The sequence below is a fragment of the Neoarius graeffei genome, chromosome 23 (genome assembly GCF_027579695.1).
Source record: "Neoarius graeffei isolate fNeoGra1 chromosome 23, fNeoGra1.pri, whole genome shotgun sequence".
Classification (NCBI taxonomy): domain Eukaryota; kingdom Metazoa; phylum Chordata; class Actinopteri; order Siluriformes; family Ariidae; genus Neoarius; species Neoarius graeffei.
The window spans coordinates 17,449,196-17,521,284 of record NC_083591.1 but is presented as its reverse complement, the minus strand read 5'-3'; the positions used below and the strand labels follow the sequence as shown (position 1 = coordinate 17,521,284).

General features: G+C 41.9%; 3 protein-coding genes across 3 annotated transcripts; all 3 read right to left on the bottom strand.

Annotated features, from left to right (window-relative positions):
* Positions 1 to 12,489: 12,489 nt before the first annotated feature.
* Positions 12,490 to 36,106, bottom strand: faxcb (failed axon connections homolog, metaxin like GST domain containing b). The gene is given in 7 exon segments (XM_060905284.1): positions 12,490 to 13,105; positions 15,853 to 15,969; positions 16,078 to 16,283; positions 21,204 to 21,400; positions 22,633 to 22,765; positions 35,761 to 35,898; positions 35,900 to 36,106. Coding segments are annotated over 7 exon segments (1,161 nt in total). The 5' UTR covers positions 36,004 to 36,106; the 3' UTR covers positions 12,490 to 12,839.
* Positions 36,107 to 37,104: 998 nt separating this feature from the next.
* Positions 37,105 to 45,260, bottom strand: coq3 (coenzyme Q3 methyltransferase). The gene is made up of 6 exons (XM_060905283.1): positions 44,991 to 45,260; positions 42,340 to 42,492; positions 41,888 to 41,987; positions 41,551 to 41,799; positions 41,091 to 41,250; positions 37,105 to 38,254 (listed from the first exon to the last, which is right to left on the bottom strand). Exons 1-6 carry the CDS (start codon positions 45,167 to 45,169, stop codon positions 38,106 to 38,108), a joined length of 990 nt encoding a protein of 329 aa, XP_060761266.1. The 5' UTR covers positions 45,170 to 45,260; the 3' UTR covers positions 37,105 to 38,105.
* Positions 45,261 to 50,833: 5,573 nt separating this feature from the next.
* On the bottom strand, positions 50,834 to 64,633 carry pnisr (PNN-interacting serine/arginine-rich protein). The gene is made up of 12 exons (XM_060905870.1): positions 64,589 to 64,633; positions 63,540 to 63,634; positions 63,261 to 63,446; positions 58,920 to 59,173; positions 58,101 to 58,251; positions 57,632 to 57,822; positions 57,213 to 57,338; positions 53,925 to 54,024; positions 53,402 to 53,455; positions 52,593 to 52,769; positions 51,478 to 52,378; positions 50,834 to 51,168 (listed from the first exon to the last, which is right to left on the bottom strand). Exons 2-12 carry the CDS (start codon positions 63,625 to 63,627, stop codon positions 51,138 to 51,140), a joined length of 2,259 nt encoding a protein of 752 aa, XP_060761853.1. The 5' UTR covers positions 63,628 to 63,634; positions 64,589 to 64,633; the 3' UTR covers positions 50,834 to 51,137.
* Positions 64,634 to 72,089: the final 7,456 nt, after the last annotated feature.

Here is a 72,089-nt window from a genome sequence, read left to right as displayed (position 1 = left end):
TGGCCATTGCAAAAGTAGAAAAGACTTTCAATACATAAATTGTGCATGAACAATTCAGACCCTCCAGGATTTCGCGATGTTGCGATTTGCAACTTCAACGCAAATTCAACCAATCCCCGCGAATTCAGGGCGGTGTTGCAATTATATCCAATCACCGCAACTTTCCCGCAAATTTGACCAGTCGTTGGCGTCGTCTTGAGGTGATGTTGACAAACTACCTTCTGTCTTACTTCCGTGTATACGTTCAAGAGAAGCAGCATGTGCGAGTCAGTGTTTATATAGGCTTAAATTCTGTTACTGAAAGTGTATGTTTACAGTGAAGGACTGTGTGCACTTTACATTATTTTTTTTTACTTAATACAAGAAATTAATGGATGCCAACATTTTTGCCAAAATGGTATTTTATTTTCCATTGTTTAGGCAGCTTCAGCATCATACTGTGAGATTCTGTTCAAATTGTTTTTTTTCTTCTATGAAGCCTGAGCCATTTATTTTATTAGTTAATAATTATTGTTTAATTTAGTCTTCAGGAGACACTGCCTGCACACAGTACTAGTATTAATAGTTTTTTTTTCTTACATGAAAGCTGAGGCATTTATATTATATTTTAAGGTAATTTCATGTTGTGCTGTGAAGTTCTATGCATTTTAACTTTTGAACCAACAGGTGCATTTGGATAAGTAAAGCCTATTTTTCTGCATTTTTGTAGTCCTGGTAATCTTTTATATTGGTAAAGTTGTTTATAGGACCATTTCTCAGTGTCTTTGTTTTTTTAGTCAATAGTTTATATTTAACATATCACTCAATTTTAATCACAAAAAGAGAAAATCGCAACAATTTCTCGCAACTTTCACTTCCTCCCGCAATGTAATCGCAACAAAAACCTAAAAAACACCGCAACTTTCATCGCAATTTTTTGGAAACACCCCCCCCCTCCCCCCACAACAGCAGACATTTTAGCCCGCAACAATCACAAAAAAAGTCCCGTGAAATCCTGGGGGGACTGACAATTACTGAAACTTACACTGAAAAAAAAATAAAAACAAGCTGATTCCTGATTACTTAATGTATTAGATCATGTAACTCATTCCACAATTATCGACACCTTTGTCCACAGTTATCGACACCACTCCACAATTATCGACATCCAGATGATTATTTATTTAAAAAAATAATAATCAGTATGTGGTATTAAGACAACATAGTTTTTATTTAAAATTTGTTTTGCATAGACATGTTTCTTACAAAATATATTTTATATAAATATATCGATGTTGGTGCTTACGTAGTAAATGAAGAAGTAATTCTAATATTTGTAAACAAATGAATTGATAATGTTTAACCTGTGTCAGAAAATCTTTTTGTTCCACTTTCTACCCACTTTCTAAGTATTTTCATAGATCACATTTTGTTAATCATTCATTGTTGTTTGTATTAATTTCTAGTTTTGTAGTTTACCAATAAATGTTAACAGGCAATTGACATTGTAACCACATGAAAATCCAGGTCAAAGGTTGCATGTCATTCCTCAAACCAAAATACAACCCCGATTCCAAAAAAGTTGGGACAAAGTACAAATTGTAAATAAAAACAGAATGCAATGATGTGGAAGTTTCAAAATTCCATATTTTATTCAGAATAGAACATAGATGACATATCAAATGTTTAAAGTGAGAAAATGTATCATTTAAAGAGAAAAATTAGGTGATTTTAAATTTCATGACAACACCACATCTCAAAAAAGTTGGGACAAGGCCATGTTTACCACTGTGAGACATCCCCTTTTCTCTTTACAACAGTCTGTAAACGTCTGGGGACTGAGGAGACAAATTGCTCAAGTTTAAGGATAGGAATGTTAACCCATTCTTGTCTAATGTAGAATTCTAGTTGCTCAACTGTCTTAGGTCTTTTTTGTCATATCTTCTGTTTTATGATGCACCAAATGTTTTCTATGGGTGAAAGATCTGGACTGCAGGCTGGCCAGTTCAGTACCCGGACCCTTCTTCTACGCAGCCGTGATGCTGTAATTGATGCAGTATGTGGTTTGGCATTGTCATGTTGGAAAATGCAAGGTCTTCCCTGAAAGAGACGTTGTCTGGGTGGGAGCATATGTTGCTCTAGAACCTGGATGTACCTTTCAGCATTGATGGTGTCTTTCCAGATGTGTAAGCTGCCCATGCCACACGCACTAATGCAATCCCATACCATCAGAGATGCAGGCTTCTGAACTGAGCGCTGATAACAACTTGGGTTGTCCTTCTCCTCTTTAGTCCGAATGACACAGCGTCCCTGATTTCCATAAAGAACTTCAAATTTTGATTCGTCTGACCACAGAACAGTTTTCCACTTTGCCACAGTCCATTTTAAATGAGACTGAGAAGACGTCTGTGCTTCTGGATCATGTTTAGATACGGCTTCTTCTGTGAACTATAGAGTTTTAACTGGCAACGGCGGATGGCACGGTAAATTGTGTTCACAGATAACGTTCTCTGGAAATATTCCTGAGCCCATTTTGTGATTTCCAATACAGAAGCATGCCTGTATGTGATGCAGTGCCATCTAAGGGCCCGAAGATCACGGGCACCCAGTATGGTTTTCCGGCCTTGACCCTTACGCACAGAGATTCTTCCAGATTCTCTGAATCTTTTGATGATATTATGCACTGTAGATGATGATATGTTCAAACTCTTTGCAATTTTACACTGTCGAACTCCTTTCTGATATTGTTCCACTATTTGTCGGCACAGAATTAGGGGGATTGGTGATTGTCTTCCCATCTTTACTTCTGTGAGCCGCTGCCACTCCAAGATGCTCTTTTTATACCCAGTCATGTTAATGACCTATTGCCAATTGACCTAATGAGTTGCAATTTGGTCCTCCAGCTGTTCCTTTTTTGTACCTTTAACTTTTCCAGCCTCTTATTGCCCCTGTCCCAACTTTTTTGAGATGTGTTGCTGTCATGAAATTTCAAATGAGCCAATATTTGGCATGAAATTTAAAAATATCTCACTTTCGACATTTGATATGTTGTCTATGTTCTATTGTGAATACAGTATCAGTTTTTGAGATTTGCAAATTATTGCATTCCGTTTTTATTTACAATTTGTACTTTGTCCCAACTTTTTTGGAATTGGGGTTGTAACAGTTGTAAATGTCACCACAGGGGGTCAATAATGCAGGGATGAAAGTCTTCCGGAAATACCCGGAAATCCGGATATTTGACAAAACTCTTGAAAATCTCCGGTTTTCCGAATGGAGAAATTTATTTTTCGGATTTTTCCCATTCCTAGACGTGGCGTAATACTTTGCATCATCCTTGCATGGGCGCAGTCCTTAAATAGCCCAAACATAGTTCATTGATTAAAGACAGGTGTTCTTTGTTAACGGCGCGCGTGCCGGAGCTCGTTAGGCACGCGCGCCCAAGGCACGCCTTCAGGTGCACGTGCTAAGGCATGCAGGACTGACACTGTTCTGCGCAAGTGCAACATAATCGCACTAGAAAGCATGTTCAAGCTGCCAGTGTAGCTGCAGTCTTTTTAGTTGCAAATTACAAGTATTTCCTCGTGTTAATAATTCGCCATGTCAAAACAAGCAAAACTTTCCTCCTTCTTTTGACGTGAAGAGAGGTAAGCAATTTATTATATATATATATATATTTTTTTTTTTCCATCAAAGTTGCATTTTGTGGTTTCGAAGCTAAGTTTTAGTGCCATTTATAGAACACAACATCAAGAAAACGTGGAAGAAACACCAATAATGGGAGAGCCGGTTTCTAAGCTGCCTAAAACTAGCAATGGTAATTATTTTTTGTTACATAATGTACTCAGGCTGCCAGTCAGTGTGTGGACACCCCCCCCCCCCCCCCAAAAAAAAAAAAATCCTAGCTACGCCCCTGATTTACATGAGAAATTTGGTATTCATTGGTGTGTTTAAATTTACTGACAATACGAACTAATGTAAACAATTGGCTTCAACTCGCATAAATATAAATTGGAAATTTTTAGTTCACTTTAGCTTATGCAAATGCACAACTCTACTAAAAGATTGATAAACGAGGCTCAATGTCCCCAACATTGAAATCTGAATGCTTTAGAAACTCTAACAGACCTTTACTTTTTAACAGTACTGTTTTGGGATTTTGCTGAGTTTACCTTCAACTGTCTGATTTTTTTCAAAGTAATGAATTGTGTAGCCAGGAAAATCACCGTGTTTTCTAAATGCACTCCTGAAAATTACTCATTAACTAGGGGAATTAAATTTGATATTTTTTACATGTTAATCATTAATGTACATGAAAGAAAAAGGCTTAAAAGTTATAACTTGTTTTAGTGAAAATAAGTACTAAAATGCACTAGAATGCAGGGTTTTGCGTGTTATGTTATTAAAATATTTTCGGGGGACGTTGCCCCGCCCCATATCTTAGTTTGACTTTCAAAAGTTCAGGGGTTTTTTCTTTGCTCCACGTTCATCTCTAATAATGGTGGACACTGGTGAAAGTGATCACTATTATCGACACCTCACGTAACTTCTCAGACACGCATTTAGATACAAAATGGTGACTGTCAAATGAAAGAGTAAGAAACAAAGTAGATTTCGACAAGGATATCACGAAATATTGGTGAATTTGATAAGTAAAAACATGTCCATGATCTTTCCACCATGCTTACCTGCAATGACAATGTCTGGGTTTTCCTCAAATTGCTGATTGTGCTAAAAAAATTCCATCTCGGCTAACGAGCTGCGTCATCAGATGACAAGATCAAAGGGCGAGGGGGGGGGGTCTTCTGGTTGATTAATTAACCAATAATAACTGTTGTAACTGAAATTCACCTTTGTAAACTAGTTTTTTATTGGTAAATCTGAAAAGGTGTCGACAATTATGGACTGTCAATAATTGTAGCCGCCGCTCTATCACACATACAGTCAAGCACAGACTTAAGCACAGTGAAATGTCTCCTCTGCATTTAACCCATCTGAAGCAGTGAACACACACATGCACACACAAGTGAACAATGAGCACACACGCACATACCCAGAGCAGTGGGCAGCTATGCTACAGTGGAGCAATTGGGGGTTAGGTGCACTTCAGCCCAAGTTGGGGCTGCAGTTGGGGGTTAGGGGTCAAGGGCACTTCAGCCCAACCTCAGGCCATGGCTGCCCCATGTTAACCTAACTGCATGTCTTTGGACTGTGGGAGAAACTGGAGCACCCAGAGAAAACCCACACAGACATGGGAAGAACATGCAAACTCCACACAGAAAGTCTCCTGTCAGCCCCTGGGCTCAAACCCAGAACCTTCTTGCTGTGAGGCGACGGTACCACCCACTGCATCACCATGCCGCCCATCAGAGACAGCATTTCACAGAGAGTACTCTTGATGCCCCACCACCACCAAAAAAGAGAGTACAAATAAAAATAAAAATATTGATTTTTCATGAACATACCTTCTTCTTTATAAACATGAGTAGGGTCCCAACTTGAGTTTTTTCATTTTCTTCTCAGCTTTTTTTGAATAGCATGGTTATATGGTGCTCGCTTCCAACCAGTTCAGACTTGCTCCATTTCCACACTGCCTGGCCTTTTGAAACGGCATCTGACCTTTTCAAATTGTCCTACACAAACCCCAAGACATTCAGGAAGTTGTTCTATAGGTTTACTGGCTTTTTGTGTTTCGCAGTTGTTCTGCTTTTAGGAAAATTGGTGAGCTTTTCAAAACAGTCAACACCCGCTGCCGCGATTCTTTGCGACTGTTGTTAGCATGCGAAGCTATTCCCTGAGGCTGTTATACGCTATATAGAGCTAAGCGGAAAATCTCACAAATGTGTTTCAAACACAGTGACCTCAACATCTGATGACATGATCAACATTTTTAATAGATTTTAAAAGCATACAGTGAACATTAACCCCCTCCCCTCCCCAGACTCAAAAGGGAATCCATCCTCATTTGGGTGATAATAGACAATGTGATTATAACATTTTTAACAGTTTAACATGAAGTCAGTTTCGCTGATGTTATAACTCTTCATTGATGGAAGCTTGAGTGCAAAACTCTTCAAGACAACTGCAGTCCTAAAGTTAGTAAGTCAACTGTAGTCCTCAGCCATAAAAGCATTGCTGTACGTGTCCAGAGCATCTTCCAAGTGTGACTTTCAACTGTCCATATGGGGCCGTCCTCCACAGGAGCAATGTGATGAGACTCCAGCCAGAAGTAGGGCATCAGGGTGGATCAGGCAAGTCTGAGGAGCAGAAGAGGTCAGCATCTCGATCTCAGGATTGACATGTAACTCAGAGGGACAGATGGGGGAGAGAGAGAGAGAGAGAGAGAGAGAGAGAAAAAAAACACAGGTTGTTAGGTATGCCCAGTGTCACCTGATAAGTAGGAACAGTATACATTTTGTGTTGAGTGCAAGCAGGGACTCCAACAAAACTAACTATGACAGCATAACTAAAAGGGGGGAGCCAGAAGGTGACACAAGCATGAGGGTGCCCTGGAACATAAAGCAGCCAGCCACTACAGCAAACTCGAGTGAGCAAGTGAGTGGGGGACTGACAGCATCCATACATCCCAGTTTACCAAAACACTCTATGTCTGAGGACCCTCCAGATCTACACCTTTACCTCATAAACACTATTAACAAAAGGCTTGACTAAACAGATATGTTTTCAGCCTAGACTTAAATGCTGAGACTGTGTCTGATTCCCGAACACTACTTGGAAGACTGTTCCATAACTATGGGTCTTTGTAAGAAAAGGCTCTGCCCCCTGATGTAACCTTCACTATACAAGATACCAGCAGATAGCCTGCACCTTTTGATCTAAGTAGGCATGGTGGGTCATAAAGGACCAGAAGTTCACTCAGGTACTGTGGTGCGAGACCATTCAGTACTTTAAAGGTCAATAGTAGTATTCTATAAACAATATGAAATTTGATTGGGAGCCAATTCAGTGTGGATAAGACAGGGGTGATGTGGTGATATTTTCTAGTTCTAGTAAGAACTCTTGCTTCTGCATTTTGAACTAACTGGAGCTTGTTTATGTACTTATTGGAACATCCAGACAGTAAGGCATTACAATAATCCAACCTGGAGGTAACAAAAGCATAAACTAGTTTTTCTGCATTGTGTTGTGACATTAAATTTCTTATCTTAGCAATATTTCTGAGATGAAAGAAAGCTATCCGGGTGATGCTATTGATGTGAGTTTCGAATGAAAGACTGGGGTCATTAATCACCCTGAGGTCTTTTACTGCTGTACGTGAAGAAACAGAAAGGCCATCCAGAGTTACTATGTAATCAGAAAACTTACTTCTAGCTGCATGTGGTCCTAGTACAAGTACTTCAGTCTTGTCAGAGTTAAGCAGAAGGAAATTAATAAGCATCCAGTGTCTAATGTCCTTTACACATTCCTTAATTCTATTAAGCTGGTGTCTCTCATCTGGTTTTGCAGAAACATACATCAGCATAACAGTGGAAACTAATACCATGCTTACGAATAATATCACCCAGACGTAACATATATAAAGAAAAAAGCAATGGGCCTAAGACAGAACCTTGTGGAACACCAAACTTTATCTATTTTGGCTTATCTATTGCGGGTCTCCAATGAGTTGGAGCCAAACAGAGCTAACATTGGGTAAGAGGTGGGGTACACTCCAGACAGGTCACCAATCTATCGCTGGGTTAACACAGAGAGACAGACAACCATTCACACTCACTTTCACACCCATAGGCAATTTAGAGTAGCGAGTTAACCTAATCTGAATGCTTTGGACATCAGCATAATTGTGGGACGAAACCTGGGCACAAAGAGGAAACCCATGCAGGCACAGGGAGAACATGCAGAACCCTGAACCCAGAATCTGCACTGTCAAAAATAGGGGTACAGTAGGAGTCCATTTCTGTCCCCCAAGGTACAATCTACACTAATGTACCCCCTAGGACTCACTATTGGACTTCAAGGTAACTACCGTATGTGTACCTTTTTAGGGTCAAAAAGGTTCATATATGTTCCCAATCAGTATATAAATGGTACAAATCAGTACCTTTGAGGGTAGTACCCCAGTGACAAGCTGTTGTGCCCCTAAAGGTACAATGGTGTACTTTGTTTTCTGTGAGTGTGCTTGCTGTGAGTTGATGGTGCTAATGACTACGCCACTATACTGCCCTTCACTGAGTCACAGTATTTGATATAAATACTGTCATCATAAAACCATCCTTCATGGAACCTTCTTGCCAAGTTCTCACCTGTATTTGGTGCCCATAAAACTACAATTACACACATAACTAGTGTTATATTTCATGCCTTTAGACCACCAGGAGCAGTGAGAAGCAACCTAGATAGCCTACACCACAATGTCATGAGGAATCGACTCACCTTTGGACAAACTGGAAAGGTGTTCAGAGATGATGTTAGGTGATGAGGTGATGTTAACCTTATACAATATATGGCCAAAAGTATGTGGACACCTGCCCATCACACCATGTGGTTCTTCCCCAAAAGTTGGAAGCATGACCATAGCAAGCTCCATGAAGACATGGCTTACCAAGGTTGGAGTGGAAGAAATTGAGTGTCCAGTACAGAGCCCTGATCTCAACTCCATGAACACCTCTGGGATGAATTGGAACTCTGATTGCACTCCAGGCCTCCTCACCTAACATCAGTGCCTGACCTCACAAATGCTCTTGTGGCTGAATGAACACAAATTGCCACAGCCATACTCCAGAGTCTAGTGGAAAGCCTTCCCAGAAGAGTGGATAGTTATTATAATGGGAAAAGGGGGACTATATCTGGAATGGGATGTTCAGCAAGGACATCTGGGTGCGATGGCTAGGTGTCCACAAACCTTTGGCCATAGAATCTGGAGACAGTAACTAATTGATCCCCAGGAGGCAGGTAGACTTCCTGGAACAGCACGTCTCTGTAATAGCCATAAAAAAGAGATACTGCTTGTATAGTGTCACACTAGGGGTTGAGGTGGTGACATCCACCACCCAGTGGGTCAAGGGGAGTTCCTTATGTCTTCCCTCAGTGACAAACAGTTGAACTGATGATCGAATTGCCACCATTTGGTTGATATATTACCATAGGGTGCATACTGGCCATAAAAATAGATGCTTAGCAGCTGCTCATTCGTAGAACGCTGCTATTTCAAATGCAGAGGTATGTTATACCGGTAGAGACTAAACTTTTGTTCCAACAAAAAGTTTAGTTTTTGTTGGAACAAAAACTAAACAAAGATGGGGGGAGGTTCCGGTTATCGACAACCTTTGATCCTCTGCTCCAATCACATAAAGTCACATGCCGGAAGCAGAGGGTCATTCCTTGACAAGGACTGGAGTAAGCCAGTCGAAAATTTGGGTAAGTCTGAGCCCTTATGTGTTGGAACAAAAGTTTAGTCTCTATAATGTCGTTTACCAACACAGATGAGTCTACACGCAGAGGTATGTTATTTGAGATGCAGCAAAGGTGCATGCTTGGCTGATATTCTGATAGAAACATGGGTTGCATAAACACAGCTTTAGCACAGACTGGAGCAGAAACATATGAAAACAGGCCATACACAAAATCTTAATTATTTAAGAAAACAGCGCCACCTGTTGGTTTCATAGCTGAAGCCACAGACACAAACCACACTCATGGCAAGCAGCAGGATGCAGATGGAAGGGTCACGGTTTGTGCCAGGCGGTCAGACAGCCAGGAGATGATGCCAGCAAAACAAACACACACACACACACATTTATTTGTTCCAATTTATAGTCAGGGTGTTGAGGGAGTTCCCATTTAATTTCTCTCTCTGTTTACCCTCATAAATGGGCTGAGACAGAAAAAGTGTGTGTGTGTTTTCTTTCACTCTGTGGACAAGCACTAAATCTGCTCAGCTACAACTAACTAGTGCCCCATTAATGCATAACAGCGTGAGAATTCGCAAACTTCTCAATGCCAGGTCTCACGTGTAGCAGGTCCCAGATGTTAGCCAAAAACCCAGATGTTTTTTGCAAAGAAAATATCCCACTTCTCTGTCTGCATAATAATATACTTGGATGCCTTTTCATTTTGGGTGGTTTCATGCTTGCACTGAAGTATGATGAATATATGGTTTATCATACTTTTATTTTTGAACTATAATTGTAATCATCAAAATACTGTGTAGGTTGAAGACTTGAAGGCATCATGGATGTAGAAATATTATTTTGCCTATTGATTACGACTTCAGGTGAAGGAGAGATTTTCTAATATCATTGGTCAGAAAGTGTTGATTAATTTTCTATAACAGGAGCTCTGACAATAGTGCCGGTTAGAGTTCAAATCATATTTAAATTATTGTGCTCCTTCTAATCTAATTGATAATGTTTCTATAGTAATGGATATTTCACAGGGACACAAACTGATTTTAAACATGTGTATTTGTTGACATGGTGAACTTTTTCTGGAAGAAAATGTTTATTTAGCATTTTTGGAAAGAGTCTCCAGTGCCGGCAGGTAAAGTAAGGTTTCTTACACAAGAAAGTCTTCTTAGCGAGGTTACAGAGCCTCACCACAAACATTTCCATCTACGATTGTCTCTGGCATACTGTTTATATGACAAATAAAATGACTATGATGTTGACAGAAGGCTTTGAGCTTTGTGGTTTCTCAATAACATTACAAGCTGCATTATTTTTTGTCTTTTTCACTTCAAGAAAGAAGGGAAGCCATGGTCTAATGCTTTGGGACCAAAAGGTTGCTGGATTGATTCCCTGGACCAGCAGGAATGGCTGAAGTGCCCTTGAGCAAGGAACCCCAAACTGCTTCCTGGGCTGCTCTGGGTATGTTGTATGTTGCTCTGGATAAGAGTGTCTGCTAAATGCCTGGGGAGGGCATGAATATTTAGACATTGCCATAATACTGTGTATTTAATAACTGGAAGTTGTTTATATAACATTCCACAAGGTTACATGTAACCATAATTGGATAGAAACTACATGTTCTTTAATAGCAAAAAATGGTTACCAATATAAGCATCCTACACTGAAAAAAATGGCCTGTTAAATTAACACAAAAAAATCTTGTACATCGGTTGCACTTATTAAAATCATATCCACTAAGCCCAATTAAGTCATGTTCTGTTTGACGAACATGACTTAATTGGTCTTAGTGGATATGATTTTGATAAGTGCAACCGATGTACAAGATTTTTTTGTGTTAATTTAACAGGCCATTTTTTTCAGTGTACGATTGTGTTGACGATGATAGAGAGCACTCCATGATTCTTGAACTTCTCCAGGAAATTGAGTTTCTTCTGTACCAAGCAGACCTTACGATTGCGTCCAGAGGAATCCTTAAAAGTTTTATACAGAACCCTACTACAGAAGACTTCTCTTTCAGAATAGTTTCCAAGTACCAAGTTCCCCTTATCTGGGGACATGAAACAGTGGGAATTTATTTTATTTACAATGTACAGAAAATTAGACAGAGCAAACAGTGATCCTTGAGACAGTGAGGAAGGCATTTAAAATCTTCTGCCTAATATAATTCGTGGTTCTCATTACAAATGTGAATTTCTGTTAAGTTCATACAATATAAACTATTGTGTTCCCATAAACTACTACTGTTGAGCACCAGCTACACATACAGAAAAAGACCTCAATAGACCTCAGTGTCCTTATCAGCGTCTCATCTTGAAAAATGTGCAAAATGATTAAGCCAACCAATAATAATCACCTAGTAAATAAATAAACACATGGATATATGATATATTAATATATTTATGTTCTGGTTATCACTCCAGGTAACCAATTATCAATAATGCTGCTTCTCAATCCACTCACACACTTCTTAGCTGATGAAAGTAGTTAGCAAGGACAGCTAATGTAACATCTCAGTTATTTGTATGGATTGTATTTAGGTGGCACAAGATGGTACCAAAAGGCTTTTTATGGTGCTTTAAATATTAGAAAGATTATTTTCAGTGTCATGTTTGAGAATCATTTCTAGGTTTCTAGTTCAAGGTACTAGTTTCATAAGTTTGTGGGTTTGTTTGCTAAATCTGTGAGTTGATTACTAGCAAGCTAGCAAACCATAAACAGTAATTTAAATAAAACACACACAAACACAAAAAGAAAATCTAATTGTAGTGAACTCCGTAGTGAACTTCAGCAGTCTTAAAGTGGAAAATGGAGTGCACACATTTACATTAGACTGCAGTGTGTGAGAAAGGAGTTTAATATGAAGCGACAAAATACATTTTATACCGTTCTACGTTAAAGGCTGTATTTAAATGCAGACCGCCAGCTTGTGGTTATGAAAAAGAACTGCAACGCTGAACAATTTAAACACATTCTCTGTGTGTTAGAATTGTGGTTAAAGTTTATATGACTGCAACTTTCCATCTATTATCTATTACAGTTATATAGTAGGTAATGACAGACACAATTGTACAATCAATAAATACATTTAAAAATACATACATTCATAAATACATACTTCTAGTAAATAATCACTCTGGGGATAAAATCTTTTTGTCATTGGCAGAAAAGATCTGCGATGTGAGACCTAGAAAACATATGCACAACTTGTGAAAAATCAAAATCACACTTCTTCAATAAATAACCAATGTCTGATATGTACAGTATCTAAGTCTACACTCTGAGTGAATTAAACACACAGTGATTTATAAAGTCACCTTTTTGTTTTTGGTTATTTACTCAGCCTTCACAGAAGAATTTCAGCCCTGATGCTTTAATTAAAAAAAAAAAGAAAGAAAAACCCACACAGCTCCGATATGAATTGCATGTGTGCATCAGGACCTCTTAGTGTGCAAAGCAAAAAAAAAAAACCAGCTCTTGTAAAATGAATGTCTTTCAAGCCTTGACCTTTAGCTCAGTATCTGACTGGTCCACCTCGATGTCGGAGTCGGAGAACGAGCACCCAGAATGGTCTGTATCCGGCGAACGTTTGTGTGTGTCCACCTCATCCAGCGTGTCGGCACAGGAGAACAGACCGTGTTGTGTGTGTGTATGAGCATCCAAGCATGTCTCTGAGGGCAAATCCTCATAATCAAGCACCCACTCGGGCCAGAACTCACGGCGGATTCGCTCACAGTATCGCGCCAGGTTCGACAGCTCACCTGAGAACAGGTAATAAACATTAACCCTGAGAAGCTCCACATGAGCTGAGGACCAAATCTGCAACAGGACAGTAAATTCTATCAAATAAACTCTACATTATAGAACCATAGAGAGCAGAACTGGTGCCAGACACACAGGTAGAGATTAACAGACAAATGCATTTATAATTAGACAAACAGAAACTCAGAGAGAGAGAGAGAGAAACAGACATCTAATACTATTTTTATGTCACATAACTAAACTATGTAGCTACATGATCTGTAGTGCTCATCATTATCAGGTACAGGGAGTAGGGATCATTGTGGCATATGAAACACAGCCCAGGGTTAACGTGTACAGGATAAATATTCTACAAATCTTTTTTCTTTTGATACAAAAGCAAGAAACAAGCTGTGATGGGATTAAAGCACTGTTTCTCAAAGTGTGATCCACGAGCGACCCCTGGTGGTCCATGAGTTGATGTCGTAAAATATCACGTTTTATCAGTGTTTCTCAAATCACCTATGTGACTCTAAAAGCAAAGTTCTGACTAGCACAGATGAGTTGTTTTCTATATTGAATAAATTCCTATATAAATTCAAATAGTAGCCTATTATTTGAATATGTCTGACATTAAGCAAGCCAACAGTTTTGCAACACTGCATATACTGTAGCTACATCAGTTTAGGTTACACTTGCATATCAGCGTCACCTCTGAATGTGGAGGGAATGTGGAACGCGGAAAAACTATGAGTAACCAAATTAAATTTAGCATAAAACTGTCAAAAAGATAATGGCTCGGTGGCTGAAGTCAAAAGAAAAGCACAAGAAACATCCGACACGAGCAAGGACAAAGTGCAAAGACACGATGATGCTTTGCTTGAGAAAACAAAGCAGCGCAACCGGATCAATGTGGCCCCCAATATGAGATTAAAACTGTCCAGTTTGGAGTCAGACATTGCTTCACTGATGTATCAGAATAAGCAGCACCATCCTTCCCATTAAGATAAGGACAACGAGTGAGTTGGCTATACTATTTGTAAAACTGTCGTCATTTCATTAGTGTGTAATTTGTAATATACTGTTGAAGTAGGCTCATTGTTTTTTGCTCAGGATATTTAGGGGGTTAGGTGGTCCGCATTTTTTTTTAAACTAGATAGAACTCCACGCCAACGGCGTCGATGGGGATGCCTCCGCCCGGTAGTCTACATGCCTTATTAAGTTGTGATTTGGGGATGGACATTTGACCTCACAGTAATCTTGACCTGGTGAAATTACTTGTATTAGCCTTGGAGATCTTGTGTTCACAAGGTTCTCAGACAGACATTTGACCTCACAGTGACCTTGACCTTAGACCTTTTGACCTCAAAATCTAATCAGTTTATCTTTGTCCCCAAATGCACAAATGGTGAAAGTTTGGTGAAATTCCTTTCATCTGCCTTGGAGATATTGTGTTCACAAGGTTTTCGGACAGACATTTGACCTCACAGAGACCTTGACCTAAGACCTTTTGATCTCAAAATCTAATCAGTTCATGTTTGTCCCAAAGCGCACACATGGTGAAAGTTTGGTGAAATTCCTTTCATCAGCCTTTGAGATATCGCGTTCACAAGGTTTTGGGACGGACACACACACGGACGCACGCACGCATGCACGGATGGACAGACGCACGGACAGACGGACAACCCGAAAACATCATGCCTCCTGCACCTTACGGTGGCAGAGGCATAAAAATAGATAAAGTGGTTCTTGGTCTGAAAAAGTTTAAGAAACACTGGATATTAAACGGGGCGGCACAGTGGTGTACTGGTTAGCACTGTCGCCTCACAGCAAGAAGGTCTGGGTTCGAGCCCCGTGGCCAGCGAGGACCTTTCTGTGTGGAATTTGCATGTTCTCCCCGTGTCCGCGCGGGTTTCCTCCGGGTGCTCCGGTTTCCCCCACAGTCCAAAGACATGCAGGTTAGGCTAATTGGTGACTCTAAATTGACCATAGGTGTGAATATGAGTGTGAATGGTTGTCTGTGTCTATATGTCAGCCCTGTGATGATCTGGGGACTTGTCCAGGGTGTATCCTGCCTCTCACCCATAGTTAGCTGGGATAGGCTCCAGCTTGCCTGCAACCCTGTAGAACAGGATAAGTGGCTACAGATAATGGATGGATGGATGGTTGGATATTAAATGCTACCAAATTAGGACTCAGCGATTTTTGGCACCAAGAATAATAAACAAACAAACAAATAAACAAATAAATGTCTGTGATTTCCGATAACTGATATTATCAGCCTATACCCACCCCTGGGGGGGGGGGGGGGGGGACCCTCTTCATTCAAATAGAAATGTATTACATCACCTGTCACAGTTTCTACTCTGCTTGCCTCTGTTTGGGTCAGCTGATTGTTGTGATTTATGGCGTTTCAAACACTGTGTTGCAGGGGAGTTGTTGTGCGCCCTCTGGTGGACACACTACTCAACAACACTCATAACGGTTAAAGGGTCCATATTCTATCTCTGTTATTTTTTAAATTATCATTTATCAACCATTATAAACATTGATATTGATTTAAAATAGAATTTATAATAGATATACTAATTCATGCTAATTAGGGCATTGATTTGTGCTTAATTGAATTATGGATTTAGTAACTATAATTTTCAATGCATTATTCATTATTATTATTTTTGCTTAAACACTTTTGCAAGGATACCCTGTGATTTTCCGTGAGTTTAGTTAGTGTGTGTGTGTGTGTGTGTGTGTGTTTTTTGTTCACCTTTAATGAGTTGCTCCGGTCTGGATCCCGGTAGTGTCCACATGGCCTGAGCAAGATGTCCAAATACTGCAGCGTCCACACTGGACACTTTAGAGCCCATGATGTACTTCTTATCTCCTAATAGACACACAAACACACATACTCCCAACAACAGTACACTCTTGCTACAAAGAAAAACCATGATGAGACTATCCATATCCAACACACACACAGCATGCGTCTCACCCAGCAGTGTGGAGAGAGTGCGCAGGTCTCTCTCTAGCAGTGTGTGAATGAGGTATGTGCTGAAGCGGCCAATGCCATGGCAGTACATCTCCCTCTTCACCAGGCTGCCATTCAGCTCACACACACTCCACTGCAGCAGCTCACACACACCCAGCATATGGCGAGTTTCCTCCACATTCTCCACCCACTGACAGTATGCTAATGTCCTGTACATACAGAAAGTAAATATGTATATTGTTAGATACACGGACAGGGCATTTGGAGTCATTCAGCCAGGTTTGTAGTACTCGAGTCTGACTCGTGCCCTAATTTTAAGGACTCGTGACTTGACTTGGACTTGAGCACTGATGACTCGGACTTGGACTCGTGCATTAACTGCATTCGGACTTATGAACTGGAGACAAGGACTCGGATTTTTTCTTTATTTTTTTGTAACATGCCATAATAATTGGCCATAAGATATTTATATCTACATTAATTTTTGTACTAATTTCGTGCAAGAGTGTCACACCTGCGCGCCTTGGCACGTGCATCAGACAGACTCTTGGGCGCGCTCCGGACAGCGTGCACGCCAAGCGGACTCTCTCGCGTGCACCGTAAATGACTCGCACCTGCACAAGATTAAATCACAATCAGCGCGCCTATATAAAAACTGTGAAAACACACTTACTTTGCGAAGTATTGAGTTGCGCTGCTGACACATTACTGAGCCTCATTTCCCTGTTCAGGTTCCTGAGACCTGATTTCCTGTTTCTCTTCTTTGATTCCGCCGAGTCTACGATAGCCTGTTTGTGCCTCACTCAACCTATTGCCTGTTTCACTGTTTTACGATTTTGCCTGCCATTCTGAATTGTTTACCTGTCTTCACTTGTATTAATAAAAAACACACCTTCTGCACTTACATTCATCTCTGACTGAATACTTCGCACTCCCTGACAAAGAGAATGCACATTCACCTGTTCATATGTCATGTTCAGGAACAAACTAATGTTAATGGCGCTAAAATAGTCACTGTCAAATGGTGCGGTTGGAGTGTTGGACTCTCGTCTCGTCTTCTTCCGCTTATCCAGGACCGGGTCGCGGAGGCAGCAGTCTAAGCATGGAAGCCCAAACTTCCCTTTCCCCAGACACCTCGGCCAGCTCCTCGGGAAGAACACCGAGGCGTTCCCAGGCCAGCCGAGAGACATAGTCCCTCCAGCGTGTCCTGGGTCTTCCCCGGGGCCTCCTCCCGGGGGGACATGCCTGGAACACCTCCCCAGGGAGGCGTCCAGGAGGCATCCGAAAAAGATGCCCGAGCCACCTCAGCTGGTTCCTCTCGATGTGGAGGAGCAGCGGCTCTACTCCGAGCTCCTCCCGAGTGACTGTGCTTCTCACCCTATCTCTAAGGGAGCGCCCAGCCACCCTGCGAAGGAAACTCATTTCAGCCGCTTGTATCCGCGATCTTTTTCTTTCTGTCATTACCCAAAGCTCATGACCATAGGTGAGAGTCGGAACGTAGATCGACCGGTAAATTGAGAGCTTCGCCTTTTGGCTCAGCTCCTTCTTCACCACGACGGACCGGTAAAGCGACCGCATCACTGCGGAGGCTGCACCGATCCGCCTGTCGATCTCACGCTCCATCCTTCCCTCACTCGTGAACAAGATCCCGAGATACTTAAACTCCTCCACTTGAGGCAGGACTTCTCCACCAACCTGGAGAGGGCAAGCCACCCTTTTCCGGTCGAGAACCATGGCCTCGGACTTGGAGGTGCTGATTCTCATCCCAGCCGCTTCACACTCGACTGCAAACCACCCCAGTACATGCTGAAGGTCCTGGTTTGAAGAAGCCAACAGGACAACATCATCCGCAAAAAGCAGAGATGAAATCCTGTGGTTCCCAAACAGGATTCCTTCCGGCCCCTGGCTGCGCCTAGAAATTCTGTCCATAAAAATTATGAACAGAACCGGTGACAAAGGGCAGCCCTGACGGAGTCCAACATGCACTGGGAACAGGTCTGACTTACTGCCGGCAATGCGAACCAGACTCCTGCTCCGTTCGTACAGGGACCGGACAGCCCTTAGCAAAGAGCCCCGAACCCCATACTCCCGAAGCACCCCCCACAGAATACCACGGGGGACACGGTCGAATGCCTTCTCCAGATCCACAAAGCACATGTGGACTGGTTGGGCAAACTCCCATGAACCCTCGAGCACCCTATGAAGGGTATAGAGCTGGTCCAGTGTTCCGCGACCAGGACGAAAACCGCATTGTTCCTCCTGGATCCGAGGTTCGACTATCGGTCGAATTCTCCTCTCCAGTACCCTGGAGTAAACTTTCCCTGGGAGGCTGAGAAGTGTGATTCCCCTATAATTGGAGCACACTCTCCGGTCCCCTTTCTTAAAAAGAGGGACCACCACCCCAGTCTGCCACTCCAGAGGCACTGTCCCCGACCGCCACGCGATGTTGCAGAGGCGTGTCAACCAAGACAGCCCCACAACATCCAGAGACTTGAGATACTCAGGGCGGATCTCATCCACCCCCGGTGCCTTGCCACCGAGGAGCTTGCAAACCACCTCAGTGACTTCGGCTTGGGTAATGGACGAGTCCACCTCTGAGTCATCAGCCTCAGTCTCCTCAGTGGAAGACATGACGGTGGGATTGAGGAGATCCTCAAAGTATTCCTTCCACCGCCCGACAATGTCCCCAGTCGAGGTCAACAGCTCCCCACCCGCACTGTAAACAGTGTTGGCAGAGTACTGCTTCCCCCTCCTGAGGCGCCGGACGGTTTGCCAGAATTTCTTCGAGGCCGACCGATAGTCCTTCTCCATGGCCTCCCCGAACTCCTCCCAGTTCCGAGTTTTTGCCTCCGCAACTGCCCGAGCTGCAGCACGCCTGGCCTGCCGATACCCGTCGGCTGCCTCAGGAGTCCCGGAGGTCAACATGGCCCGATAGGACTCCTTCTTCAGCTTGACGGCATCCCTTACTTCCGGTGTCCACCACCGGGTTCGGGGATTGCCGCCACGACAGGCACCGGAGACCTTGCGGCCACAGCTCCGAACAGCTGCGTCCACAATGGAGGTAGAGAACATGGTCCACTCAGACTCAATGTCCCCCACCTCCCTCGGAAGCTGGGAAAAGCTCTCCCGGAGGTGGGAGTTAAAGACCTCCCCAACAGAGTGCTCGGCCAGACGTTCCCAGCAGACCCTCACCATACGTTTGGGCCTGCCAGGTCTGTCCAGCTTCCTCCTCCGCCAGCGGATCCAACTCACCACCAGGTGGTGATCAGTTGACAACTCAGCCCCTCTCTTCACCCGAGTGTCCAAGACATAGGGTCGGAGATCAGATGACACGACTACAAAGTCGATCATCGACCTCCGACCTAAGGTGTCCTGGTGCCACGTGCACTTATGGACACCCCTATGCTCGAACATGGTGTTCGTTATGGACAAACTGTGACTAGCACAGAAGTCCAATAACAAAACACCACTCGGGTTCAGATCGGGGAGGCCGTTCCTCCCAACCACGCCCCTCCAGGTGTCACTGTCATCGCCCACGTGAGCATTGAAGTCCCCCAGTAGCACAATGGAGTCCCCAGTCTGAGCACCCCTCAGTACCTCTCCCAGGGACTCCAAGAAGGCCGGATACTCTATACTGCTATTTGGCCCGTAGGCACAAACAACAGCAAGAGCCCTCTCCCCAATCCGAAGGCGCAGAGAGGCGACCCTCTCGTTCACTGGGGTAAACTCCAACACATGGCGGCTGAGCTGGGGAGCTATAAGGAAGCCCACACCAGCCCGCCGCCGCTCACCATGGGCGACTCCAGAGAAGTGGAAAGTCCAGCCCCTCTCGAGGAGCTGGGTTCCAGAGCCCAAGCTGTGCGTGGAGGTGAGCCCGACTATCTCTAGCCGGTACCTCTCAACCTCCCGCACAAGCTCAGGCTCCTTCCCCCCCAGCGAAGTGACATTCCATGTCCCAACAGCCAGCCGCTGTGTCCGGGGGTCAGGTCGTCGAGGCCCCTGCCTTCGACTGCCACCCAATCCACACTGCACCAAACCCCTACTGCTACCTCTGTGGGTGGTGAACCCACAGGAGGTCGGGCCCACGTCGCCTCTTCGGGCTGAGCCCGGCCGGGCCCCATGGGCAAAGGCCCGACCACCAAGCGCTCGCATACGAGCCCCAACCCCGGGCCTGGCTCCAGGGTGGGGCCCCGGCTGCGTCCTACCGGGCGACGTCACGGTCCTGGATTTTTTCTCCATAGGGGTTTTTTGGTGAACTGCTCTTGGTCTGGCCTGTCACCTAGGACCTGTCTGCCTTGGGAAACCCTAACAGGGGCATAATGCCCCCGACAACATAGCTCCTAGGATCATTCAAGCACACAAACCCCTCCACCACAATAAGGTGGCAGTTCTAGGAGGGGGTGTTGGACTCAATTCGAAATTTTTTTTAATGACTTGAACACTAGGGACTCGAGACTGGACTCAGACTCGAGGTTTAATGACTCGACTACAACACTGTGTTCAGCTTATAATCCTGAAGGTTTCAGACATAAATAGAAGAGGAAGTGTGCTTCCTGACTGATGTACATCAGCAGCACAATCCAGGGTTCCTTACAGCAAGTTCCATTACAGTTATTTATAGCCATACAACTCAAACACTTAGACACACACTCCATCTGTGCACACACACTTAGACACACACACACACACACACACACACACACACACACACACACACACACAGAGCAATAAACCTGAACCATAAATAACTGAATCAATAGCAGGATGGTGTGGAGCATCTGGTCGAGGATGTATGAGAAAACATTATGGAGCTACATTAAATTATTTTAGAACTAGACACAGTGATGATGGATCACATTTTAGTAACAATAATTAGTCAGAAATGTTTATAGGTTTATAGTTAGTATGAACACATACTAAGTATGATCTAGAGTGTTTGTGAACATTAACATGGCTGAAATTTGAGAAGAAATATGTCCAAGAACCCAAAGAAGAAGCAAAAGAGAACTGATAGTGCTTTCTGCTGCATTCCCTGTGACGTAGCATAAGCAGCAGCTGCAAAAAGACACTCAGAGGAACTACACATTAAACTTCACCTTCCCCTTTTGGCATTTACACTCTGTACTCACCAGTGTAAATGTTGCTCCACCATTTTAGTGATGGCGTGAGTGATGGCCTTCTGCTCCGCACTCAGAGCCTTATCGAGACTCACGCCCAGCTTCTTCTCCAGGAACTCGATGATAAACTCCGTCCCAGACACATGTTTGTGGTTGTACTCGATCCATGGCATCATTCCCTGAGCAGACAGACAGCCGTCGAAGTAAGTCTGCAGAGAGACGAGGAAAGGGACAGACAAGTTTATGCTAACAACTACAGCACACAACATTAATGCATGTGAACTACGCGACAGCTGTATGTTTGTCCATCCTTTCTATACACAAATACAATCCCCACCAAAAGTATTGTAACAGCAAGGTCAATCATTTTGTTTTTCCTTTACACTGAAGACATTTGAGTTGGAGATCAACGGCAAATATGAGACGACAGATCAGAATTTTAGCTTTCGTTTCCTAACAATTTCCATCTAGATGTGTTCAACAACTTGGAACATGGCACCTTTGTTGGCAGACCAACCCATTTTTAGTTGAGGAAAAGCATTCGAACAGAACAACCTGTATGAAATCTTAGTACACCAGTGGTTTCTTTCTTTTTCAGGACATTTCAAATAGTTTCAAATGATCAAAATGGCTTGCTATTCTTCCACAGACAGCTCTCTGGTCTTCATGTTGGTTTATCCTTTTAAACAATAAATGCAGTCTTTTAAACAACAAACCCCAGGCTCAAATCATCCATCCATCCATCATCCGTAACCACTTATCCTGTGTAGGGTCGCGGGCAAGCTGGAGCCTATCTCCGCTGACTATGGGCGAGAGGCGGGGTACACCCTGGACAAGTCGCCAGATCATCACAGGGCTGACACAGAGACAAACAACTGTGGACTGTGGGGGAAACCAGAGCACCCAGAGGAAACCCATGCAGACACAGGGAGAACATGCAAACTCCACACAGAAAGGCCCCCCCATCTGGGCTTGAACCCAGAACCTTCTTGCTGTGAGGCAACAGTGCTAACCACTACACCACCGTGCCGCTGGGCTCAAACCAAGGGGAAATATTCTGAGCCATTAAACATTTAAACAATCAAATCAATGAAACACTGCATACCTGGGCAACAAGGCACACCTGTCTCGCTCCACACATGTTCCCATAATTTTGTTTACTTGAAACATAGGTGCGTTAAAACCAAAGGTTTATTGTTCTCAGCTGTTTAACACATCTAGATCTAAATATCAAGAAACAAAAGCTGCCATTGCTGATCTATTGTCTCATATTCATCTTTTGATGTCTTCGGTGTAAAGCAAAAACAAAAGAATCGACCTTGCTGTTCCAATACTTTTGAAGGGGACTGTGGATATAGATCTATTTATAGGTCAATCTGCTAATTTTATTCTATCTGTCTGCCTGTCAGTTCATAGTGAAATGGTATGTGCGAGTGTGTACCTGATAGGGAAGGTCCACCATTCTCAGGTAGGTCTCTAGTTTCAGGCAGAATGGATAAAGACTCGGAGAGAGAACCGGTCGGGAAAACTGGTGGAGGATGATGGCGTCTGTAGAGTCAAGTTCCTGCTCCTTCCTGAAAAATGTACACCGTGTTAAGCCCTGTCTGGGTTGAACTAGTTTTACACAGGGGATGGGGTAATGTAATTACTGTATTACTGGAGTATCTACGGGATTGTAAGTGCATTTCTGTGGAAGACGTGAATGATAAAATGGGCAGTGAGGGCACATACACATCTAGATGGAAGGTGGGCCTCATCAGGAATTAAACCCAAGTATGCGAGGCCAAGCACATTATGTATTCACACTATCAGGTTTTTATTCATCATTTCCCAGCAGAAAGGTGACTCAGTTAGCTGTAGTCATGGCATCTCCAACCTTTCCTTTCTCCCGTCCATCACTCAGAGGAAAAAAAAAAAAACGCTCCCTAACACAGAGTTTGAATGTAATCCAAAGGATTCATACATCCTGGAGTGTGGTGATGTATCTTGATGCTGGAGCTGCAGCTTGCTACTTGTTCCCTAATTTCATCAAACGAAGATGCATTCTGTCCATTGCTAAAAACTACGGTATTTTAATTAATCGAAAATATCACGTCACTTCATGAGATAGAGTGGCTGATAATAAATTTGAGTTACATTATGCTGTCACTTTAAGTAGGCATATCAGACATTCGCTTTCACACCCATGCTGTGAAAATTGTGCATGCAGACACTCATCTAAGTTTCCAAATCTGTCATTGCTTAATTCTTGAAAATCTTCTATCGTGAATACTGTCATTCTATCATTAAAAAGCTTATAATTTCTGCTTTCCAAAGAAATGTATCTCGTTAAAATCTGTTCAGTACTTTGGGAGTAACGGCAGGTTGAAGTTGGTACAACAGAGTAAAAACTCTGCACGCGTGATGTCAAAAACTGACGGTGTTTTTCTTTTTGAGTCATGGGAAAGCACTCAGACTCTCTCTCTTCTGATCGGTTTCCGACTGGATTACTCATGAATATCAATCAGATAACTTTTATAGGGATGTTCTCTCACTCTCACTGTTTCTGATGAAGTATTCAGCAAACTGTTTTTTTCCAAATCAAACTGATTCATGTAATAAATAACTATTTTAGAATATACCTGGGGTTGTTTTGATGAAAATACTGAGATTTTAATGGTCAGAATGAGATTTTAAAAAAACGGAAGTCAGAAACATGAGTGTCAATTTCAAGTCAATGAACTGGAACTGTTTACTGGATGTGGCTCACACAGTTTTTTCGAGGTTCACCTTGAAAGCTGTGAATATTAATTGAAATAATCATTTATATTCTTTCATATAAACACTAGTAGGCTCTACTTCTGAGAAATACAAAGGCCTGCAGAGCACAAAGAGGGGATTAGAAATAATCTTTTATTACTTTTTTATGGAGTGTACCGATTTAACGTTTTTACCTAATTAGCGTAACTAATACTAATTAAATACTAATTTGTTTTTACCAATTTTTCAAACATTGTATTCAGTATATAACCATTTTCCATGTAAATATCTTGAAAAATAGAAACGTTATTAAGAAAAAACATTTGATCTCATTGGTTAATGAGGCCCATTTTGGACCATGTGATCCTCATACAGAATATTACGTCAGTTTTTGTAAAATTAAGCCGTTTTTTCAATCTTTGATTTGTAATTTCTCAAGAACAGATAAACATTTTAATTCTGTAAAAAGTATGTTGTTCGGCATTCAGTTCTGAATTCAGTGAGAGCAGTTTCAAGCAATTTGGACTGAATTTGAATTTTCACCTGATATGCCTACTTTAAGCTTGTAGCAAAATAGATAACCATTTATTTTCCTTGCTAGTTTACAAGATGTCCTCAGTCTTAAGGTATAGTTTTGCAGGACCCCATACATGTCAACCTATACGGAATGTCCGTATTTTATACGGATTTGATTCAATAAACGTTGTATATGGGCATATAAATAAAGTTATACGGATTCTTTAAAAAAAACTTCAATATTTATTTAGAGCTATAATCAATTCCCACGATGATAAAAGAACGCATAACATTTACAAACGTACTGTACACCACAGACAGCCAGTAAAGCGTCTTATGAAATCACGCGTTGTGGTAGCGAGATTTCATTCCACTTTTGATCATGCGCACACCGCACTGCGAGAATCCCGCCAACCAGGAAGTCATAGACGCCGGCTTCTGCGTAGAATCATATGTCATCCTCGCCCGAGAATAAAGATGCCTCATTCATGTGCTGCGTTTAACTGTACCAACAGGTTTACCGTCCAAACGAGATCACATGGGATTACCTTTCACAGGTGAGACTAGAAAAATACTTTTCATTGTATTTGGTCATTATAATGTAATTTTACGAACAGATTTTCCTGACTTTGTGGCTAATATGAAGTCTCGCGCATAATAGCCGCTCGGTGAAACCTGTCTCCAAACAACGAAGTATTTCCTTCGTAACTACGCTAATAACACTTTGTGTTTTTGTCAAACATTGGAGCTTTGTATTCATTCTGAAGGTTTATTGTTATTAATATTGAATAAAAAGTAACTGGGATATATCATTGTTAATTATCATTCAAATTTTAGGTAAATTATTTTAATTTGCATCTTATACGGATTTTATAAGGGAAATACGGATTTTGGAGGTTGGTTATACAGGTTTGATTGACCAAAGGTTGACATGTATGGGACCCAGTACCAAAGACGATGGTGACAGAAATGGACAAAGCACCAATATCAGGATGTAAAGAGGCATGCATTAATGCATACGTTAAGGAGGATACGTATGCTAGGACTGTATATTTTGGTCAATTTGGTTATTTTAACATGACCTGATGACAGAGTTCAGTTAAACAACATGATATACAGTCCAAGAAAAGGATACAATTCTACACTCATAAATTACGGTACGTCACTAAACTGTACTTTTTCTTGCTGCTGCAGTGGTACCATCAAAGGTATGTTTTGTATCTTTTACCTGGGATGATGCATTAAATCTTTAAAAAGGTACAACACTGGTCCTTAAGGTCCAATTATGTACCTTCCATTGTTATTAAATGGTAATATATGCTAAAGTTATAAATGTGTACCCTTGATTGTACCAACCCTGTGACATGGAAAATTACAGTTTATTTCTTAAAGTGTATAATATATCCAAACCTGCCAGGACACTGTATGAAGTCAATATCAAACTGAGCTAATGCTGTAATATACAGTGGCATGCAAAAGTTTGGGCACCCTTGCTGAAAATGTCTGTTACTGTGAATAGTTAAGTGAGAAGAATATGAACTGAGCACCAAAAGGCATCATGGTAAAAATGACACATTTCTTTAATATTTTCCACAATATTACATTTTTATTTCCATCATTTACAGGCGTAAAATACCAAAAAATGAAAAGGACCTGAAGCAAAAGTTTGGGCACCCTGCATGGTTAGTACCTAGTAATACCCCCTTTGGCAACGATCACAGCTTGTAAACACTTATTATTAGCTGGCTACAAACTTTCAGTTCTTACCTGGGGGATTTTAGACACATTCGTCCTTGCAAAAGGCTTCCAGTTCTACAAGTTTCTTGGGCTGTCTTGCATGCACTGCTCTTTTGAGATCTATCCACAGATTTTCAATGATGTTTAGGTCAGGGGACTGTGAGGGTCATGGCAAAACCTTCAGCTTGTGCCTCTTGAGGTATTCCATTGTAGATTTTGAGTTGTGTTTTGGATCATTGTCTTATTGTAGGACCCATCCTCTTTTTAACTTCAACTTTTTTACAGATGGTGTGATGTTTGCTTCCAGAATTTGCTGGTATTTATTCAAATCCATGCTTCCCTCAACCAATGAAATGTGCCCTGTGCCACTGGCTGCAACACAACCTCAAAGCATGATCAATCCACACCCATGCTTCAGAGTTGGAGAGGTGTTCTTTTCCTGGAATTTGGCACCTTTTTTTCTCCAAACATACCTTTGCACATTGTGGCCAAAAAGTTCTATTTTGGTTTCATCAGTCCACAGGACTTGTTTCCAAAATGCATCAGACTTGCTTAGATGTTCATTTGCAAACTTCAGACACTGAATTTTGTGGCTCGGACACAGGAAAGGTTTTCTTCTGATGACTCTCTCATGAAGGTCATATTTGTTCAGGTGTCGCTGCATAGTAGAACAGTGCACCACCACTCCAGTGTCTGCTAAATCTTTCTGAAGGTCTTTTGCAGTCAAACGGGTTTTGGTTTGCCTTTCTAGCAATCCAACGAGCAGTTCTTTCAGAAAGTTTTCTTCATCTTCCAGACCTCACCTTGATCTCCACTGTTTCTGTTAACTGCCATTTCTTAATAACATTACGATCTGAGGAAACAGCTACCTGAAAACACTTTGCTATGTTCTTGTAGCCTTCTCCTGCTTTATGAGCATCAATTATTTTATTTTTCAGAATGCGAGGGAGTTGCTTAGAGGAGCCCATGGCTGTTGATTTTAGGGACAAGCTTGAGGAGCCAGAGAATTTATACAGCTTTGAAATCTGCATCATCTGACCTTTCCTAAAGAAGAATCTGAACAAGCCACAGCTCAATAAGCTAATTAAGGTCTGGAACCTTGGTAAAAGTTACCCGAGAATTCAAATGTATTGGGGTGCCCAAACATTCGCATGGTGTTCCTTTTCTTTTTTCACTCTCCAATTGTACAAAACAAAAATAATACACAAATCTTGCAGAAAACGCTGAAATGTCTTGCCTTTACGCCTTTTGGTGATCAGTTCATCTTCTGCTCACTTAACTATTCACAGTAACAGACATTTTCAGTAAGGGTGCCCAAACTTTTGCATGCCACTGTATGGAGTTAGAATTGTGTCACTAGACATTTACATACATTTAAAAGCAGAATTGTAACCCTGACATTTAAAGCGAGACGGCCTTTCGATTTCATAAAATCGGTGAAATTTAATTCCTTCTGAAATTTGGTCTTTGTGATACATGTTTATTTCTGTAATATCTCAAAAAATCAGGCAATTCTGTGGCTGGGATGTTATTCAATTTGAGGGGATTCCCAAGCAAATAATGTGCAATAAATCGCTCGCTTCGTGCAGTCAAGCAGAAAGAGGAAGTCCGAGTGCATATGCACAGGTTTACCTTGACTGTGCACCGACAGTTACATCATTCTGTCGCTAAACGAACAGCTGATCACACTGAGGTGCTTGGTGACCGCTGATATCTATTAGTTTGGTCCTGCATGTCCTTTCCTTCGCAACATAATGTCTTTTCTTCTTACTTTCTGTTACTGTAGTCGGTCTTTCACGTTTCATTTGCACGCTCACGTCCTCCATTTTTCTCTCCTGTGTCAAATTTGTATCCCACAGTGCCTTGCGCAAACGGGGAAAGCCCACCACATGATACATGACATAGTATATTGAATTGGGTCATGGTGAAGCAGGAAATAATTACGGAGAATTTAGGGCCATGCGGCCCCAAGTCATTGTCCTGCTGGAACGTGAACCTTCATCCCAGTCTCAAACCTCTGGCCGACTCAAACAGGTTTTCCTCCAGAATTGCCCTGTATTTAGTGCCATCCATTTTTCCTTCAATTCTGACTGGCTTTCCTGTCCCTGCAGATGAAAAATGTCCCCACAGCATGATGCTGCCACCACCATGCTTCACTGTAGGAATGGTGTTCTCAGGGTGTTGGGTTTGCACCACACATGGCATTTCCCATGATGGCCAAAAAGATAAATTTTTGTCTCATTTGACCAGAGAATCTTCTTCCATGAGTTTGGGGAGTCTGCCACATACTGCTGGGCAAACTCCTAATGTGTTTTCTTAAGCGATGACTTTTTTTCTGGCCACTCTTCCATAAAGCCCCGCTCTATGGAGTGTACGGCTTAAAGTGGTCCTATGGACAGATACTCCCATCTCCACTGTGGATCTTTGCAGCTCCTTAATTGTTATTTTTTGTGTCTTTGTTGCATCTCTGATTAATGCCCTCCTTGCCCAGTCTGAGTTTTGATGGGCAGTCTTCTCTTGTCAGGTTTGTAGTGGTGACAAGGCCAGGGAGCAGACGAACAGGCCAAACCGACTGTCTGCTAGCTGCACAGAGTCGTCAATCAGGGTCCACTACATCAAGACTGTGTCTGTTCCCTGAGCTCAACAAAAAAGTAGAAATACTCAGAGAGTTTGTTCCAGTAACCTAATCAATATAAAATTAGATCATACTGACTGTACAACCGCTGCTAGCACCTTTGATCTAAAGGTGGGGCTATTAAATATTAGATCTTTTACATCTAAAGCGCTAATGGTTAATGAACTTATTACTGATCAGGAGTTTAATGTATTGTGTTTAACAGAAACACAGATTAAACCAAATGAATATATAGCATTAAATGAAGCTAGTCCTCCTGGATACAGTTACATACACCAGCCTTGTCTAACTAGCAGAGGAGGAGGCGTTGCGGTTATTTATAATGATTATCTAGGTGTAACACAAACCTGGCTATAAATTTAATACATTTGAAGTTCTTCATACTAATATAATGCATGTAGCCTCGAAAAATAAGTCTACCCAGTTAATTCCATGACTTATTATTTACAGGCCCCCGGGGCCATATTCTGAGTTTCTTTCTGAATTTGCAGATTTTATCTCAGATCTGGTTATTTCCTTAGACAAAACTGTAGTTGTTGGAGATTTTAATATTCACTTTGATAACCCAGAAGATCCTTTGAAAACAGCGTTTGTGTACATTTTAGATTCAGTAGGGGTTAATCAGAGTGTCATAGGACCAACCCATAATGGTGGTCACACCTTCGATCTAATACTAACATTCAGGTTAAACATAGAAAATATAGTCATACTTCCACAGTCTGAAGTTCTCAGATCATTGTCTCATCTCATTAAAAATATGTCTGAGTAATAATATATGCACCTCACCACGCTACTATATTAAACGTACATTCACGTCAACTACTGCACAGAGCTTTATAAATGATCTCCCAGAGTTGTCAACTTTGATTGGGTCACTGTCAGCCCTTGCAGAACTTGATCAGGCAACTGAATGCTTAGAGTCAACGTTCCGCTATACTTTAGATAATGTAGCTCCTCTTAAAAGGAAAATGGTCAGAGAGAAAAAATTAGCACCCTGGTATAATGATGACACTCACACTTTAAAACAGACCACTCGAAAATTGGAATGTAAATGGCGTCAAACAAAATTGGTAGCGTTCAAATTAGCATGGAAGGAGAGCTTCCTGATGTATAGAAAAGCTCTTAGTGCTGCTAGATCAACATATCTTTCCTCCCTAATAGAAGATGATAAAAATAATCCTAGATTCCCATTTAATACTGTAGCAAAATTAACCAAGAATAAGACCACTATAGACACATGCACACCTGCAGTATGTAGTAGCAACGACTTCATGAATTTTTTTAATGACAAAATTGAGAATATCCAACAAAAAATGCAAACTACTAATTTAAGGTCAGACAATGTAAGTGACCTTGTAGTTAACAATATAACTGTATCAAATCATCAGTTAGAATGTTTTACTCCCCTTAGAGAAATTGAATTACTTTCATTAATCTCCGCATCAAAAGCCTCAACTTGTGTACTAGATCCCTTACCTACACGTCTATTCAAACAGATAATACCTGAAGTAACTGAACCACTTCTAAAAATAATAAATTCTTCTCTTAGGATCGGCTATGTACCCAAATCCTGTAAACTAGCAGTTATCAAACCCCTGATTAAAAAACCTGACCTTGATCCCTGTCAGCTGTCCAATTATCGGCCAATATCAAACCTCCCCTTTATCTCCAAGATCCTTGAAAAAGCTGTGGCACAGCAATTATGCTCATATTTACATAGGAATAACATCCATGAAATGTATCAGTCAGGATTTAGACCTCATCATAGCACAGAGACAGCTCTGGTTAAAGTAGTAAACGACCTACTGTTGGCGTCTGATCAGGGCTGTGTCTCGCTGCTTGTGTTGCTTGACCTTAGTGTAGCATTTGATACCACTGATCATTCCATTCTTCTGGATAGACTAGAAAATGTTGTGGGAGTTAAGGGAACGGCCCTCTCCTGGCTCAGGTCTTATTTAACTGATCGCTATCAGTATGTTGATGTAAATGGTGATTTTTCTAGACATACTGAGGTAAAGTTTGGTGTTCCACAAGGTTCTGTCTTGGGTCCACTGCTTTTTTCTTTATATAGGTTACCTCTGGGTGGTAATATTCATAAACATGGTATTAGTTTCCACTGTTATGCTGATGACACACAGTTGTATGTTTCTGCAAAACCAGATGAGAGACACCAGCTTAATAGAATTGAGGAATGTGTAAAGGACATTAGACACTGGATGCTTATTAACTTCCTTCTGCTTAACTCCGACAAGACTGAAGTACTTGTATTAGGACCACATGCAGCAAGAAGTAAGTTTTCTGATTACATCGTAACTCTGGATGGCCTTTTTGGATGGCTTTTCCGTTTCTTCATGTGCAGCAGTAAAAGACCCAGTCTTTCATTCGAACAATACCCGGATAGCTTTCTTTCATCTCAGAAATATTGCTAAGATAAGAAATTTAATGGGGCGGCACGGTGGTGTAGTGGTTAGCGCTGTCGCCTCATAGCAAGAAGGTCCGGTTTCGAGCCCCGTGGCTGGTGAGGGACTTTCTGTGCGGAGTTTGCATGTTCTCCCCGTGTCCACATGGGTTTCCTCCGGGTGCTCCGGTTTCCCCCACAGTCCAAAGACATGCAGGTTAGGTTAACTGGTTACTCTAAATTGACCATAGGTGTGAATGTGAGTGTGAATGGTTGTCTGTGTCTATGTGTCGGCCCTGTGATGACCTGGCGACTTGTCCAGGGTGTACCCCGCCTTTCGCCCGTAGTCAGCTGGGATAGGCTCCAGCTTGCCTGCGACCCTGTAGAACAGGATAAAGCGGCTAGAGATAATGAAATGAGAAATTTAATGACACACGACACAGAAAAACTAGTTCATGCTTTCGTGACCTCCAGGTTGGATTACTGTAATGCCTTACTGTCTGGATGTTCCAATAAGTGCATAAACAAGCACTGCATTTTGAACATTAGTTCAAAATGCAGCAGCAAGAGTCCTTACTAGAACTAGAAAATATGATCACATCACCCCTGTCTTATCCACACTGCACTGGCTCCCAAACAAATTTCGTATTGATTATAAAATACTACTATTGACCTTCAAAGCACTGAATGGTCTCGCACCACAGTACCTGAGCGAACTTCTGCTCCTCTATGACCAGTCATGCCTACTTAGATCAAAAGGTGCAGGCTATCTGCTGGTACCTCATATAGTGAAGGCTACATCAGGGGGTAGAGCCTTTTCTTACAAAGACCCACAGTTATGGAACAGCCTTCCAAGTAGTGTTCTGGAATCAGACACAGTCTCAGCATTTCAGTCTAGGCTGAAAACATATCTGTTTAGTCAAGCCTTTTGTTAATGGTGTTTATGAGGTAAAGGTGTAGATCTGGAGGGTCCTCAGACATAGAGTGTTTTGGTAAACTGGGATGTATGGATGCTGTCAGTCCCCCACTCGCTTGCTCACTTGAGTTTGTTGACTGTGTAGTGGCTGCTGCTTTATATACCGGGGCTCCCTCATGCCTGTGTTACCTTCTGGCTCTCCCCTTTTAGTTATGCTGTCATAGTTAGTTTTGCCGGAGTCCCTGCTTGTACGCAGTGCAATATGTATATTGTTCCTACTTATTCAGGTGATATTGGGCATACCTACCAACCTGTGTTTTCTCTCTCTTCTCCCCCCCCCAATCTATCCCTCTGAGTTACAGGTCAATCCTGGGATTGAGGTGCTGACCTCTTCTGTTCCTCAGACCTGCCATAGGGCATCATCCTGATGCCCTATGCCTGGTTGGAGTCTCATCACATCGCTCCTGTGGAGGACGGCCCCACATGGACAGTTGAAAGTCACGCTTGGAAGATGCTCTGGACATGTACAGTAATGCTTTTGTGGCTGAGGACTACAGTTGACTTGCTAACTTTGGGACTGCGATTGTCATGAACAGTTTTGCACTCAAGCTTCCATTAATGAAGAGTTATAACATCAACAAAACTGACTTCATGTTAAAACTGTTAATGTTATAGTCATGTTGTCTGTTGTTGTCCAAGTGAGCATGGGTTCCCTTTTGGGTCTGGTTCCTCTCAAGGTTTCTTCCTCGTGTCATCTGGGGGAGTTTTTCCTTGCCACCGTCACCAGGGGCTTGCTCATTGGGGATAGATTAGGGATAATTGGCTCATGTCTTAGGTCATTCAGATTCTGTGAAGCTGCTTTGGGACAATGTCTATTGTTAAAAGCACTATACAAACAAACTTGACATATTTCCATTTTGCTATAATGGATTTAATGGTGCTCCCTGGGATATTTTTTATAACCCAACCCTGATCTATACTTCACAACTTTGTCTCTGACCTGTTTGAAGTACTCCTTGGTTTTCATGTTGCTTGCTTAGTAGCATTGCAGAGTCGGGGTCCTTCCAGAACAGGTTGATTTATACAGACATCATGTAACAGATCACGTGACACTTTGATTGCACACAGGTGGATCTTAATCAACTAATTATGTGGCTTATGATGCGAATTGGTTGGACCAGCTCTTATTTAGGGGATGAATACCTATGCACACTCCAGATTTCTGTTTTTTTATCTTAATTACTGTTTGTGTCACAATAAAACAACAGTTTTCACCTTTAAAGCCGTAGGCATGTTGTGTAAATCAAATGGTGCCAACCCTCCAAAAATCCATTTTAATTCCAGCTTGTAATATGACAAAACAGGACAAACACCAAGGGGGATGAATACTTTTGCAAGACACTGTAAACAGCATATTCCATTTCCATATTCCAAATTTAGCATTTTCCAGTTAAGATACGTGGGATCTGCTGACATCATTTGGTGCTTAGAACATGTACTGGATGTAGTGCATTTGGAATATGCATCTCAGTAGGGGTTTTTACAGCAGTTTGTGACACATGGCCTCTTGCCTGTTTATAGTCAGCTGTGTTCACTGTACACAAACCAACTAGACAACAGCTTGCAAGGCTGGCATAGAGAGGCTTGCAGCTGCATGTAAACAGGAATATTAGTGGAATATTAATTTTCTTTCACCATGTAAACAGCTTAGTAGGAATATTGTCTTTTTCAGAATGAGGACCAAAACTGGAAATATTTTGTGCATGTAAATCCAGTGAGGGTCTCGATGAGCCAGTGCGCTGCTCACAAAATTCAATTTCAATTCAGAATTTGATTACAGACTGTAGGGTACAAATACAAAAGAATAACGTTTAAATTCAGATTGACATTCCAGTTTCTAATGGCATGATTCTCACTCCATGGAAATAATAACAGGATAATTGAATAGACATGTGTCGCTGTCCACAGTGCTGAAATCACTGCAGCACAAAATCACTACTGTTTTCGGCAGAGATCCTCATCTCATCATCTGCAGCCGCTTTATCCTTCTACAGGGTAGCAGGCAAGCTGGAGCCTATCCCAGCTGACTACGGGCGAAAGGCGGGGTACACCCTGGACAAGTCGCCAGGTCATCACAGGGCTGACACATAGACACAGACAACCATTCACACTCACATTCACACCTACGGTCAATTTAGAGTCACCAGTTAACCTAACCTGCATGTCTTTGGACTGTGGGGGAAACCAGAGCACCCAGAGGAAACCCACGCGGACACGGGGAGAACATGCAAACTCCACACAGAAAGGCCCTCGCCGGCCCCGGGGCTCGAACCCAGGACCTTCTTGCTGTGAGGCGACAGCGCTAACCACTACACCACCGTGCCGCCCGGCAGAGATCCTGTTGATTAAAAAAAAAATAATAATAATAATAATCTCATCTCATTATCTCTAGCCGCTTTATCCTGTTCTACAGGGTCGCAGGCAAGCTGGAGCCTATCCCAGCTGACTACAGGCAAAAGGCGGGGTACACCCTGGACAAGTCGCCAGGTCATCACAGGGCTGACACATAGACACAGACAACCATTCACACTCACATTCACACCTACGGTCAATTTAGAGTCACCAGTTAACCTAACCTGCATGTCTTTGGACTGTGGGGGAAACCGGAGCACCCGGAGGAAACCCACGCGGACACTGGAAGAACATGCAAACTCCGCACAGAAAGGCCCTCGCCGGCCACGGGGCTTGAACCCGGACCTTCTTACTGTGAGGCGACAGCGCTAACCACTACACCACCGTGCCGCCCATAATAATAATAATAATAATAATAATAATAATTCCTGTGGTTGTGGTTTATTTAAAGACATTTATATTTAGTCTTCATGATTCATCCTTCAAATCGCAGATTATTCTTCTTGAACTTGACTGACAGAGCTTTTATTTTACTGACATGAATGATAAGAGGTCAATGTAAACACCAAAATCAGATGGCTATCATAAAGGCTTTAAAGGGCTTTTATCAGCATGCCATTTAAAAGTATTGAACAATCACTTGATGGTGCTTTTTTCCAACAGGATATTATCGTTGATTTATTGTTCTATAAATGCCATAACAAACCACTCAGAGCTCTCTCTCTCGCTGGGCTAAATCCTAAATGGCTCTCCACTTCAGTTGTATGGGTTACCAACAATATATTGCACACTATATAGTCATATTTAATGGATCATAGCATGACTGACAGTACTACAGACAAATTAAATTGATAAGTAAAAACATATATAGCCCTGTGATGACCTGGCGACTTGTCCAGGGTGTACCCCGCCTTTCGCCCGTAGTCAGCTGGGATAGGCTCCAGCTTGCCTGCGACCCTGTAGAACAGGATAAAGCGGCTAGAGATAATGAGATGAGATGAAAAACATATAGCACTGGGTTAACTTTGGTGTGTTTATATATCTGTACATTTAATCTGTAAATAATAACAAAAAAAAAAAGACAGCATAGAGAAATGTCAATATATTGGCATTGTGGAAAAGAACTCTCCTGGACCTAAAGTGTCCGTATATTGGTTTAAGATACCACATGACAGCATAAACAATATACATGTATCAATAAATAAAATGCTCGTACTTGATGGATAGCAGTTCGTAGAAGAGATAAGCAGCAGCAGCGAGCAATGCTCCTCCACTCACATACAGGGTTTTCCTCCACCAGGAGTCAGTCACCCAGGCTGCAATCATCATCCAGCCACTTTCCTGAGGAGGCGCCCCGACTTTCACAGCACCAAAGCCCGCAGGACAGAGTGCGGCTCTCGCCCTGATCCAGCACCACCGAGCGGGACGAGGGGAAGCCCGCGAGCCGCAGCAGCAACATTCCCCCGCGACTCCCTCTTAGTCTTCATCGATAGAAAGAGATTAATATTTGATCTATAAATCGCTACTGTTGATCTTCAAGTCATGGCAAAAGCAAGCGGAACCGAACGTGACACCATCTAGCACTCTCTTCCTGCTTTCAGCCCCAACACAGGAGCATCCTCTGCTGAGCCGTGGGCTGTATCCCAAACACCACCCTCCTCCCTAAACACTCCCTGCACTGCGTAACGGAGGGTACAGGCTAGTATGGATAGGCTACAGTTATTTGTAGAGGATTTTTTTTTTAATAGAAATAGATTAGGCATTATTTTATAGTAAACAGAAAGACATTTCTTCTTCTTTAGTAGTAGTTGTTCGGTATCCGGTTATTTTTGGACAAAAGTCTCTTTGTACAACTCTGGATTATGGTCACAGTAATCGAAAAATATACTCTTGGTATAGGAAGGGGTTTTATTATGATTGCTTAGGGACTGGAAGCCCTAATTTCTGCTGCTGTGCATATTAAGGATCAGTTGTTGATCCCTGGAACGTGGACTGAAAATCCGATTCTGGTGTCTTTGGTTATTTGTAGTTAAGCCATAACAAACCTTGAATTGTGGGCACCTTCATAGATAACTTAAGTCACGTTTCCATATGTATTTGACTAATAAAGCTACAAAATCTTTAACCGAAAAAAAAAAGACCAAATTTCAATGAGAAAAATGAAAATCATGTCTCCTTCGTAACCAACAGTTGCGATATGTAAACAAACGAAAGAAATTTCCACTAAAGTATCCTAGAACGAATGGCAATTAAATAAAAAAAGTGCAATATAAGCGTTCAGGAATAACAAAACAACCAACAATATATCAGCTGTTTATAACATGGCAATCGTGAAGCAAGAAGAGATTACACTAAAACGTAAGGGTTGTTTGATCAAGACAAGTCTCGAAGCTGTGGCTAGTTTACAGGGAAATTCATTTTGTTGCAAAAGGTTTACATTTTATTTCTATTTTTTTTTCCTCAATGCTAAAAAAACGTTAACACCATCATCAAATCAATAAGCCAAAGATTGTGCGAAAAAACTGCAGTACACAGATTATAGACAATTCACACAAGTCGATCAGATCAAGAACAGCTTGCACTTTATTTGAATAATAAAGTCTGTTTTTGCGTCGTTCTTTAAACCTGTCACTGAAATAATGAGATAGATGACAAATTTTCACTTCTCTAATCCTATTGTTTTCTTTTAGCTGAGCACTCAGTGAACAGAAATGGATGTATACACTGATAGCCACCGTAGCGTGGAAATGCATCTGTAGTCATAGTCAACATGTGCAAGAAACGTATTGCTTTAAAAATGATCAAGTATTCATAATTAAAAAATGTTCTTGGATCTTGTACTAAAGAACTTCGGCACCACAAGTGCCATAATACACAAAAATAATTTTTAATCACAGCTGGTTTTAATGTACAAACAATATTAATAACTACAATACTATACACAGAGCAACACTAACTCGCAGGTCCAAAGAAATAAAATATTTAAAAGAAAAAAAAAAAAACACACACACACACACACCAACCCACCACACTCGACATGTATACAGAATTATCTTTATCTGAAACATTATTGAGCAATGAAGACATGCTTAATGTCGGTCAGAGTTTTCTTTTGGATTGGAGGAGATATCAAACTACAGTTAGATGTTCAGACTTGTAGTAAAGTCCGCTACGAGTCAACAGTTTAGCATTGTGCAAACTGCAGCCCTAAACCATAAACCACATATCTGAGGTGGTCAGAGACTTCGACTTGCATTACATTATGCTACAGCTGAAATAAAAATGGCTGCTTTCAGACAAACAGAAGAATCAGCAACATTAAGGTAGAAAAGTTAATTGTTCACAGAATTATTGGTATAGTTAGACATTTGATTTGTACATTTAATTCAAATGATATTTTATGTAATATTTGATGTACAAACAATATCAGTTATTTGTCATGTCTTGAGGCGAGTCTAGTGCATTTTATACTTATTTCTGTTCCTCTGTATGAAGCCTATTTATATTATGATGTACAGTTTTCTATAATACAAACCCACACAGATTTTTTTTTTTTTAAGTCTAATTCTCAGCAGGGGTCTGATGTGGTGGCGCTGCCTTCTGTTTGATGGCGTGCAGCGCATAATTCACAGCTGTGCTCTGCTGCCAACTCCAACATCTGGAGAGAGGGTTATAGAGGAGTCCTCGGACAGACTGAACACTAATTCCAGCTGTTTTTTTTTTTTAAAAAAAAAAAAAAAGGGAATTAGGGACCAGACAGGCATTTAGACCACAAGGCAAGTGTAAAGGTGATGACACACGGCAACTTTTTGAGCAAGATTGCTGGGCAATTGTGCTTCAACACTTTCCCACTGAGATCAGGCAACATATTTCTATCAGAATGACTGTTTAGAGCAACTTTTTAAGATCATCCAATCAGAGTGCTAGCAGCAAATCACATGACCACCTGAGAGCTTCTGAAATTTTCAACGAAGATGGTGGTGTCTCCAGCAGCGGAACAAAGAAAAACCAAGACAACACATCTTTTTATGCCGGTAAGTTATGTTATGTGTAAACTCAAAGTGGTGAATTTACCTCATCAAATGCTTAAAAATGGAGGACTGTTGGTTTTCTATGTGCTCAGGTTGTAATTAAGACGTCGATTTTTTTCACCCAAGTGTAAACTGCTGTTAGCGGTACGGTGGTGTAGTGGTTAGCATGATCGCCTCACAGCAACAAAGTTCTGGGTTCGAACCCAGCGGCCGGCGAGGGCCTTTCTGTGTGGAGTCTGTGTGGGTTTCCTCCGGGTGCTCCGGTTTCCCCCACAGTCCAAAGACATGCGGTTAGGTTAATATGAGACGGCCTTGGGCTGAGGTGCCCTTGAGCAAGGCACCCAACTCCCAACTGTTCCCCAGGCGCTGTTAGCATGGCTGCCCACTGCTCTCGGTATGTGCAGCGGTCTCAAAAGTAGCCGGTCACCGGCGGCAAATCACCGGCTATGGCTTGTTATGCCGCCGGCTATTGTCAGTCGAGTCACAAAATTTAATATTAAATATTTCTGACAGCAAAAAAAAAGTTGTGAACGTAAATTACATCCACTATGTCATGTATGTCCATTGCCGCGTCAACTGTGTTTACATCCTCGACACGAGTGCAGCCATTACTGCCGCCTGTGTTGCCAGATTGCGCGTTTTCCCACCCAATTAGGGCAGTTTTAAGTGCATTTTGGCGGGTTTTGAACATATTTTGGGCTGTAAAACGTCAGCAGTATCTGGCAACATATTTTTTTACTTAATACAAGAAATTAATGGATGCCAACGTTTTTGCCAAAATGGTATTTTATTTTCCATTGTTTAGGCAGCTTCAGCATCATACTGTGAGATTCTGTTCAAATTGTTTTCTTCTATGAAGCCTGAGCCATTTATTTTATTAGTTTATAATTATTGCTTAATTTAGTCTTCAGGAGAGACTGCCTGCACACAGCACTAGTATTAATAGTTTTTTTTTCTTCCATGAAAGCTGAGGCATTTATATTATATTTTAAGGTAACTTCATGTTGTGCTGTGAGGTTCTATGCACTTAACTTTTGAACCAACAGGAGCATTTGGATAAGTAAAGCCTATTTTTCTGCATTTTTGTAGTCCTGGTAATCTTTTATATTGGTAAAGTTGTTTATAGGACCATTTCTCAGTGTCTGTTTTTTTTAATCAATAGTTTTTCAGTAATAACTTAATATTTAACATATCACTCAATTTTAAACAACCCAGCGCCTCCCCCATGGTCTCCAAAATTTCTGTGGGAAACACTGGCGTGTGTAACAACGCTAATCAAGCTTAAGCTAGACGACCTGCCTCAAATACCCGTCCCAGGTAAATGTTATCCCAATTTTAGATGGCCTGTTCCAAACCATCCCGCCCCATGAAAAATTCATACTTGCATATCTCTCGAGATATATATATCTCCCTGCACGCTTTGCGTGCATTATGTCTGCCGCTGGCAGACATTTTACCATTTTGCACCTTGCTGTAAATTATTTGTACCCTGCTATTCTCCCAAACTTTGAAGCCCCTGTATGTATGTGTGTGTGTGTGTGTGCTCATTGCTCACGCGTGTGTTCACTGCTTCAGATGGGTTAAATGCAGAGAGGAAGTTTCACAAGTGTGTGGTGAATAAAGTTGTGCTTTCTTTCTTTCTTTAGCTAACCACCACTCCATAGAGACTAAATGGGATTTAGGTAACTAGCAGTGGTTTTTTGCTAAAATAACTGAAAGGCATCGCTAGCTATGTAGGGATAACGTTAAAACTCTTGCATCAAGTTAAAAGTGATGGGCAGCTCTTTTTTTGGAGAGTTGTAATAGAGATCGTCTAACTTATTGTCTGATCTAATTCACATACAGAGCACAACTACTTGTGGAACCTGAGGGCAAAACAGTACAAACTTCAGGATGTAAAAAAGAAAAAGCCTTTCAGGAACTCAGTCAGCCCCTTTTCCTCCTCAGCAGCCAGCTCCTGGTCCATGTCCTTTTTTCGCGGAGATGAGAATTAAACGATTAATGTTTTTGTCATGCCTGCGTCAATTAGTTATAGAATATGTGATTGAGGCTAGTAGCATTTTTAAAGAGATTCAAGTGTTTATTATTAACAGAATAATGTGGTTAATTTGACTTACAAAAAATGTTAAAATAATGGCAAATTATCTTATGTGCCACAGTATCAATCTATGTATTCAGTTTTGCTCCAGAAGTGATACATACTTGAGCTGTTAAAGGCTGAAGCCAAGACAAATGTGACCACTGCAAATGTTTCAGTTTCCATCATTGTGATGTCTGTCTCTCTGGCAATAGATTTGCCATATAGATCATATCTGATTGGTTGTTGCCCTGTGTCTCACCTGGTTGCCCAAAAAGTTGCCCCGTGTCTCATCACCTTAAGTCTGCTTTCATACAGTTTGAAGCGAATTGATATTCTCCAAATCTATACTACAGAATCTACACTTTCTATCCAAATGTGCTCTGTATTAATGCACTGCACAGTTCTCCCATGTGTGTGGATACGAGTGAGACTCACAAGACTCTAGCAGTGTCTCCAGCTCCACTGGGCTGATGAACTTGTCCCACTCATGTGTGCCTTTTGGTACAATATGCAGCACCTGCTCAGCCATCACGATTCCAAAGATGTAGGATAGCGGAGTCCGGTTGATAGTGGTGATGAAGATGGATCCACCTGGCTGGGGAGACACACGTACACATCCCAAGAGCTCAGTATGGTCCGACAAGTACTGCTGGTTCAGTGAACGAACTTGCAAATATTCTCTGGAACACTATTCCAGAGTTTAAGGGTGATATAAAAAAAAACAAAAAAACAAACAAACCACCCCATCTGCCAACTATATAGCCTTAGCTGAAAAAAAAAAAGTGCTCAAGATGAGCAAATATACATATTTAAAAAAAGACAATATTTCAGTACATCACTGTGATTGGCTGATCATATCTGAAATCAGGAACGCTTGAATGAGTGGGAGGTTTACCTTCAGCATGTGGTAGCAACAGTCGAGGAAGGTGTCAAGATCTGCCAGGTGTTCAAGCACTTCAGAAGCCACGATCGCGTCAAATGCTTCTTCATTTCCATCTTCTTCAGCAAGCTCTTCCAGGGTGCATGCACGATACCGCACTCGTCCTCTAAGCGCAGGATCAAGGGACGAGTGCAGCTCTGCTGTCCGCACGCTCACCTCCACCGGGTCAACACCCAACACCTCGGCACCCATCCGCCCTAAGGGCTAATGGAATCAAACGTGAGAAAGAATCAGAACAGCTGCATTTGGTTAAAAAGCTGGTGATGGTGTGGAAAGTGAAAAGATGAGGTACCTCAGTGAGCAGACCTCCACCACAGCCCACATCCAGTATCCTAAGCTCAGCCAGGGGGCGACCCATCTGACCTCCACCGTGCAAAGTCAACAGGTTATCACTGGAAATCAAAGAGCAGCGAGAAAAAGATCAGCATATCCTCCTCATCCACCTTGTTTCTGTGGTCTGTGATCATAAGACTAATTTAATAAATAGTATATAATCTGTAAGGAATAAAACACATGGGGACATGCTCTTATAGAAAAATAAGTCAACCAAGCAGTGGTCTGATGTAGTCTGCAAAGTGGAGTTATGCGTACTACTTTTAAGTTGATTATTTTCATACAAAAGCAAGACTTGGTGTGCTTTATTCCTCTTATACCACAGCACTCTACTAATTATTGCTATTTTTAGTGTATTTAAAAAAAATACCATACAATTTATCCAAAATTGTGTGGAATTTGTATACTGACCGGATGAAGGGTACTCTTAGCTCATTCAGGGCATGAAGAGGTGCAAATTCACCTTGAATGTCCCACCATTTATTGGCCAGAACCTGGAACTTCCTGACCTCAGCCGGGTCCAGAGTGCTTTTGGAGACAAAACGGACACTGGAGATATGGACACTAGAAGAGAAAAGGGGCATGCTCATAACTCCATAAACTTATCAACATAAACTTTATCTACACAGTACATTATTTCAGAGTGCTCTTCATATAGGAAATTGAAATTTACTCCTGACAAAGAAATAGGAACCAACTAATGACTACACACACACACACACACACACACACACACACACACACACCACTTTAATGTAATAAAATACTCAATTTCAAAATAAAATTAACAGCATAGGCCATCGTAAACAATGCCGTTTTGATTTGTATTGAACTTGACCTCTGATCTCATCTTCATCCGCTTTATCCGGGGCCGGGTCGCGGAGGCAGCAGTCTGAGCATGGAAGCCCAAACTTCCCTTTCCCCAGATACCTTGGCCAGCTCCTCGGGAAGAACACCGAGGCGTTCCCAGGCCAGCCGAGAGACATAGTCCCTCCAGCGTGTCCTGGGTCTTCCCCGGGGCCTCCTCCCCTCGGGGAGACGTCCAGGAGGCATCCGAAAGAGATGCCCGAGCCACCTCAGCTGATTCCTCTCAATGTGGAGGAGCAGCGGCTCTACTCCGAGCTCCTCCCAAGTGACTGTGCTTCTCACCCTAAGGGAGCGTCCAGCCACCCTGTGAAGGAAACTCATTTCTGCCACTTGTATCTGCGATCTTGTTCTTTCGGTCATTACCCAAAGCTCATGACCATAAGTGAGAGTCGGAATGTAGATCGACCGGTAAATCGAGAGCTTTGCCTTTTGGCTCAGCTCCTCCTTCACCACGACGGACCAGTAAAGCGACCTCATCACTGCGGAGGCTGCACCGATCCACCTGTCGATCTCACACACCATCCTTCCCTCACTCGTGAACAAGATCCCGAGATACTTAAACTCCTCCACTTGAGGCAGGACTTCTCCACCAACCTGGAGAGGGCAAGCCACCCTTTTCCGGTCGAGAACCATGGCCTTGGAGGTGCTGATTCTCATCCCAGCCGCTTCACACTCGACTGCAAACCACCCCAGTGCATGCTGAAGGTCCTGGTTTGAAGAAGCCAACAGGACATCATCTGCAACAAGCAGAGATGAAATCCTGAGATTCCCAAACAGGATTCCTTCCGGCCCCTGGCTGCACCTAGAAATTCTGTCCATAAGAATTATGAACAGAACCGGTGACAAAGGGCAGCCCTGCCAGAGTCCAACATGCACTGGGAACAGGTCTGACTTACTGCCGGCAATGCGAACCAGACTTCTGCTCCATTCGTACAGGGACCGGACAGCCCTTAGCAAAGAGCCCCGAACCCCATACTCCCGAAGCACCCGCCCACAGAATACCACGAGGGACACGGTCGAATGCCTTCTCCAGATTCACAAAGCACATGTGGACTGGTTGGGCAAACTCCCATGAACCCTCGAGCACCCTATGAAGGGTATAGAGCTGGTCCAGTGTTCCATGACCAGGATGAAAACCGCATTGTTCCTCCTGGATCAGAGGTTTGACTATTGGCCGAATTCTCCTCTCCTGGAGTAAACCTTCCCGGGAAGGCTGAGAAGCGTGATTCCCCTATAATTGGAGCACACTCTCCGGTCCCCTTTCTTAAAAAGAGGGACCACCACCCCAGAGGCACTATCCCCGACCACCACGCGATGCTGCAGAGGCGTGTCAGCCAAGACAGCCCCACAACATCCACAGACTTGAGATACTCGGGGCGGATCTCATCCACCCCCGGTGCCTTGCCACCAAGGAGCTTGAAAACCACCTCAGTGACTTCGGCTTGGGTAATGGACGAGTCCACCTCTGAGTCATCAACCTCCGCTTCCTCAATGGAAGATGTGACGGTGGGATTGAGGAGATCCTCGAAGTATTCCTTCCACCGCCCGACAATGTCCCCAGTCGAGGTCAACAGCTCCCCACCCACACTGTAAACAGTGTTGGCAGAGTACTGCTTCCCCCTCCTGAGGCGCCGGACGGTTTGCCAGAATTTCTTCGAGGCCGACCGACAGTCCTCCTCCCAGTTCCGAGTTTTTGCCTCCGCAACTACCCAAGCTGCGGCACGCCTGGCCTGCCAATACCTGTCAGCTGCCTCCAGAGTCCCGGAGGCCAACATGGCCCGATAGGACTCCTTCTTCAGCTTGATGGCGTCCCTTACTTCCGGTGTCCACCACTGGGTTCGGGGATTCCCGCCATGACAGGCACCGGAGACCTTGCGGCCACAGCTCCGAACAGCTGCGTCTACAATGGAGATAGAGAACATGGTCCACTCAGACTCAAAGTCCCCCGCCTCCCTCGGAAGCCGGGAGTTAAAGACCTCCCCGACAGAGTGCTCGGCCAGACGTTCCCAGCAGACCCTCACCATACGTTTGGGCCTGCCAGGTCTGTCTGGCTTCCTCCTCCGCCAGCGGATCCAACTCACTACCAGGTGAGGGGCTCAGAGAGAGGCTGAGCTGTCAACTGACCTCTGATAAGTGCTTTTATAAAGGTAAACAAATATGACATAAGTATTGTTTGTTCTGAAACTGACTCTCACCGTCTTGTCTTGCCCTCAGAGTGTGTGGGCTGTTTATGTCCCGTCCAGCTGGTATGTGAGCGCTTCAGCACAACACACTGACATTCATTTGTCGGATATTCTATCGCAGGTCTCGGCCATTTTAATCTGGACTTGAAAAACACAAAGCCAGCAAGCCGTACAGAACTATTAACAAACATACCTGCGAGTTATTTAGTCTCACATTTCACGATACATTGCAATTACTTCAATGTGACCGCACAGGTCCGTCACAGAATTGCGTCAGGAGAAACTGAACAGTGGAAAACAAGTTCCGGGGTGCTCAAAGCTCCTGTTTTTAAATACAGCAAATTTAATTAGATTAGATTGAATTAAGTTAAATTAAATACATATAATTTCCCACACTTTCCTAAAATTAATCGAGTTTTGCTAGGCAATTATGCTAACTGGAATCTAAACTCGTTGGTGGGAAAAATCAATCAGTTCTATTAAATTATTAAAACTGAAGTGGCGGCCATTTTGAATCCAGAATCCCTTCAAATATACTTTAAAATTACATTTTACAGACTCATTCGCGTTTTTTAAAATTACTTCACTGGAATTACCTCACTAAATAGCAAGTTGGGATGACTGCACTAATACTGTAAGAATAGATACTAGATGGACAGATAAAATTCCACGATTCCTTCAAGCCCAAACTCCAGAGCTTGAAGCAGCCGGTATAATCTGTACAAGCGAAGTTTAGACACAATGTAATGGACACAGGGATTTGAAAACTTTTAAAGAGAGAGCCGGGCAGCATTCCCAACTCCTTTCAGGGGAAAGTGTAGCGCTTACTCAAAAGAGTCGCTAGAAGTCACCAGATGACGTCACGTGTTCATTTGCATATTCATTTGAACTGTACGTTAATTTGCATATCAAATAGTGTGACCTGGATAGGCTCCAGCTTGCCTGCAACCCTGTACAGGATAAGCAGTTACGGATAATGGATGGATGGATAGTGTGACATGAAGATTTTATGAAGCTACTTACATAAATTTATAGTTTTATCAGAATAGAAAATAATTGATTATAACTTAAGTATTTGGTCATGACACCAGAAACCAATTATTTACATAGAATACTATACTTTCTAGTCTACAGAGCCCCACTCATGACACTAAATTAAACAAAAAAAAAAACACTATAATGTATGTCTGTGGATATATATATATATATATATATATATATATATATATATATATATATATATATATATAGTGGTGCTTGAAAGTTTGTGAACCCTTGAGAATTTTCTATATTTCTGCATAAATATGACCTAAAACATCATCAGATTTTCACACAAGTCCTAAAAGTAGATAAAGAGAACCCAGTTAAACAAATGAGACAAAAATATTATACTTGGTCATTTATTTATTGAGGAAAATGATCCAATATTGCATATCTGTGAGTGGCAAAAGTATGTGAACCTTTGCTTTCAGTATCTGGTGTGACCCCCTTGTGCAGCAATAACTGCAACTAAACGTTTCCGGTAACTGTTGATCAGTCCTGCACACCGGCCTGGAGGAATTTTAGCCCATTCCTCCATACAGAACAGCTTCAACTCTGGGATGTTGGTGGGTTTCCTCACATGAACTGCTCGCTTCAGGTCCTTCCACAATGTTTCGATTGGATTAAGGTCAGGATTTTGACTTGGCCATTCCAAAACATTAACTTTATTCTTCTTTAACCATTCTTTGGTAGAACGACTTGTGTGCTTAGGGTCGTTGTCTTGCTGCATGACCCATCTTCTCTTGAGATTCAGTTCATGGACAGATGTCCTGACATTTTCCTTTAGAATTTGCTGGTATAATTCAGAATTCATTGTTCCATCAATGATGGCAAGCCGTCCTGGTCCAGATGCAGCAAAACAGGCCCAAACCATGATACTACCACCACCATGTTTCACAGATGGGATAAGGTTCTTATTCTGGAATGCAGTGTTTTCCTTTCTCCAAACATAACGCTTCTCATTTAAACCAAAAAGGTCTATTTTGGTCTCATCCATCCCAAAACATTTTTCCAATAGCCTTCTGGCTTGTCCACATGATCTTTAGCAAACTGCAGACGAGCAGCAATGTTCTTTTTGGAGAGCAGTGGCTTACTCCTTGCAACCTTGCCATGCACACCATTGTTGTTCAGTGTTCTCCTGATGGTGGACTCAGGAACATTAGCATTAGCCAATGTGAGAGAGGCCTTCAGTTGCTTAGAAGTTACCCTGGGGTCCTTTGTGACCTCGCCAACTATTACATGCCTTGCTCTTGGGATGATCTTTGTTGGTCAACCAATCCTGAGGAGGGTAACAATGGTCTTGAATTTCCTCCATTTGTATACAATCTGTCTGACTGTGGATTGGTGGAGTCCAAACTCTTTAGAGATGGTTTTGTAACCTTTTCCAGCCTGATGAGCATCAACAACACTTTTTCTGAGGTCCTCAGAAATCTCCTTTGTGCCATGATACACTTCTACAAACATGTGTTGTGAAGATCAGACTTTGATAGATCCCTGTTCTTTAAATAAAACAGGGTGCCCACTCACACCTGATTGTCATCCCATTGATTGAAAACACCTGACTCTAATTTCACCTTCAAATTAACTGCTAATCCTAGAGGTTCACATACTTTTGCCACTCACAGATATGTAATATTGGATCATTTTCCTCAATAAATAAATGATCAAGTATAATATTTTTGTCTCATTTGTTTAACTGGGTTCTCTTTATCTACTTTTAGGACTTGTGTGAAAATCTGATGTTGTTTTAGGTCATATTTATGCGGAAATATAGAAAATTCTAAAGGGTTCACAAACTTTCAAGCACCACTGTGTGTGTATATATATATATATATATATATATATATATATATATATATATACACACACACATTTTACTAATTGGTTGGTACATTGTATTCCTTTCCTTGTTTTAGTTAAACTATGGCCACGCAGTCTCCGTACTGTCCATACCATAATATACAGGTGTTTTCAGTGGCCTAAATGAGAGCAACGCATTAATAAAGAGCAGGCTATGCTATTCAGAATGAATTAGTAAAACGTGGCCATGAGTTAACTAAAACAAAGGAACAAATTATTAAAACTAGAAAAGCACTCGGAGAGCGCAGACCTCCGCCAAGAATCCTTTAAAAAAATCCAGGATCCAGAAGGTGATCCGGATCACCGCCAAAATTTAATGGATTGTTACTTGTGCCCAGTCACACCTCTGGAAAAAATTTCGAAGCAATCCGTTCATTACTTTTTCCATAATGTTGCTAACAGACAAACCAACAAACAAACAAACAAACAAACGCTACCGAAAACATAACCTAATTGGCGGAGGTAATGACAGAACAATTAGATATTGTAGGAATTAAATAGTAAAACATGAGACACACACACACTTTCTCATGAGCAGGGCTCTGTACTATTCTATAGTATGTATGTGTGTATTATTTTTATTTGTATTATTTACATATTGTACTTTCTATCTGGGGTGGCACGGTGGTGTAGTGGTTAGCGCTGTCGCCTCACAGCAAGAAGGTCTGGGTTCGAGCCCTGTGGCCGGCGAGGGCCTTTCTGTGCGGAGTTTGCATGTTCTCCCCATGTCCGCATGGGTTTCCTCCGGGTGCTCCGGTTTCCCCCACAGTCCAAAGACATGCAGGTTAGGTAATTGGTGGCTCTAAATTGACCGTAGGTGTGAATGTGAATGGTTGTTTGTCTGCGTCAGCCCTGTAATGACCTGGTGACTTGTCCAGGGTGTACCCTGTGAGAGCCCATAGTCAGCTGGGATTGGCTCCAGCTTGCCCGCGACCCTGTATGTACAGGATAAGCAGCTACAGATAACTGATGGATGGGATGTACTATGCATGTGACAAAAGTGAATTAGTTCTAATTACAGAAAACAAAAACAAGCAGTGCTAATGAGCAGCTGGGAAACAGACATGAAGGAAAACCATTACTAATCAAATAACTTGCGTTTATTACTTGTTAATGTCACCAGGAAGCAAGTTTAAAAACAACCACTGAAGTGCATTGTGGAAAAAAAACAATGATCAGTGATTGGTCATTGGGAACTTTGGAGAACTTGCCAGGTTTTACACACAACCTTTATAACCAGCAGCTGTGAAATGAGCTGGAGAACCATATTGAGTGTAGAATGGTCATTAACGTTTGTCCAAAAAGTTCTTCGATTTATCTCTAGGTTCTGCTTTAAAACTAAGCCGCCTAAAAAGAAGGACCAAATCTAGTGACAAAGGCACAAATGTGGCAAAACGGGCTCTAGAGCACTGGACAGGGTGCCAGGGGTTGAACAACTTCAGTGAGTTTACTACCAATGTAACGATCAGTGGCAATTAAAACAGAAAAATGTGAAATTGGTACATAATTTGACTTCACAAAAAACCCTGAAGTGTTCGAAATTTTTAAACAATCTGAAGAACATTAGGGTAAACAGCACCTCTCACTATAAAATGCATCACGGTATCCGGTTATTTAGCACAAAAGTCTTTTAGTACAACTCTGGATTATGGTCACAATAATTGAAACTCATCTTGATATAGGAAGGGTTTTATTATGATTGCTTAGGGACTGGAAGCCAGAATTTCTGCTGCTGTGTATGTTAAGTGTGGAAATGCATCTATAGTCATGGTCAATGCATGTGCAAGAAACATGTTGCTGTGACGTCAAAACATCAGTTTCACTTGGCAAAGTTAACAGTTTTAATTATTCTATTACAAGTAATAAATCAGTGCCTTTTTCTCATGATAAATTTCACTTTCACAAACAAATTTTTCTCAACTTATTGGCATGTACATGCAAATCTTGGAAAAGTTCATTTCCTTTTCTTCATCAGTGTTCTCTTTTCATCTTTACTTTTCTTTCTTCCTGCAGTTACCTATTTTTACACAATTTTCAGGACATTTATCGACATTTTCAGACACTGGCTTTTAGTGGCGTCCCCAAGCAGAGCAATCTAAAATTGTTGTAATAACAATGGAATAGATGGCGAAAACTTTCACTTCTGTAATCCTATTGTTGCCTTTAAATTGAGCACTCAGTTAAGTAGCCAATAAGAGTTTCTAAAAGAAAGCTGTGATCCATCCGATAAGTATAAAAGCAGAGGGTCCCATAACTAAAGATCATTCTATCACTACTTGATTACGCATAGATAAAAGATTAAGTGTTCTTGGATCTTGTGTTAAAGAACTTACAGTTGTACTAAGAAACATTAGAACTTGGCTAAAAGACTTTGGATTTGTGCTAAAGAACCGTAAACCTGCATCACAACATGCCAGTTCCTGAGTCAGTCTAACACTGCCCACTATTTCACTACTATTCTTATTAATTCTATGAATACTATTAATACCGAATATGCTTCAGTTAAACATTGCTACTACTGATATCACGTTACTGATTTTTAAAAAAATTAATCTGATTGCACAGCTTTGGGTGTAGGTGGTGCAGTACCACAGTTCCAGGGTGTTTGAGCCTGAGCTCGAGTTTCTGTGCTTGTCCTCCATATCCGTGTGGATTTCTTCTGGCCTCTTTGGTTTCCTCCCATGTTCCAAAAATATGGTGGGAGGTGAATCTGCCACATTGGCTACTAAACCGTCCCTAGGTGCGAATATACAAATGGCCTAAGCCTCATTCAGAGGTCTCCCAGAGCCAGTCAGATTACAACCTTCAAACGACCCCACCCCACTTACTCCCTGTATCTTGTGGGAGGAGAGTGACACTTGCCTATCACAGGTGTACGTTAGCACATGTATAAATTGGAGAGATAACACCAGACTGGAAAAAATAGGTAATAAGAATAAGACAAAAACTCAAGCTGAACAGAAAAAAAGCACTCTTATTTTATTGGACACTTTACATTAGATTAATTATCTCACCGTTTTAAGGGCTTTAAAATGTTACAGCTTCAAGTTCCTATATCAACTACTAATGCGGAGTCTTTCATAACATAAGGCCAAATTAACCTTATTGTTCAAAACTTATCACAGACATTGCTTAAAAATGAACACATATTTACAGTGTGGGTTTGAGTGCAGAGTTCACCTACAACGCTGCCTCCATAACGAGACAAGCCCTTTAAACTCATGGAATTTTAAAATAAGTGAGAAAGCGCAGGAATCCTCAGCGCCTGCGACGGCTCGGGGAGTTCGACCTGCGGAGAAATGGAACACACACACGGAGCGAACATCAGTGTTATCTCGCTCTCTCACTCGCACAGTCACACCTCACAGCTTGTAGCATCAACACAAAACAGAACAAGGAGCAGGGTTAAATGTACAATGGCTCAGTACAACATAGATTATTGCTCTAGGTCTTGAAAATCCATTTTAAAAAATAGATAAAATGGGTAAAAATGCATGTGTGGAATTAAAGTGTTAAAAATAACATTAATACAATGTTACACATCACAGACATGGATTAAATATATGAAAAAAGGAAAAAGGGTAAAAATGGATACTACCTTGATCGCGATTTAGACTTGTGTTTGCGGCTTGCCTTCTTACCAGACTTGTGCGATTTTTCCGTTGACCTTGATCGACTACGTTTGGTTTTTTTAGACTTTCTGCCTTTGCTAATTTCAGGGGACGGGGACCTGCTGGAGTCAGAATCCGAGTACTTTCTGTTTGATCTATTCGAACTCTTTCTACTAGACCTGCTATCCTGTCGGGAAATAGTGTCGCTCTCTCGCCGCTTCTTCTTTGATCTGCTCTCTTCCTCTCTGGCTGAGCTAATGTCCCTATCTCTCTCTCGTTCCCTTTCTCGCTCCCTTTCCCTGTCCTTTTCCCTTTCCTTCTCTCTCGCCTTTTGCTTGTCTCTCTTTTTCTCTAGCTCCTTGTCTCGTTTCTTCTTCTCCTTCTCATGGCTTGGGCTCCTCTCTTTCCTCCTCTCTCTGTCTCTGCTTCTCGTTCTCCTCCTTCGACTGTGGCTGCGGCTGCGCCGTCTATCACGGCTGCGACTGCGCTTCCTGTAGCGAGCGGCACTCCGGTCCCGACTGCTCCGTCTCCTCTCCCTGTCTCCGCGTTCTGAATGATTCCTGCGGGAGCTCCGACTGCGACTGCGGCTGCGCCTGCGATTCCCGCGTGAAGCGGAGCGACTGCGCCTCCTCTTCCTGCGTGGAGAGGAAGAACGGGATGAAGAGGAAGAGGACGTGGAGGATGAAGATGATGACACGGAAGAGGAGGAAGACGAGCTGGAGGAGGACGTGCGGCTGCGGCGTGACCCTGAATGCTTCACCTCACTAACTTCTGACCTGTGGCCTAACTCCACCTCCCTGTCTTTAATTTCCTGTTTGTGTTTGGTATCTGACTGTTCCTCCTCATGACTTTCTCGCTCCCTTTCCCTGCTCCCTAGGCCTGGGGGTTCTGGTAAAAACACACATACAAAACAAAAATTAACAACATTCTCTGACATAATGACCTTATAGACTATGACTTACAGGCTAAAATATTTCGGTAAGGGTTAAGGGGGCAGACAGAGTGACCAGGAGGTTAAAGCAACAGCAACAAGGGCAGCTTGGGATAAAAAGAATGTAGTCTGGGGCAATAGGACCATGAAATGTGTGTGAATGATTCTTACCTGGGTTAGTAATAACACGCTCCTCCAGCTCCTGTCTTTCCTGCTCCTTGCGCCGAAACGCGTCCTGTTTCTGGCGAATCCGGTGCCGCAGCTCCTCTTCATCCGTATCAGAGGAGTCCGAGCCCTTCACGCTACGCTCATCGTCGCTCTCATCTGATCCATATGCCCCGAGGCCGCCTGCAGCCATAAAATCGTTTATTATTTTTTCAATAATCACAGAAAATAATTACTCTCCCTGCTTACACTTGTTCTCTGGTATGAAGACAGATGTGTTTAACTCAAGCTAACATTAAGACGAAGTTGCCCTAATGAGAGCAAGTGTGACATTATGTAAGCTTAACAGTGTGAGGTTACTATTACATTAGTGTAATATTAGCATGACATCAAAGTGAAGTTGTTAGCATGATGTTGTAGTGAGGACAGCTGTACTATAAGTACATTATCATGATGCTGACATGAGATGTGTCCGTGTGGGGTTAGTGTTCGACTCATCATGAACATAACATTCTGCTTGAGGTTTTCATAAATGTGTTTTGCTGATACAGCAGATATATTTAAAAAGAGCTTTCAAACACACACCTTCTTTAATGTGGCTTTCTAGGTAATGAAGCATGCTCTTAATGACAAACACTTTAACCTCATGTGTCAACAAATAATATACTCTCAAGCAAGCACGTAACCGCTTAATAATCTTCTATTTAAAAAACAAAAACAAGAAGTGACAGAATAAGTTATGCCTATATAGACACCCCCCTCCCCCTAACCCTGTCCTTTGATCCCTGACCCTGTCTGAGGAAGTGTGCACTTACCGAGGGAGGAGAGAGAAGCCAGTGCACTGGACTGTGCCAGCTGTTTTGCAGGAGCTTTGATTCACATCAACAACAGGAACAACATGTTAAAACACAAAGCCACCATTTTCTCTCTCAAAGCCTCTAGACAGGAGGGTACACTGATAACACAATATTGACAAGCATCGCCTTGGCAAGAACAAAATAAAAAAAAAAAAATGGAGAGAAGAAGAGGGTTAACAAACAAGCACATACACAGAGCAGTAGAGGGAGAGAACCAGTCTGTACTAATGAAGTGGGTCTCTGGAAAAAGACATCCATTAGTAACAGTTCTCGTCTTGTAGAGGATTTTTTTTCCTGTCTTTTTTTTTTTGCATTTGCAGAGAATGGCTGATGTTATAAACATTAATACCAGCTCATCTAAATTAGGCTTTCACATTTGGGAAATCAATCAATGCGTAAGACTGAGTGAGAAACTGCATCTTTCCTTCATTGCCAAACTGGAAGGCACGGCAGAATGGGCAGAACAGGAGAGGACTCAGACCTTTGCTGGCTTTGCGATGCGTCTCTAAGGCCACGCGAATGATTTCTTCATTCGTCACCTCGAGCAGAACTTCGGTCAGAAGTGTTTTGGTCAACTGCATCTGTGCGAAATGATGAGACATCCACGTGAAGTATGCTCTTGAGACATCATACTGCACTTTGATAGGAATGTAAGCATGTGCTGAGATGATAAAAATCAGGCATCAATAATTAGAGTAAGCTTAACTTAGTCAGCATTATTCTATCCACATTCACTGGATATGAGCAATCGCGCGCTCTGATTGGCTACTCTACTACTAGGCCGGGGTGGCCAACCAGTTGGAGACCAAGAGCCACATTTTTTACTGTGTTACCGCAAAGAGCCACATCATACACATGGGCACACGAACATGACCCATCCCTTCCTCTCTCTCTCTCTCTCTCACACACACACACACACACACACACACACACACACACACACACACACCTCTGCTCAGCCAGATTAATAGTAAAATGTCACACACCAACATATTTACTCCTACAGTACTAAGACCACAGGCTGAGGCCAGTCATTTTTAACAGTGAACATTGTGTGCACTTACTATGCATGCTACTTAGTGGGACTTATGGTCATTACCAAAAAAAAGCCACACCATACACATGACCGCACATGAACATCCCCCCCCCCCCCCCCCCGACACACACGCTCACGCACGCACCTCTGCTCAGCCAGATTAATAGTAAATGTCACAGACCAACATGAGAGAAATTTACTCCTTCAGTCAGTACTAATACCACAGGCCAGTCATTTACAGCAATCAATATTGTGTGCACTTTACTATGCATGTTGCTTTGAAATGAGCTAATGACGACTGATATATAAGGCAGAATGGCTTGCCATTATGTTCAACAAAAAAGTATAAACTCTCCCACTCTGTTAAAAATGTCCTATGTTCGTCTTCATATTTTCGTTTTGCTATGCATTTTTTCATTGCCATTTTGAGAGGCTACTTGACACAAGATACACCTTGCCCAAAATCTTAGCGATTATCTCACACACGCGCATTTGACACGACCTGAACATACCGTAATATACCCAAGCAAAGATGCATTTGATGAAAATACCATACTGAACTCAAGCAAAGCGCACACGCACATTAAAAAAAATAAAAATACACAAACTTCGATATGAACGCAAGAGCCACATGACACTGGGCAAAGAGCCGCATGCGGCTCGCGAGCCGGCCACCCAAGTACTAGGCTATTGGCTCATATACCATGAATAGAGAAAAACAAAATGGTGGAGCGTGTTGCTGAACCAACCGAGGACAAAATAAAAACTCTACTCAAAAACAAAACCCAAAAAATACAAAAGCAGCAAAATGTGGAATGAAAGTATTTGATGGTAAGAACGTATCTTTTTTTTTTTTTCCACAAAATTATAATAGCATTTTTGACAAATTGTTCTGGTCATTTCGCCGGTTTGTTTACATTCTTCATCTTTAAGCATTAAATTATGTTGAATTTTTTTTAGACTGGTTCAAAAGCTCAAAGTTTGAAAATTACATAACTGCAATGTCCAAGGAAGAATTACCGTATTTTTCAGACTATAAGTCGCACTTTTTTTCATGGTTCGGCTGGCCATGCGACTTATACTCCGGTGCGACGTATATATGTTTTGTTTTTTTTTTCACCGCGGAATAACTGGAGCTGATGCTGAGTCTGACGACAGCCACGCAGAAGAAGAGGAAACGGCGCTTCATCTGCCGCTGGAGGCAGAGTTGTTCAGAAGCGACACCGAGGATGAGGAATTCAATGGATTTGCTGATTTGGAGTGAAATCATCAGCTTGATAAACTTGATTGACCTGTGTTTTATTATTAATGATAGGCCTATAGTTATTTAAATAAGTTATGTAGTGATTTTAGGCAGTGCTTAATTTGTGAAGTGGGAGGTCCCAGAACGCAGGAGGTGGGTGGGTCCGGCGACTCAAAAAAAAAAAAAAGGTGGGGGATGGTTCACTATAACTTTACGCACATGCGCTTATTGTGTGTGTAAAATAATAATAATAATAATAATAATAACAGACATTATGATCTTAGAAAACGCTTTAGTGACAAACAGTTACAGACAGTAATATGTCGTGATATTATATTATAAAATATTAATTTTTATTAGTCTATATATTAAATTATATATTACATTTATCTTCTAAAATAACAGACTGTACTCATCACAACCGGTTTATTTCACCATTGGAGATCAGATCACACAAGACATGAGTTAAATGACTCATTTTAAGGATTTAAGTAGGGGATTTAAAAGCGGTGTTTTTTTTTTTTTTTTTCACTAGACGGTTGTTTTTCCTACCATACCTGTCTTTGGAGATGATATACCTATAGCCTACTTGACCTCTGATTTGATGAAATAAAATTCGACAAAAATGAAGAATGACTCTCCTCGATGATGACTACAGCTTTAATAACAAAGATGAAAGAGCCATGGGGCGATAATAAGCCCTACCGGTAAAAATATTCTAAAAGCAAACTGATTAATGCATCAGTAATAGGCTACTAATATTAGTTATAATAATAATATAGGCTATTAGTAATAACGATAGTGATAGTATTAAAGATAGTAGTAGATATTTAAAATAATCAGACTAGGCTACTTACAGGGCAAAGGGCGCGTTATCACTGCTCAGCTGTTCGTTTATTAAATAAACAATGCAGTCGCGCAGTAACCGCGCGCCGCTTATCAGATAGAATCACAGATTCTATGGATAGAATAACCCTTCAAAAAAGTGCGACTTATAGTCCGGTGCGACGTATATATGTTTTTTTCGTCTTCATAATGCATTTTTTGGCTGATGCGACTTAAACTCCGGAGCGACGTATAGTCCGGAAAATACGGTAAATAAATGTCTAAAGCTATTCTATACCTCGGCACGACAGCAAGACGGCACTTTCTACAAAAAAGCAACACTAAAGTCAATTCATGCAGCCATCGATAAGTTTTTAAGAAGTCCACCTAGATGGAAATGATTTTGTTGAACTTTTATTTTCAAAAAAAAAAAAAAATGCTCCGTTTCTCAAAATCCAGTGAATGAGGATAGAATAAAACAGTTATTCCACTCAATCTCATCGTACATGGCTTACAGCTGACTACATGGCTATCAGCTCATGTACGACTCGATTTCGTGGAATAACTGTTAAATATTAAGTGTAACACAAGCCAGGCTTTTTGTGTGTGTGTGTGTGTGTGTGTGTGTGTGTGTGTGTGTGTGTGTGTGTGAGAGAGAGACTGACCAGCTGAAACTCTCGCTCCTCTTCCGTCATTTCTGGTTCGCTCTGCTCCTCATGTACAGGTGATGGAAGTTTCACCATAACATTTTCCTCTGCATCTTCACCCTCATCACCTTCCTCATCACTTTCCTGAAGCAGAGAGAAAACACATTTGCATCCATTATAAACAATATCAGAGTACCCTCATTTTGATTTGGTCTTTCATTTCATGCATATTACCTAGCAAATCAGTTTTTTACGTAATCAGAGAAGAGGCAGTGTTTCGCATCTGTATCTCCTCTGTCAGGCTTTACTGTTTAGATTGATATAGTACACTAATTACTAATGATTATGCACTAAATGCACTTGCGTGTATTTGGGACATGCAAGTGCACTGTGTGATGGAAAGGGTGTGATCCAGGACACGTGGCGCAAACACCTACAAACTTGCTCTTGCGTGGCACCCGAACTCCGTCTCCCTCCTCCTCTGCTGCATTGTTGTCTTTTTCATCGTGAGCCACGTCTGCACGCTCTTTCTCCATCCTCTCCTTCTCCAGCTTCTTCTGCTTCTCTCGGTCCATTTTCTCAAGGCCTTCTCGAATCCATGCAGGCAGAGTGCGCCTTTTCACTGCATCTGAAGTTGAGATTGAGAGCAAAACATCAGAGATGAACATAGAAAAGATATACTACATACCGAGTACGAAGTTGTTTAGAATCTGGCTTCTGTCTCTGATAAATAACATTTAATTGCTTTCGTGGGTGAAAATGTTGACATTAGCAAGTTTAAAAAAAAAAAAGTAATTAAACAAAAAACAAAAATTATGCAGGTGTTCATACTGAATTCAGTATCTTATAATTAAGATTTCAGAACCATGGTAATGTGCGTGTGTGTGTGTATATATAAAGACTTACCAATAACTGGCGCTTCTGTTTTGATGCCCATTTGCCCGGGTGATCTGGGTCGGTCCGGTCTGAATCCTGGCATCCTGTCTCGCCTGTTTTGGGGGCCATCGGGCCAAAATGGTGGGGGAAACCCAGCGCCAGGAGGGCCAAATGCGCCATGCTTTAAAAAATAAAAAATAAATCCTAAGAAAGCCAGCAATATTCAATTCAAATTTAAAACGAATTTGTATCACCTTTATATTGGTCGCTTAATTGATATGCAACTGATTACATGCCACATTTGTTTATCACAACTAACAACAATAATTCAAAACTTGGCATCAATATTAAGTTTTATATGGAGAAGAAGCCTTTGTTACATGCACACTCAAGCACAGTGAAATTTGTTCTGTGTTTAACCCATTTGAAGCATTGAACACACACGTGAGCAATGAGCGTGCACACATACCCAGAGCAGTGGGCAGCTATGCTACAGCGCCTGGGGAGCAGTTGGGGGTTAGGTGCCTTGCTCAAGGGCACTTCAACCCAAGGCTGCCCCATGTTAACCTAACCTGCATGTCTTTGGACTGTGGGGGAAACCGGAGCACCCGAAGGAAACCCACACAGACATGAGGAGAACATGCAAACTCCACACAGAAAGGCCCCCATCGACCACTGAGCTCGAACCCAGAACCTTCTTGCTGTGAGGTGACCGTGCTAACCAGTACACCACCGTGCCATCCCTCCATACAAATATCCCCACGTGTAAAACGGTGAAAGCTTCTTTTTTTTTATTGGTCTCTTTTAATAAAATAAATACAGCTTTGCAGCATTAAATCTGATTTGTACCTGATAATCAAACTGGTTGACTGGCATTGGAGTGACGGGGTAGTGTTCGGGCCCACTGTTGAACCCATGACTGTTCTGGCTGAAGACGTGATGTGGGTCGTTGGTGAACTCGGCGCTGTCCTGGCTGTTACTGTCCTCGGATGGATTTACAATGTCCATTGGTGCTGGAGCTGGAGGAATCCACGTCTGATCTGCAGGAGGAGGGGGAGGAGGAGGAGGAGGAGGAGGAGGAGGTTGGCTGTGCATCCCCCATTCTATACAAGAGCAACAGTACAGAAATTAACAACATCAGTGAACATCAAGAAGGTGTACCAAGTGTCACAAATGGCAGTGGACATCTGATGTAGTCTTACCAACATTTTCTCTCCGTCCATTAAAAGTTTATAAAAAAAAAAAAAAAAAAAAAGGTGGGGGTGGGGAATGTTTTCATCGAAAGACAAATTAGCTAACTGAGGAAAAAAAAAAATCATAGCTCTTTCGCACTAAAGTGATACGACAGAGCCACTCAGAAGTCTGGAATTGTTTTATTGTTGCCATTTACAAATACAGGCACCAAAGTATAGTGGGCAATGCTTGAAAAACCGCATGTCCGATCGTCCGAGACGTCTAAAGTCTGTTCAAGGACGAGTAAAACTTTAATGGTAATCATCCGATTGGACGACAAACATTAGTGCTGGCAACCTAAGCAACACAGGCAACCGCTCCATGGTGCAAGTTTGAACTGTCAGACCGGCAGTAGCATATTTCAATATTATTATTATTATTATTATCATCATCATTATTCTGCAAAGTGAATCACGCATCGTGACATCTGACTCCTCCTCAAAACAAAGTTCACCTGTATCTATCGAAAAGCTTGTTTTCCTGGACTGGTTCCCGTATAAAATTAATCCTACCAAGCGTCAGAGATATTAACTGTATGTTCACTCTGTGCTGAGAGCAGGGAACCAGTCTAAAGTAGCTTGTCTCGTTTCACGGGAAATGCATTAAAAAGTTTTATTCATCAACATGACAATATATAAAAGTACAAAAAATATTTTGAGGAAATTCAAATTTCCTTGCTTTTGGTTATAATTTGTTTCCTTGCTTTTGGTTATAATTTGTCGAAGTATGCGTGTTTGAGTGTACTGGAAAAGCTCAGCTCAGAGGGGTTCACCTAACAACATAATTATACCAATTGGCTAAAGGCGACGAGGGTCAAGGACATCATGTGCCAACGGCGCTGTTGAAGCAGGCAGGTGTCAAACTTGGAATTTTTATATCGCAATTGGAGTTAATAATAAACGAGATCACTGAATAATGTTCGTTACCTCAAACCAGTATGTTTTATATTTATATATATGATTTTTAAAATTGTTTTTGATGGTTTCATATATTTTTGTAATATCTTTATTTTTTAAATATTTATCAACATACTGCCATTGTGGCACGGGAGCCTGTGATTGGTGGACAGCCAACAAAGGGTGTCTCTCATTGGTTGTAAATTGTGACATAAAAATCGTAAACACATACGCAAGGATTAAAGCAAAAAAAAAAAAAATCACCTGACTGAAAAAAAAAAAAAGCTCCATGTCGTTGGCCCCTACCATGTCAGCGATGCGTCAAATTTTAAACGCCGTGTTGTCCATTATCCCCTCGGCCCCTACTTATAGTACATTTACATAATTTTAACAATGACTAAAGCTAAGGCAAGACTTGACCATTGTCATTACTGGCTATTCATGATGAAACATCAAGTTTTCAGCACAAAGTGCAAATTTATTTCAACAATACTTTAGTAATGTGTTAAGTGGTTAAGAGAAAAATGCAAGTGCAGTCGAACTTGAACCATGCTTTCAAAAGGGTGGAACAGAAAGAAAAATAAGAAAATCTGTTGAAATAAAGCCAGGAAACAAGAAAAGTAAAGTGAAGTGAAAGTTCACTTTTTCTGCTTCTTCGCGGTGAAGCCACAGGCATCTAGTTTGGCAACACCTGATGCCTGTTTTTGTTTCTTTTTCCTTGGCACAGCAGCAGGAGCTTGCCATTATCGCCCATTTCATTTCGCCAAGCCCATTTCCACTTATTCTTTACCGTTTTGTCGATGTCTGACACATCTGTGCCTTCATTTAAAAGAAGCACGTCCATGCTGGCAAAACCGAAAGTAATTTGACGCGCTCTAGTGATGGAAATCGAAGGGCCTATGTCCTGTGAAATATGGCCTTATACGCAGTACTCGAGTTGGGGGGGGGAGGAGAGGCATCCCCCTTCTGAAATACAAATCTCAAATCATCCCCCTTATAAAACGGCCATTCCCCCCCCCAATCACATCCCTTGGGCCATTTTACCAATTAATGTGGAAATTAGCCTACTATTATTTTAACAAATATTACTACCATTTCAACATTAGAGGCTTTGCGCAGTGATAGCCTACATGCAGCCGGATAAAAAAGACGCATATTTATTTATTCGGTTGCACCTCTCATTCACACCTATACGGAGGTTTCAGTCACTGAAAACAGCTACTTTTGTAAACTCTGGGCAGAGTGGAGATTTCTGAAAACTCCATCTTCAGACACTCGTGTAAATCGGGAAAACGAAGCAACAATGGGCGAGAGGGCGCGCGTGAATATAATGAGTCATAGGTGTGAATCTTTCACCGAATGCCAATTGTCCCGGTTCTTCATGAAATCGCACACGCACGCACAAATTCATGAGGTTAACTTTCAAATAACTGTTCTTGTGCACTTGTGACACCGGAGCCACTTTCCTGAATTTTGAGCTTTGGAGTATTCGCTTCTTTATCTATTTAATCAATGAATTTGTCACATACATTAAATTACTAATGTAAAACATTAGTAGCCTATTTAAGCAATAGCTGTTTTCTCCACTGTTTTCCGACCTTTTGTGCTTAGTGAATAAGACACTTCATTACACTCCACTGACCGACTTCCAATTCCAGACTTTTTTGAAAATGTAAAATATAGGCCTACGAGATGTTTTTTTGGCACTTAATTCACGTTGGTCCTTCACTATTAATTTTTGAGACTGACGAGGCACTAAATACTGTGGAATTATTTTCTCCTTACTATGAAGTTTGGCATCTTAAACAAGTGTCGGGAAATCTTGCAGCCCGACTCTGCAGCCTCCAATGTTTAAGCAAACTGCTGAAACCATAATGTTTAAAGATTAGCCTATGATTTAATCAAACCAAAGAAAAACACAGCCTTTCCAGAACGTTGTCTGCCGAAGCCTGTTTAACCTACAAAAGGCTTAATAGCATAGATCTTGCTGCGGCTTCAACAGGGCTGTTTAGATTTTTCACCTGATCACCTTTCAATAGGCAAATATTATTATTACTACTACTACTACTACTACAACAATAGGCCTAGTATTAGTAGTAGGCAAGTAGGACAGCCAGATTATTTCATCAGTGGAACCGCCGTTAAAAGGAAACTGATGCGGAGCGCCGCAGCTCGCCTCGGGGTGAATCGCGTCCCGAGGCGCAGGGCTGGCTCGTCCTGGCAGCGCTGGTTCGTTGGAGAGAGGGCAGAGGTCGCTGGCTGCTAAGTTTGGAGAGGCTGGGACCTCCCCTGGCCGAGTTACGAGCGTGCAAAGTCGGGCTGGAGCCGCCGACAGAAATGAAACTCAAGCCGAGCACCGCAGCTCGCTGCCTACGCCCAGCCTCTTCAGGGACTAGACAGTAACGTAGGCTGTATTTATTTATTTAGGCCTATCTAGCACAAGAACTTATTCCTTTACATATACTCAAACATAGCACAAGAAAGGGTTCAACAACAGGCAATCAGAGCAGCTTGGTGAAGTTCTAAATCACATCGGTGTCAGACCTATGGGCCAACCCCCCCCTTTTTTTTCCTCGGATCTGCATCACTCTCATTATTGACCTTTAGTGCTCCCAGTTGACGGAAATACGTCGTAGCGACGGAAAACTTTAATCCATGCATACGGGACCCGCTGATTGGCTGTTCACATACTAAAGCCAAGCGGAGATGTCCGGCATCTGTTGCTGTTGTCCAAAGAAAACTACAGCTAAAAAAGCTCTACTATCGGATTACTTGGGCAATCTTAGTCAGAAAGAAGCGGAAAAAAATCAACTGCATTCAGTCCTCTGCAAAATAAAATAAAGCTCTGGGCAAGTGGAACTGTTTTTCGGGCAAGTTTGTTTTAGGTGCTGCTTGCCCATTGGGCAAGTAAGGTTGGGAGATTTTTTTTCGAGGACTGGTGGGCAGGGTTGTACAGCAAAATAAATTATCATAACCTTATGCAAATGAGAAGCAAAGTTATGTGATGAGAGTAAAGAAGACTAGTACTCAGGCTTGAACGCAGATAAAAACATCTGCCTACCTGGCTGCCACATCCTGTTAAAGCTGGAGTCATTCTGAAAGTTGGTGTGATTGTTATGAGCGTCGAGTCCAGCGACATCCTGTCCGTTAGGAGGCGGCTGCTGTTGCTGCTGCTGCTCCATCGAAGTGCCGCTCGACTCCTTCTGCGCAATCCATGCCTGAGCTAAAGCCGCCCAGTCCACCTGTCCTGCAACACACCCAGATCAGAGATTTCATGAGACAATCCTGTTTTACAGTTGCCTGGAAATCTTACTGACTTTCACAAGAGAAACAAACCTACCTGGATCTTGCTGATGCTGGAATGACTGCATCCACTGCTGCTGACTCAGAGGCCATTGTTGCCAGGGCTGCCCTCCCTGGTCCCACATCTCCAGTCTTCAAAAACAGAAAATTCACTCTAGTGTAAATAACATCAACCTTGCAACGATTCTGCTTTAACATTACATGATCTTTGGCTTGTGATGGATTAAGGGGGAAAAACAAGAACAAAAGCAATTTGGGGAAATTAGGAGGATTTAGTATTAATACTATGACTAAGCAGCTTGGAAAAGCAGCTATGAAAGGAATTAAGTGACTAAAGGCAAGGATCGGACAGTACAATAATTTTGTATAATTTACATTCTTATTTTTTTTTTATTCTATTTATATAACTAGTTTTGTCTTTTTAATTTTTCTATCTTAACTGTTCAAGCACCAATCACCAAAGCAAATGCCTTGTATGCGAGAAAGTACTTGGCAATTCTGATTCTGATTCTCCTTGAATTCCCAGCACAGAGAGAGAAAATGTTGTTTTAGATTTGGTCATCATACCGTGAATATTTCAAACTCTAAGACAATTGATTTGGTCAGAACCCTACAGTCTGTAGCCAGTGCATAAGAGTAAGATGCTGAACACTAAAGCTTCTTCACAGAACTCTAGATTTGGGATAAATGAGCTAAAGCTGACATCTCTTTCAGCTTAACGGGTAGCGATATATTTTCTATCACATCTATTAGCTATTCTCTTCTAGTTAAAGTTACAAACTCAGTCATGAACTCATTTGTTAAGTTAGTGCAAACTAAATGATATTAAATGTTAGACTAAGTTATAATAAATAATAGCGGGAGTTATAAACGCGTTGTGCAGCGCCGCTATGCTAATGCTAGGCCTCAATATCAACACATACATAGATACTTTCAAATAAAAAAACTCCTGATAAACACCGAGGCCAATAAACTGCAATCTGAAAACTGTTTGTTCTGAAAATATAATCAGTTCTTGTAAGATAATGTTTGCATTTCTTTTATTTTCCGTATTATTATTTTGTACAGTCCAACGCGCTCCCCTACCTCTGACGCGGCCTGCACAGAAAATGGCGACTACTTGATCACTCGGAAGTGCTTTGCAGTAAAACCGGATGTGTTAGAACTGCATCGCGCTCGCGTGACCAATCAGAGCTTATTATCTCATCCGGGAACTTTGGCTTTACAACGTGACGAGCTAAAGTTGCTTTTTGTTTAGTTAATAAAATACAGCGGGAAATAATTGTATTATCGATTCGAGGGTTTTTTTCCCCCCCATCATTAAAACCAGAAAATATCTCTAAGGGAAGCCTCGGCTTCTCCAGACAAGCTAGCGTAGCAGTTATTCATAAACAGAAGATAGATAGATAGATAGATAGATAGATAGATAGATAGATAGATAGATAGATAGATAGATCTAAATTGATCATAGGTGTGAATGGTTGTTTGTCTCTGTGTCAGCCCTGTGATGACCTGGCGACTTGTCCAGGGTGTACCCCGCCTCTCACCCATAGTCAGCTGGGATAGGCTCCAGCTTGCCTGCGACCCTGTAGAACAGCATAAGCGGCTACACACTTGGATACCAGAACATCTTGGCATCATATCCTTTCCACCTTAGACATATATACACACACAATGTTGTAGTTTCTAAGACCACACTTGGGGCACACTCCATCCATTATCCGGAATCACTTATCCTGTGCTGACTGGGTGAGAGGCAGAGTGCACCCTGGACAAGTCACCAGGTCATCACAGGGCTGACACATAGAGACAAACAAACATTCATACTCACACGGTCAATTTAGAGCTACCAAGTAGCCTAACCACATGTCTTTGGGGGAAATCGGAGCACCCGGAGGAAACCCACACAGGGAGAACATGCAAATTCCACACTGGGCTCGAACCCAGAACCTTCTTGCTGTAAGGCAACAGCTCTAACCACTACACCACCATGCCGCCCACTTGGGGCACACTGGTGTAGGCAATTCATCAACAATGGGGTGGTGCGAAGTGTCCTGATGTGAATAGAATAGAATGCCTTTATTGTCACTGCGCAAATGTACAACGAAATTTAGTTCAGTTGAAGCGGACACTGCTACCACTACAGGAGATCCCACAGAGTCTGGTTCCTCTTACACCAGGAATTTTCCAACGCTTGGGATTTTTTGTTTAGTTAATGCAAGACAACATACTTTTTATCCATTTGTAGTTACATTTAGTGATGTGGAATATCAGCCAAACAAGCTAGTTCCTCTCATTGCTTACATATATACAACAACAGGGGCAGCACAGTAGTGTAGTGGTGAGCACTGTCTACTCACAGCAAGAAGGTTCTGGGTTTGAGCCCAGTGGCTGACGGGGGCCTTTCAGTGTGGAGTTTGCATGTTCTTCCCGTGTCTGCATGGGTTTCCTTCAGGTGCTCCGGTTTCCCCCACAGTCCAAAGACATGTAGTTAGGTTAACTGGCTACTCTAAATTGCCTATGGACCCTTTTCACGTGACGTCACGACAAACGCGGCCGCCATTTTGGACATGTACTACCAGTAGTTTACCACAGCCAACATTGAAGAACGACAGCAAAGAAAGTTTTTACTTTCAGCAAGACTTCCATCATGCCACTATATTGTTGTGTACCTGGATGTAGTAACCATCAACAAACAAGGCAAGGGTTATCGTTTTATTGGATCCCGGTAGATGCTGACTGACAGAGAAGATGGATAGCGGCATACCAACGCTTGTGTAGTGACCACTTTGTTGGAGGTAAGACGAATAAAATTAGCCAGAAAAGGCATTACATTGCTGTTAACATTCCATTCTAGTTTACTGTAATTATGATCTGGCAGCTATTTACACCGGATCCAGTGTAAATAGCTGCCGGAGCCAACGTCCGAGCTAGCGCTGGCTCCGGCCGGGCGCGAGCTAGCGCTGGCTCCGGAACCTCGGACGTTGGCTCCGGCAGCTGGATCCTGTGTAAATAGCTGCCAGATCATAATTACAGTAAACTAGAACGTCCGAGCTAGCTCGCTAGCGCTGGCTCGCGGCGGCTCGGAGCCAGCGCTGGCTCGCGGCCGGCCGGAGCCAGCGCTAGCTCGCTAGCTCGGACGTTGGCTCTGGCAGCTATTTACACTGGATCCGGTGTAAATAGCTGCCAGATCGTAATTACAGTAAACTAGTAAATACAGTTTTCTGCATCTCGCTCCTTTTTCTTTTATGTTTGTCGCCTTCCTCGCATTCAAACCGATTCGAGCCGAAGTCCACTACATGTCCAAAATGGCGGTCGCTGTTATGAAGGTCACGTGACTGAAAAGGTGTGAATGTGTGTGTGAATGGTTGAGAGGAGAAAACCTCTATAATAATCGAATAGAAGGCAACAGGAAACCACTACTGTAATTGTTCCCTAGAAATTTTGATGGCTAGAGCTGTCAGAACAGCCACGTCACTACAGTGATATGCCAAATAGAGAAAGAAATATACAATAACAGCTAACAGTCCCTCACCAGTCTCTCTTATTTATTCTCTCTTGAAGTTAAGAAGACAAAAAAAATGCAGATTGTCATGCCGTACAGGAGTCTAAATTCATGAACCAATCTGCACTGGAGATCACTTGGTCCAAATCCACTAAACGGAGGTGACTATATGGATCTACTGTAGGAAATGTGACTCCAGAGTCATGTGCTATTGTGGCGGTTTTATATGCATATGTAACCACACACACATGCCTTAATGTAATCACACATACAGTATTTGTTTTATGATGATTGTAGAGAGCCAGTCATGTTGATTTTACTTAAAAAGAAATTACAAATAGATCGGTTAAAGCATTATATTATTATAGAACGTTGAATAATGTGTTAAATCAGAATAACGTCTTGTGTAGATGAATATTTTTTAGTCAGCTCAGTGTGGCCTTGGAAATATTGGTGAAGACTTGAAAGGTGCTTGAAAGTTTGTGAACCCTTTAGAATTTTCTATATTTCTGCATAAATATGACCTAAAACATCATCAGATTTTCACACAAGTCCTAAAAGTAAATAAAGAGAACCCACTTAAAGAAATGAGACAAAACTATTATACTTGGTCATTTATTTATTGAGGAAAATGATCCAATATTCCATATCTGTGAGTGGCAAAAGTATGTGAACCTTTGCTTTCAGTATCTGGTGTGACCCCCTTGTGCAGCAATAACTGCAAATAAACGTTTCCGGTAACTGTTGATCAGTCCTGCACGCCAGCTTAGAGGAATTTTAGCCCATTCCTCCGTACAGAATAGCTTCAACTCTAGGATGTTGGTGGGTTTCCTCACATGAACTGCTCACTTCAGGTCCTTCCACAACATTTCGATTGGATTAAGGTCAGGACTTTGACTTGGCCATTCCAAAACATTAACTTTATTCTTCTTTAACCATTCTTTAGTAGAACAACTTATGTGCTTAGGGTCATTGTCTTGCTGCATGACCCACCTTCTCTTGAGATTCAGTTCATGGACAGATGTCCTGACATTTTCCTTTAGAATTCGCTGGTATAATTCAGAATTCATTGTCCTGGCCCAGATGCAGCAAAATAGGCTCAAACCATGATACTACCACCACCATGTTTCACAGATGGGATAAGGTTCTTATGCTGGAATGCAGTGTTTTCCTTTCTCCTAACATAATGAGAACATTTAAACCAAAAAGTTCTATTTTGGTCTCATCCATCCACAAAACATTTTTCCAATAGCCTTCTGGCTTGTCCATGTGATCTTTAGCAAACTGCAGACGAGCAGCAATGTTCTTTTTGGAGAGCAGTGGCTTTCTCCTTGCAACCCTGCCATGCACACCATTGTTGTTCAGTGTTCTCCTGATGGTGGACTCATGAGCATTAACATTAGCCAATGTGAGAGAGGCTTTCAGTTCCTCTAGTCACCCTGGGGTCCTTTGTGACCTTGCCGACTATTACACACCTTGCTCTTGGAGTGATCTTTGTTGGTCGACCACTCCTGGGGAGGGTAACAATAGTCTTGAATTTCCTCCATTTGTATACAATCTGTCTGACTGTGGATTGGTGGAGTCCAGACTCTTTAGAGATGGTTTTGTAACCTTTTCCAGCCTGATGAGCATCAACAACGTTTTTTCTGAGGTCCTCAGAAATCTCCTTTGTTCGTGCCATGATACACTTCCACAAACATGTGTTGTGAAGATCAGACTTTGATAGATCCCTGTTCTTTAAATAAAACAGGGTGCCCACTCACACCTGATTGTCATCCCATTGATTGAAAACACCTGACTCTAATTTCACCTTCAAATTAACTACTAATTCACATACTTTTGCCACTCACAGATATGGAATATTGGATCATTTTCCTCAATAAATAAGTATACAAGTATAATGTTTTTGTCTCATTTGTTTAACTGGGTTCTCTTTATCTACTTTTAGAACTTGTGTGAAAATCTGATGATGTTTTAGGTCATATTTATGCAGAAATATAGAAAATTCTAAAGGGTTCACAAACTTTCAAGCACCACTGTATTAATGTGTTTGTCCTGATATGTTATCATTTCTATTGGGTGACTTGTATGGCACATATTCTAAAAATAATAACAAACAGATCCCAGTGGGTTTTCAAAATGGCATAACAAACAGAAAACAGATGGCAAACCATAAATCAATCAAAAATATACTTTTAAGTAACTTTTTATAGTCCAAGAATTTTATCTAAAGTGTTGTACCTGTTCTGAACACACAGAGGGGCTGTATGACTTCTCCTGCACACAATCTCAACCTGTGTTCAGCCTTTCCGAGAAAGTTTGAGATTCCATCCATGATCCATAACTGCTTAACCTGTGCAAGGTTGAGGGCAAGCTGGAGCCTATCCTAGCTGACTATGGGCGAGAGGCCGGGTACACCCTGGACAAGTCGCCAAATCATTGCAGGGCTGACACATAGAAACAAACAACCATTCACACTCACACCTACAATCAATTTAGAGCCACCTGCATGTCTTTGGACTGTGGGGGAAACCAGAGCACCCGCAGGAAACCCACGCAGATGCGGGGAGAACATGCAAACTCCACACAGAAAAGCCCCCGTCAGCTACCCAGAACCTTCTTGCTGTGAGGCGACAGTGCTCACCATTACACTACTGTGCCACCCCCAAGTTTGATATTCTTACCTGCAAATGTACTTTTAAACATAGCTTTAAGTCTAAACTAAAAACATCCCTTTATCGAAGGGAAATGTCAAACTTTAATGAAATCAAAAAGATCTACATTTCATATACATTATATGGCCAAACACTTGACCATCACACCCATATGTGGGTCTTCCCTCAAACTCTTGCCATAAAATTGGAAGCACACAAATGTATAGGATGCACAGAGCCCTGAACTTTAGTCAACTGAACACCTTTGGGATAAATTGGATCAGGCTGCCTTGTCTGACAGCAGTGCCCATTCTCTCAAATGCTCTTGTGGCTAAATGGGAAAATCCCCACAACCACGCTCCAAAATCAAGTGGAAATCCTTCACCGCAGAGTGAAGGAGGAAATACATCTGGAACGGGATGTTTGACAAGCACTTATGGTATAAGGGTGGCACAGTGGTGTAGTGGTTAGCACTGTTGCCTCACATTAAGAAGGTTCTGGGTTTGAGTCCAGTGGCTGACAGAGGCCTTTCTGTGTGGAGTTTGCATGTTCTCCCCATGTCTGCGTGGGTTTCCTCCGGGTGCTCTGGTTTCCCCCACAGTCCAAAGACATGCAGTTAGGTTAACTGGCTACTCTAAATTGTCCATAGGTGTGAATGCGTGAGTGGTTGGTCCCAAGCCCAGAAATGGGAGGGTTGTGGCAGGAAGGGCATCCGGTGTAAAACTATGCTTTAATTAATAGGACACGGCAGTGACCCCACACACAAAAGTGGGACAAGCTGCAAGAAGAAGATACAGTATAAGTATTATGATCAGCTGTTCAAATACTTTTGGCCATATAGTGTAAATAAAATAAACTATCAATGAATGATGTTAAAAACACAACAACATGTAATACTATATTAATAACTGCTTAAAAATATGGTTACTTAACAGCAACAACAACAACAACAAAAGAATCAAACATCTGCTAAAATGGCCCATAATAGCAAAAGCAATTTGAGGCCACAAAGGTTATTTATTCATAACTTGGGGTTAAATTTGGGATTTAGGAAGTAGTGAACCTCAACTACAAGTCTTTAAATACAAATAAGGATATACAGAAGCAGTACCTTTCAACATTTTTTTGAATGTTCTCAAATATTGGAATGAAACAAGTTTTGATTTATCTACAGTATATTCCTGTCATATGTGCTAAAACTAATTACAATTGAGTTCCCAGTTGTCCAGATTCCTAATTTGTCAGTTTTGACAATAAATGAATGAACGCAATGTAACTATGGAGGTGGAGGCGGGCTCGAGCACCAAATGGAGAGAGCAGCCAGGAGAGGTAATTGGCACACGGGTCGCACCTACAATGGATTTAATCAATGAGTGTGCTCTGTGTTGCAGTGAACAGCAGAAGGCATTAAAAACTTTAAGGCATTGTGTGTCAAAACCATAGTGTGTGTATGTTTAAGTTGTTGAGTATGGCTCAGAGTGAGACTGCTGTCTAATAAAGCTGCAGAAAAGCATGGAGTTAAGCAAAAGTGCAAATAAACTTAGCTAAAACAGCCTGCCTGTCCTCGTCTCTTTAGTTCCCTGAACCGCTCTGTCACAGCAACTATTGAATGTTTAGTTGCTGGCTGAAGTTGCACCACCTCATGAACTGATTTTAAGTAGGTGGTCCTAGTGATGGGTCCAATTATTGAAAACTAGATCCAGGATTTCTCATTTATGTACCATAAATAGAGCTTTGAAATATAAAAGCTACCTAGCTTCCCATCTTCCATATACCTACACACAAAATGGTTAAAAAAAAGTAATTACCTCTGCCAACTTTGTTGGAGGAGGCTATGTTTTCACCTTTGTTTGTTTGTCTCTTCCCAACATAACTCAAAAAGTAGTGAACGGATTTTGATGACATTTTGAGAAAAGGTGAGCCATGGGCCAAAGAACAATTGATTAGATTTTGATCCAAGTCCAGATATGTACACTGACCAACCACTTTAATAAGAATGTGTTCTTGATTCTAAGGTTCTTGTTCTTGACTGCAGGAGTGGAACTTCTGTTCTGCTGTTGCATGCTGAGATGCTTTTCTGCTCACCATAGTTTTAAAGAGTGATTATATAAGTTACTATATCCTTCCTGGCAGTTTGAGGCCATTTTCCTCTGCCCTCTCTTATCAACAAGACATTTCTACCCACAGAACTGTTGCTCACTCAATGTTTTCTCTTTTTCACACCATTCTGTGTAAACTCTAGAAACTGTTGTGTGTGAAAACCCCAGGAGATCAGCAGTTTCTGAAATACTCAAACCAGTCCATCTGGCTCAAACCAACACCCATGTCACAGTAAAAGAAAGTCACACTTTGAGATCACAATTTTTCCCATTCTGATGTTTGAAGTGAACATTAACTGAAGCTCTTGATTTGTATCTGCATGATTTTA

What these genes read in the sequence shown, in the direction of transcription:
- coq3 (XM_060905283.1), bottom strand. Translation starts at nt 45,169, where the DNA reads ATGTTTGTTAATAGTTCTGTACGGCTTGCTGGCTTTGTGTTTTTCAAG. An exon ending in TCTGAGGGCAAGACAAGACG is followed by an intron (nt 42,493 to 44,990) that starts GTGAGAGTCAGT and finishes TTTCTCTTCTAG; the next exon opens with TGTCCATATCTCCAGTGTCC. An exon ending in GTGGAGGTCTGCTCACTGAG is followed by an intron (nt 41,800 to 41,887) that starts GTACCTCATCTT and finishes TGATTCCATTAG; the next exon opens with CCCTTAGGGCGGATGGGTGC.
- pnisr (XM_060905870.1), bottom strand. Translation starts at nt 63,627, where the DNA reads ATGTGGGACCAGGGAGGGCAGCCCTGGCAACAATGGCCTCTGAGTCAG. An exon ending in CCAGCATCAGCAAGATCCAG is followed by an intron (nt 63,447 to 63,539) that starts GTAGGTTTGTTT and finishes GGTGTGTTGCAG; the next exon opens with GACAGGTGGACTGGGCGGCT. An exon ending in GCATCGCAAAGCCAGCAAAG is followed by an intron (nt 53,456 to 53,924) that starts GTCTGAGTCCTC and finishes TGTGAATCAAAG; the next exon opens with CTCCTGCAAAACAGCTGGCA.